This window comes from Schistocerca nitens, chromosome 12 (assembly GCF_023898315.1).
Source record: "Schistocerca nitens isolate TAMUIC-IGC-003100 chromosome 12, iqSchNite1.1, whole genome shotgun sequence".
In the NCBI taxonomy this organism is placed as follows: Eukaryota; Metazoa; Arthropoda; class Insecta; order Orthoptera; family Acrididae; genus Schistocerca; species Schistocerca nitens.
This window is the reverse complement of record NC_064625.1, coordinates 10,395,729-10,467,817: the sequence shown is the minus strand read 5'-3', so window position 1 is coordinate 10,467,817 and position 72,089 is coordinate 10,395,729. Positions and strand designations below refer to the sequence as shown.

The 72,089-nt window shown below is 39.3% G+C and overlaps 1 long non-coding RNA gene across 2 annotated transcripts; it reads left to right on the top strand.

Annotated features, from left to right (window-relative positions):
* The first annotated feature begins 19,591 nt into the window (after positions 1–19,591).
* Positions 19,592–68,616, top strand: LOC126215152 (uncharacterized). 2 transcript variants are annotated; one of them, XR_007542092.1, is made up of 3 exons: positions 19,592–19,718; positions 25,766–26,137; positions 68,174–68,616. It is a non-coding gene; the product is annotated as an uncharacterized LOC126215152 (long non-coding RNA). The 2 variants fall into 2 exon arrangements; XR_007542093.1 differs by lacking the exon at positions 19,592–19,718 and adding an exon at positions 19,863–20,098.
* Positions 68,617–72,089: the final 3,473 nt, after the last annotated feature.

Here is a 72,089-nt window from a genome sequence, read left to right as displayed (position 1 = left end):
ACCTGACCAAAAGTCTTGTTCCTCCTGCCACCGAACTTCACTAATTCCCACTATATCTAACTTTAACCTATCCATTTCCCTTTTTAAATTTTCTAACCTACCTGCCCGTTTAAGGGATCTGACATTCCATGCTCTGATCCGTAGGATGCGAGTTTTCTTTCTCCTGATAATGATGTTCTCCTGAGTAGTCCCCACCCAGAGATCCGAATGGGGGACTGTTTTACCTCCGGAATATTTTACCCAAGAGGACGCCATCATCATTTAATCATACAGTAAAGCTGCATGTCCTCGGGAAAAATTACAGCTGTAGTTTCCCCTTGCTCTCAGCCATTCGCAGTACCAGCGCAGCAAGGCCGCTTTGGTTAGTGTTACAAGGCCAGATCAGTCAATCCTCCGTACTGTTGCCCCTGCAACTACTGAAAAGGCTGCTGCCCCTCTTCAGGAACCACACGTTTGTCTGGCCTCTCAACAGATATCCCTCCGTTGTGGTTGCACGTACAGAACAACTATCTGTATCGCTGAGGCACGCAAGCCTCCCCACCAACGGCAAGGTCCATGGTTCATGGGGGTAGGAGGCAGTGGGTAACATGCATTCTTGAATGCAAATTACAAAGGCCCTCATGGAATGCGGTACTTATTTATAGAAAAGAAAATTAAATTTAAGTAAGGGTTTTGTAATACAACACAGCATAAAAAATAACGAACGCTGCTAAACCACTGAGGCTGGACCGATCTGCAAACACGACCTTCGGTGCAAAGCGATTGTTTGAGATTTAAATTAGTCCACGCGTTGACATGGCATTGTTAACTTGTGTCTGTCTGTGTTGGCCAGTTTGATGAAGTAATCTGTTTGTTTCACTTAGGAATGCAGCCGACCTCGAAAAAGCAAATATGTATATCCACGAAAGACTTGCAAAAAGAGTTAGTTTTTTTACAGAGCTGTTCAACATCTTCCTGAGTACGGTGCAGTACACTTCCGATGAGTAAAATATGGCTATCAAGAACTTGCAAGTGTTTGTGGACCTTCCACGCGATAAGTCACAATCAGAGTTATAGATCCATGAACTTCTAAATTAATTCAAAAAGTATTTGAAAAGAAGTTTCACTGTGTCAAAACTAAGTGCTAGGCAACTGTAAAGAGTGTGATTGCGCTGTATTCTTTAGACAGCCTGAAGACAGAACTTAATGATGTCCCGTTTATCAGTACGTGTACAGATACTTCAAACGGTAAAGATGTCAATATATTTCCAATGCAACCGCAGTACGTTCATCCTACAACTGTAATTAATGTCAAAATATTAGATATCCTTAATTTACCTCGTGAAAGTGCAGTCACTATATATGATTCAATAGACATTCTTGCAAAACATGAGCTTCAAGAGAAAATGACTGGAATTTGTGCTGACAATGCAAATAGAAATTTTGTTGGAGTTCAATGTGAAGGACGTTTTCTTCAAACTTCAAGAGGGCTTATGAAGAAAGCTGGTGTGAGGTGCTTGGCATACATTGCATGCAACACTATACAAACATCAGCAAGTTTGTTACTAGTGGACATCGAATACATTGCTACGAAGATATATTCATACTTTTATATACACACAGTACATGACAAAGTTCTATAAGATTTTTACAAAGAGGCAGAGATGTGTAGAAAAGAGATTTGGGACATAGTAAAACTAGGTGGCTCGCACTTTTGCCAGCAGTTGAGAGAATCTTGTAAATGTATGTACCATTGAAAGTTTACTTTTTATTGCAAGGAAAATGTTCAACTGTACTACATGCATTCTTCTCTACTGAATGCTCAGAGCTGTGGCTAAAATTCGTACACGTTCAAGCTGCATTATTTAATGATTCCGTGAAAATGATTGAAGGAGACAAAAATTAGCTTAAGGAATGTTTCTCATTTGTTTGTGGATCTGAAAAACATATAGACAAACTACTTGGAAAACGATTATATTCCTCTGAGCATACAGAAAAAGATACAATAGCTTGTGGAGAGTGGGCAAGTCGATAGAAATTATCTTATATGGTGTATATATTACTTCTATCACATCTCCATCCATTACCTACAGAAATATATTCATCAGTACAGTGAATTCGAAACATATAATTGGACTGAGTTAGAACAATGTGTAAAATGGGCTGACGTAGATCACACTTACCAACAGCTAGTTAATGGTGCGGATGCCTACGACAGCAACGACAATAGCAGAAGATAACTTACACTACTGGCCATTAAAATTGCTACACCAAGAAGAAATGCAGATGATAAATGGGTATTCATTGGACAAATATATTATACTAGAACTGACATGTGATTACATTTTCACGCAATTTGGGTGCATAGATCCTGAGAAATCAGTACCCAGAACATCCACCTCTGGCCATAATAACAGCTTTGATACGCCTGGGCATTGAGTCAAACAGAGCTTGGATGGCATGTATAGGTACAGCTGCCCATGCAGCTTCAACACGATACCACAGTTCATCAAGAGTAGTGACTGGTGTATTGTGGCGAGGCAGTTGCTCGGCCACCATTGACCCGACATTTTCAATTGGTGAGAGATCTGGAGAATGTGCTGGCCAGGGCACCCGTACAGGACCTGCATTATCCTGCTGAAATGTAAGGTTTCGCAGGGATCAAATGAAGGGTATAGCCACGGGTCGTAACACATCTGAAATGTAACGTCCTCTGTTCAAAGTGCCGTCAATATGAACAAGAGGTGGCCGAGACGTGTAACCAACGGCACCCCATACCATCACGTCGCCAAACACGGATGCGGCCATCATGATGCTGTAAACAGAACCTGGATTCATCCGAAAAAATGACGTTTTGCCATTCGTGCAACCAGGTTCGTCATTGAGTACACCATCGCAGGCGCTGCTGTCTCTGATGCAGTGTCAAGGGTAACCGCAGCCATGGTCTCCGAGCTGATATCTCATGCTGCTGCAAACGTCGTCGAACTTTTCGTGCAGATGGTTGTTGTCTTACAAACGTCCCTATGTGTTGACTCAGGGATCGAGACGTGGCTGCACGATCCGTTACAGCCATGCGGATAAGATGCCTGTCATCTCGACTGCTAGTGATCCGAGGCCATTGGGACCCAGCACGGCATTCTGTATTATCGTCCTGATCCCACCGATTCCGTATTCTGCTAACATTCATTGGATCTCTACCAACGCGAGCAGCAATGTCGCGATACGATAAACCGCAATCGCGATAGGCTACAATCCGACCTTTATGAAAGTCGGAAACCAGATGGTACGCGTTTCTTCTCCTTACATGAGGCATCACAACAACGTTTTACCAGGCAACGCCGGTCAACTGCTGTTTGTGTATGAGAAATCGGTTGGAAACTTCCCTCATGTCAGCACGTTGTAGGTGTCGCCACGGGCGCCAATCTTGTGTGAACGTTCTGAAAAGTTAATCACTTGCATATCACAGCATCTTCTTCCTGTCGGTTAAATTTCGCGTCCATAGCACATCATCTTCTTGGTATAGCAATTTTAATAACCAGTAGTGTAATTGTGGAAGTTTGCTACATCTCACATTATGTGGACCACGATGTTCTGAAGAGACGGGAAGAGATCTAGAACAGTATGGAGCAATGGTGGTTAAAGGTGTACGAAGTCTTAACGAATGGCAAATACCACATAAAATCTGTCTGGCCATCGTCCAGCGCCTACTCTGTTTGCCAGGGCTTAATGCACCTACCGAACGAGTATTTTTGTTGATGAAGGCCATGTGGACTAGGAAAAACCATCACTTAAATTTGAAACGCTACATGCAATACCGATTGTAAAATTTCACCTGGGAACTTGTGAAAATTTTTATGGAATTCTAAATCAATACGCAGAATTAATCAAAGAATGTCACTCACACCAGAAATATGAATTTAAAAGTAAATTAATACGTTAATAACTTACATTTCACTTCTAATTTCAGTGCAATGAAGACACTGTCACCTGTCCTCAGTCCCCACCCACATCCACAAAATGTCTCACATTGAGATTTCGTAAAGTTGCTCGCTTTAAGGTGGGATTCCTATGCAGCGTCTGCTGCACTGTACCACTACAGACGGTGTTGCAAAGGGGTTGTGTCCCATGTTGCGTCAGCTGCATGCAATTGACGCTACACCCAGCTGGTCTGAGAGCAGTCTAGACACAGCCGTAAAGGAGGACACGACAGCATGTCCGAGGGAAAAGTACTATTCACAGTGGTGGAAGATGAGAAACTGATAGAAATGGTTTCTAAATTTTCTTGTATCTACGATGTATCGTTACCATTATACAAGGACCAAACTGTGAAGGATAATGCTTGGAGAGAGATACCGGAATTCGTGGAAAGAACAAGTAAGAAAAGTACTATATACTTTCTGTTTATTCATAATGCTTATTACTTAGTTGTCAGGCAAATATGCATATTGTAATAATCAAGAATAAGTCCCATCGTCCCACATAATATTCAGTTATTATTATAATAATGAAGTGTACACAAAGTGAATACCAAAACCCGATATATGTTATAAATGTTTAATTTATTATAATGTGCATACAAATTTTTAAAGGTTATTCAGTAACGCTAGGGAGTTCAAAGCCTACTGAGTTCTGTTAAGGTGATCACTTTGCCACGGTGTTATCCTTGCACCTGCACGGCTATTGAAGTATTCTGTAATTGAATCTTGCACAGAAAATCCATTAGCTTGCTAAAGGTCCAAGATTTTCAGTAAGTAGTGGTTCACTTCTGTTTAACTCAAAATGAGGCTCGTTATTTTTCTCTAAGAATGCATCTCTAAGTAAACTGTGTTAACAGAGCGAAGGTATTTTCAGAAACTCTATGAGCTCGTGAAAGACAATAGTTAAAAATTGCTTTTTTTTTTTTTTGGTCAGTACTAGCAACTTGATGAGAGAAAGGTTTCATCGTATTTGGGTGTAATCGAAATGCCTCGTCACCTACAAAAACATGTGGCACTACTATGTCCGAATTCAGCAGCTTAGTAGGCGAAGGAAACATCTTACCACTTGAAAACAGTTTCCCGATATTACTTTTATCAAAAATTCCAGTGTCACCTCCTTTACCATATGACAGCAATGAAAACGAATTTGTAGTTTGCGTTAACCACAGCAAAAAGGACGGTAGAGAAAATACAATGAACCTGACTGTGCAGGGGAAAAAATTCGCACTTTTTCTGCCGATGCCACCAACACAGTTAGGAAATTGCCATTTTTCTTCAAATACCTTACGTTTAGATTTCAACTGGTCAGATGACATCGATGGCAAGATGATTGGCAGTAACTTCGTACATAGAACTGACAGCACAACTTGTATTATGTTGCCGATGTAGGAAGGAGATATTCTGAATGTAAATGCCAGTGATCTGAATGTTACCCCTGTTGCCATAAACCTAAAATCAAAATAAAAATATTATAGGTGTAACCATAAAAATTACTATTAGTTTTACATCTAATGAATATTAACATACATAATTATTTGACTGTATTGTGTTTTATAGTTGAAGACTGAAAAGAAAAGATGGAGGACTATAAAAGACACACATCAGAAAAGGTAGAGAAAAGGAATAAGTACTGGAAGTTCTGCTTCCAGTAAAGGAAATGAATGACCACTGGCTGATATGTTAACATTTTTAAACAAAATGGATCACAATTTGCCTGTTTGTTATTTTACACTCCGTTTCATTTTATTATTGATTCTGAATTACCTGTATTTTTGTAATTTATTTCACAGAAGTACATCCAACGTTGAGCAGATGAATTGCAAAGCCCACAATACGATGGTGAACCGAGTAACAGAGGAGTGCCAGACATCAGCAACCTTGTCAGAAAAAGAAATTTTTTCCAAAGATGGGAAAGACATCGCGTCGTTCAGACCGCCCAGGAAAAGGTCACAACAAAATGAAAAAAAAAAACAACATGGAGTTGATGAATTCTCAGTGAGCCGAGAGAGAAACGTTAATGAAAAGACTGGCTGAAGATAAGCGTGAAGATGACTTCGATTTATTTTTTTAAAGTATCGCCCACAGCATAAAAAAATTGAATCATAATTTGATCAATGAAACCAAATTGAAATCCTTGCAGATGCTTATTGATTTGGAGAATCGCAGTTTATTTGAATACTACTCTTCTGTGCATCTTTCCTCTCTGAGTACTTTCTCATACTCAACAACTTCAACGACATCAAGTGTGGATAACACTGCCATCACACCATCAGACAACACAGAGACCGAAACGCTGGCTTACGAACCCATTTAGTGTTGTGATAAGTGTTAATTTCATATTTTTGTATTGTGCTATTTTCATTTTTTACACTGTGTGCATTATTAATAAAGCAATAACACATTAACAAATTTTATTGTACATGCCTCAAAGTTACAGCTAGGTATTCATCTGGTGTTATAGCGTATGGATATCTGTGAGACGAATCCTTCCTGATATCTTCTTTGACGAGATCGAGAACATAGTTAAACTGCTCTATTTTCAACCTGAAATACTCTCTCAATTTCTGGTCATTTTTTAACAAGTACTGATAGATGAGTTGCTCAAAACAGCCTTCCTCAGTTCTTGTGAGGTAAATCGGATGTGTTTCAGTATTTCCCTCAGATAGCTGAAGCTGAATTTCTTCATCTTCAACGTCTTCTAACATTAGATAAAACAGCAAATCGCGCTCACTCATCCTTTCGGCACAGACGCAGCAGACCAACTAAACATTGTGCGGCTGCCGCTCTATAGGTTTTGTATCCCGCCTGTAAGGTGGGGCGTGGGTCTGCTCCTTTAAACTGAAGGGTAGGCCGAATGTAGGAAGTGAGTAGGAGCAGGAAAAGGTAAAACACGTCTGTACTGCGTGTCAAATTACAGATGTTTACTATAGGCCAAAAACAAGTTAATAAATGGTTACATAACTTTGGACATATGAGCGAAGCCTTAGACCTGTCGTAAGTAGTACAAAGTCTCAATAGCAAGCCAACACCCTCTGAATTCGAAGCAAAGTGTCCCAGCTGTCTGCTCGTGATCAAATAGGGTGAATCCGGAGCGACGCTCATAGAGCTCCACAGTGCCGGCTAGAGGACGCTTTCGTCAGTGTCTCGTAGTGCCAACTTACGAACTTGCACCTACACTGTGGCATCGTTCCTATCGATACCATAATAGGAATCGCCAGCTATGCGTCAGCCGCACTATGTAAGATGCACAACAGCTGTCGCATGCGTCAAACGCGGCATAGGAATCCCACCTTTAGGCTAAAGGGTCCCACAGGCGAGCGACTGATCGCAGTAATCCATCGTACGGGCGACTGATCACAGCGTTGATTGCACACGTATAGGCAAATTGCGGCAACCAGTCGCTGATCGCTGGTCACATGGAAATCCCAGGCAATCTGATGGATTACATGCAATTCGTGCACGTGACATGTCTGCCTTGTTGGTTAGCGGCGATGTGTGGCAATATGACTGTGACCCGTTTCTCTATTTATCAAGCTTAATTGTGCAGTTTTGTTTTGTTTCGCTTCGCCCACATTGACTAAGAAATTTACGTTAGAATTTATCTTGGAGCCACAAACTACTCTGAGAAGTGATGTGGAAGCCGGAGTTGCCATTTACATTAAGAAGTAATACAGAATACATCATCCAATTTTGCATTGATTAGCATTTTGAAGCTTGTGCTGTAGTAGTAGAAGCGATGGGAAGTTGATAGTAATAGTCGTGATATTGTTATTTATTTATGAAATGATTATATGCATTTTTCTAAACAGAATGATATCAGTATCTACTGTACTGTTATGAGCACATTTTAATTTAATCCTCGAGCGGGAGTACCGATTTTCATAACATGAGCAAGTGCTCGGCACACTTTATACACATGTAAAGAATAACTGTCTTTACCTTACTAAGGTAAACATGTATAAGCAAAACATAGTTTAATCTTAGATCAATTAAAAACAACAATAAAGTAAATTTATGCGTGTGGTAAATCATTGTTTAATTATAGAATAATAAAATAAACTTTCATTGTATCACCCTGTTGCATGAAACATTAACAAGAAAAGAGTAATATGCTTATACCAAGAAAAGGTCATTCACAAACAAATGTAAACCTAATAAGTGATCACAAGAGAGATAATAGATGTCATAGTGATGCAATAGGCCATTTTGTGTATTTGTTGAGGGACTTAATGGCAATGGTAAATACCACCCTTTGGCCTTGGAGAAGGTACTATTTACCTCAGATTCTGATGACAAGCAGAAAATCACAAATCTCAAGCTAGTGGGGAAAACAGAATTTGTACTGATTTATCAGCAAGGGAGACTGCAAACTAGTTTGTAGAGGACTACCCACTACATCATAAACAGACGTCAGTACGCATGCAGAACACATCAGCAGGAAGTTATTAGAAATGTAGATACCAAATTAACAGAGTTATGACTGAAGGATGCTATTCAATCTACAATTACAGTCACCCGTGTATGCAGAGTGATCAAGGTTGTTGTGTTCAATGTATTTTACCTGGAAGTGCAAATATAGTTACTGGCACTAAATGTGTTTTACTCACAATTACTTATTCACCTGTGTCGACTGTAACAGGTTATGGGCCCAGCGATGCATCTGGAATAAGTATATACATAATATAATAGTGATAAAGTATTGGAAAAGTAAGTGCTCGGTCCAATGTTACTCCCAGGTATTTTGGGCTGTTTGTATGCTTCAGCTCTTCCCCTAACCACATGACTTGGTTGTTCCTAAGATGGAAGGCGGATACTAAGGTTTGGTTTGAGATTATTGCCTTCGTAATAGGTAGTAAGTTCTGTTAAGGCTCATGTGAGATTCTCCTTCACTTGTTCAAAGGTTTTTATCCTGTGTGGCCACTGCTGCATCATCGGCACAAATGAACATTCGTGTCTGGTGGCTGATGGGAAGGTCATTCTTAGAGATGTTAAATAGTACTGGAGCCAAGACACTACCCTGTGCAAGCCCATTTTTCTGTGTCCTCAATCGGCTGTTTTTAGATTGTAAGGTTACATAATAGCGTCTGTTCTGTAGCATGCATTGCACAAACCTAGAACGGGTGTAGACCTTAGTGACATTATACACTTTCTGGGATTTAGCCACAGCATGATTTTCCTGGTCGACATCCAGCTTGTTCGTTAATGAGAGCTTTGTCCACATAATCAGCTATGCGTCGCTCCAGCACTTTAAATAGATGACAAAGTAAAATTTGTAGCTTCAGCTGGGACTTTCCCTGGTTTTAGTAATGCAACAACCCGAGCTTTTCTCCACAATTTAGGAACTTGCATTGTTATAGTACAGTTATTCATTAGATCCAGGATCCAGAGCACCAAAACCAAAGATTTATTTTCTTGGGAATGACACTAGACAACAAGCTTACTTGAACTGTTCATATTAATACCTTAATCATTCGATCCAGATTGAATTATGGATGTATATACTACAAATACACAACTTGCAAAATCTCGAGAAGCTGGACAGATTACCGTATCGCTGTACATGTACGTGCTTAGGAGTGATGAAATCCGCACCAACAAATACACTCCTGGTGGAGGTGTGAGTGACAACCTTCCAAATATGGAGGAAGATGTTTGTGGAACAATGCAGAGTAGAGAAATTATTATGCTGCAGTTTTCAGATCATCTCATTCTATGACTGCACTGTCCTTTCCCGGAAACTGGAGCAGAAAGCCTTTTGATTTTATTTCGGCATGTATTGATTTGGAAAATGAGTGCAAAGATTTAGCCGCAAGTATAGAGTGACCTGCCTATCAATACGACTATTTCATCATCAGGGATCGCAACTCTTTTGAAAGGACAAGGGGAAAGTCTGATGTCTTGGAAACAGTTCAGCAGTGCAAAGACAAATGGCGGAAACAAGACAATGGGAAACCAACGTATACGTAAATGGATCAAAGACAGCATGAGATGGCAGCACAGATTGTGTGAAATTTAGTTCACAACTGCAGATAGCAAAAAATTTTAAATTACCAACAACTACTTCTACCTATTGGACCAAAACAATCCCAATATTAAAGGCGATACAGTGGTGTATAAATGGGAACTATACATCCTATGCAATATTATCAGACTTGAAAAGTTCCATCAAGCAATATCAAATATAAAAGTCTCAAAAACCACCAATGAGTACCTACCCCAAATTTGTTGTTGGTATTATGAATGCCTTGAAAGGCATCTGTATATGTTCAACATCCCCTGTTGGCCCTGCCCAGTACGGATCCCAGCGATATTCTAGAACTGGTCTCAAGAGTGATTTGTAAGTATTCTCCTTTGTAGACTGTTTGCACTTTCCCAGTATTCTACCAACAAACCAAAGTCTAGAACTTGCTTTACCCCATGACTGAGCCTATGTAATTACTCCATTTAGTATTCCTACAATGAGTGACACCCAGGTATCTGTGTGAGTTGGCCGACCCAATCAGAGACTCATTGATATTATAGTCACAGGATATTGCGTTTTTTAGTTTCTTGAAGTACACAATTTTACATTTCTGAACATTTAAGGTATGTTGCCAATCTTTACACCACTTTGAAATCTAATGCAGCTTCTTTCAAACGGTGCTTCATTATAGATAGCTGCATCAGCTGCGAAACATCTGAGGTTCCTAATAATATTAATACGATGACTGTAATGACACTACTCAGGGAGATATGAACCATATGTTTTGTCAATGCAGAAAATATACTGAGGCGAGGAACAAGTTTCTAGCATTTCATATCAAGAGTAAAATCCTGCAACCAATGTCAGTCAAGTCTTTGCTCAGCATTAAAGCGTGAAAGAAGATAATCGTGCTCACATGTAATGGATAGATAAAGATACAAAGTTTAATTGTAAACTATGAAGGATAGAAAACGCCAACCTACACGAAAGAAAGTGGTAATTTCCAACAATGATTTCCTATCGAAGTCGCTGGGTCAAAACGAGACATATCAAAAGTGCTATCGTAGATCGATCATGCGTCTTCGGTGGCGGGCGTTGTGGTAAATTATTTGTGATTGTCATTTTTATCTGTTTCCCATTGTCCCTCTAAATTACATACCTCCGCGAATTATTTGTGAGTTGCTATGGAAACTCAGGCGATTTATGTCTTTAGTGAGTGGGTTGTCTGGTGTTGTTTATGTTTCTTCAGCAGATTCTCTCGTATGGAAAAAAATTAATTCCACGTTCAGACTGTGGTGGTGCGACGTGTGTAAAACTTCGTAAGAACAGTTCAATGCTGAAATACCGTTACAATTTCATTATGGACAGTGCCGGAAAACGAACGAATATCAGGAAGAATACATGGTTCGACTCTTTCAAATTATCCATCCAGACCACCGTAATAGAATTTAACATGACGACAACACCGACGATGATTAAGGTAAGTCGTCTCCTTTGCAATTGCAAGTTTTTTGTGACGCTTTTCTTTTCTCATTGCTATAGCGACCACCGTAAACATACTCATAAAGCCCGCCACCGGAGTCGTATGATCGATTTACGATCGCACGTTCGATATGTATCGTTTGGGCCCAGCGACTTCGAGGGGCAATCACTCTTGGAAATGACCCAGAGCCTTACTTATTAGAGTTACATATTATTACCTGGTATTATTACCTACACAATTTTTTCTAAATTTAGTTGAGAGAACAATGTTGCATATACGGACTATACATGAAGACAATTTGCTGCTGCAATACCTAGATTAAGGGATTTATAGTTTCTGACAGAGTCTTCAAATCTGAGATTCATATATTTTTAGAAAAAGGGTCCGTAATCATACGAGTGCACTAATATAGAAACTCGTCTAGTGAATACACAGGGTTGTTTAGGAGCCATAATTTTGATTTGTTTTTTAGTTCTGTAATGGACAATTTGAAGATATTAGGGTGGGAGCAATTCAGTAGTTTTCTGCATGCATAGTGAGGACATTTCTCATGAAGTGACGGTATGTGAGAGAGATTGTGGGGTCTCTCTCTACCTTCAGTATTGTGGTTGTGTATTTATTTATTAAGCGTTTTGTTACTCTTTACTGCTATAGTGACTATCTCATGAAGTGACGGTATGTGAGAGAGATTGTGGGGTCTCTCTCTACCTCCAGTATTGTGGTTGTGTATTTATTTATTAAGCGTTTTGTTACTCTTTACTGCTATAGTGACTATCTTAAATACATACAGGTTGTGAACAGTCACTATTATAAATTCCTGAAACAAATTTCTGCAGGATTCCCTAACACATTTAGGGTGGGAGCAATTCAGTAGTTTTCTGCCTGCATAGTGAGGACATTTCTCATGAAGTGACGGTATGTGAGAGAGATTGTGGGGTCTCTCTCTACCTCCAGTATTGTGGTTGTGTATTTATTTATTAAGCGTTTTGTTACTCTTTACTGCTATAGTGACTATCTTAAATACATACAGGTTGTGAACAGTCACTATTATAAATTCCTGAAACAAATTTCTGCAGGATTCCCTAACACATTTCTTTCCCATAATTCTAAGTGCCTTCTTCTGTAGGATATGTACTCTTTTCATATTACCTTCACTGCTGGAAACTTACAGCTTAGATGGGACTCAAATAGTGAACAATATATTTGCCTCGGAGTAGTAGTGTTACAAAACGATGTCAGTTTTCTTAGGGCACATGTCGTAGTAGATAGCTTTTTGCAAAAATCATTTACCGGATCAGACCAATTTTACTCTGTATCAATTGTCAAGCAAGAAAACTCAGTCGAGTATTCTTATCTATTTCATTAAAATACTGCAGAATTATATCTACTGCAATACTGGCTTCCACTTCCAAGTTGCAAAGAGCTAGGATTGCAGCATATTAATGTCGTATCATCTGCATATAAGATAGCTGCAGTAGGGTTTGTTATAGACTGAATATCATTAACTTACATAATAAACAGAAGTGGTTCTAATATTGACCCATGTCGGATACTGCAACTAATGTCAGTGGTGTTTGATTTTGATGCTCCCACTGTAGTGCTAATAGGCACAAACTGCTTCCTATTTGTCAAATAGGATCTAATCAGATTACGGGCTGTTCCTCAAATGCCATAGTCCCACAGTTTGTCCACCAATATTGTCATATCAATATAGTCAAATGGTTTCTGTAAGTCTACATAGATGCCGCATACATGTTCTTTATTGTCTATTGCTTGAGTGACGTTTTCAGTTAAGTTGGCTGCTGCTGTAATAATGGACAACCTCTTTGACAAACCCATATTGCCCTTTAGAAGTCACTGTTTTGCTTACCGGAAAGTTCCAGATTTTTATGTAATGTTTTGGATATTATTGAAAGAACAAATGTGGGTCGAAATTTTTCCAGTGTATTTCTGTTTCCGCTTTTAAAAATAGGCACAACTCGAACAATTTTCAACTCATCTTGATATAGACGATCTTCCTTTATAAAGTTGATAATTGCTGATAAGGTAATGCAATTCTATGTATGCATTTCTTAAGAGTGTCCAAACTAAGACCATCATATCCTGTTGCATGAGAATTCTTCAAGCTACTCACTGTTTCAGTTACTTCTTCTTCACTTTTTGGTGTCAAAAATATACTTCCTGACACTTGTGTACTCTGAATTTTTGTTGATGATTTTTAAATTGATTGTTTATGCTGAAGCCAACAGGGACAAAATAATTGATAAATAAATCTACTACCTTATTCTGATCAGTTTCTGTAGAACCATTTATCAGCAAGTGGTTTTCTATTGTAGGTTTCCCAGATTTACCAGTTTCTCTGTATACTAGTGACCATGATGTTTCGGAAATATTATTTAAGTTTTGAATAACACTTTCAAAATGTTTCTGTTTTCCAGAATTTAGGAGGTCTATATAGTATTTATGATACTTTTTGAACTCTGCTTTTAACCTATTAATGTTCAAGTCATTTAACACAGCATACTCATACGATCTTAGTTTTTCTCCAGCTTCAGTGACTGAACTTGATATCCAGTTTCGAGTTACAGGATGTGACTGAATTCTCCTTTTTATTAATGGGCAGGCTTGGTTGAGAATGTAGTATAGTTCACTTGAGAATTTGCCATAACTGTAGTGTGTTGTTAGAATATTGTTTCAATCTACAATGCTTAGCATGTTATTCAGATAGTTATATTTTGGTCTGTATTCATTATAACATATTATAGCAATTGTGTGCAGGGGCCTATTTTATGGTCACACCCAGTTCTACTGCATAATGGTATGACAAAGCACTTATTACAACAGATGATGTAAGATTGTAAATATGAATACCAGTGAGTATCTATTGCAGACTGACATGTTTCAGTCTTCCTGGTTGCAGTGTTTATCAGGTATCTTATATTATTTACAAGCAGGGTATAATTGAATATTCTAGTGTGTAACTTATCTGCCAATACATTTATGTTGAAGTCTCCAATATTACTAACTTATTTAGGTGTGACATAAAAGTATTCTCGATCATGTTCCAAAACTTTGTTAAAAAAATAAACTTCAAAGTTCCCACTTGGAGGTATGTATAAAGGTATAGCGTACATTTCATCATTTAGTATCTTTATGTCTGCTGCACGTAATTTAGTTTTCCCTTCTAATGAATATTTACTTACATTTACAGAATTAAAATCACCCCCAACTCTGATGGAACATCTGCAAAACTTATTAGCTAGTACCATGCTTAGAAGTTTGAAAAGTTCTAATTTAGCATCAGATAAGCAGTGTTCACTAATAGGAAGTACATCAGGCATAGTTTCATTTACAAACACATCTTATTGTTCATATTTTTTGCTCTGGCCCTGTACATTCTGGTGGATTATTATAAAGTTGAAAATATCTTGTAGATTCCTCTGCTTTATCCAACTTAAATAAGGTAATATCTCTGTTTATCTTGTGGGCTTCCTCCTCTTTCTGCTTTCCACTAAAAATCATTTAGATTGGGTGGAGGCACAGACTTCTGTCTGCTGTCTGAAGTGTTTTTTAGTTGACAAAGCTGGTTCTGCTAATGTTGGAGTTGGTTCTGTTGCTGTTATGAATGGTTCAGCTCTTGTTAGGGATGGTTCTGGTGTTGCTAATAATGGGTCTGTTGCTCTTGCTGTTGATTTTGCTGCTGGTATTAGAACCGGCTCTGTAGTTGGCGGAGCTGTTACTGCAACTGTTGTTGATGTTTTTACTACTTTTGGAGGCGATACTGCTGCAGGAGTTGGTTCTGCTACCGTTGTTTCTGCTGATATCAGAGCTGGCTCTGCTGTTGACGGAGCTGCTGCCACTTTTGTAGTAGTTGTTGTTGTCATTGTTTCTGGTGCTTTTACTATTTTTGGTGGAAATTCTTAAAACTAGTGGAGGTAGGGTGCTCATCACAGCTTTCTCTTCTTCACGTAGGATATCTGGCTCTGCTGCTTCAGTTTCTATCTCTATGTCTTGCTATTTAGGATGGCCTCAGATTAGGCACATCCTGCGAAAAGGTCGCCACTGACTGTAACGCGCCGACAGGCAGTACCCAAGATCGAACTTACAACGACAATGGATCGTACTGTACCAACGCCGCTATGCCATTAATGTATGGCATTCTGCCACGCAAAATACTTGAGCGAACCAATCGACCACTACAGCTTTAATTAGGTACAGTTTTTAATTTCACTGTCGATATTATGACTGCGGATCACTATCTTATTTTAAAAGATTCCAGTCGTAGTGGAGTGCCTGGTGACTACTCGAAGTCTAGCTCATACTGTAATCGCACTCTCAAGGGACAAATTGAAGACAGATGAACCTTAGTATAATTACTACTGCGGCAACCTCAACCACTGACTATCCAGCCAGCTCGAATATCGAATAATGAAAGGCAGCACCCTTACTTTACACAACATCGTGATCGACCAATTACACGATTACACTACGAATAGACCATCCAAACATTCTAATGACTATAATCACCAATTTCAAGCAGTAATTGCGAGATAGGCCAAGTTAGATAACAACTCTCGTTATCTAAACTACTGGTCAAATCAAAGCAACAATTCTCTTTAAATACAGTACCTATTTATATTATGTCGAGATAAATGTCACATTTAGCTTGCAGTTGTTCTCTCACAAAACGAAATTCTCACAACACAGTACATTATCTCTGGAAAAGACTCGTAACTTTTTGATTTCTTACAAAATTCCTATTCCATACATCGTCGTGATATGACCAGTTTGTACTAAGACGCTTTTACCGATATGTATATGGATTAAAATAGATTATGCTACCACTAAATCTCTTTCCGCTTAGCCCAGCATTGCAATGTAAATAACACGACTTCAAGTACTCCACCAATTTACCAATCTTTGTTGTAGGTGTAATCGATGACTGTTCTGTACTAAATTACGACAACTTCAATTTTACTTGCAGTAAGTGAGGACACTCTTTCCATATATGAAATCATTTTAACTGTTTAGAATATCTACCTTCTATATATTTATCGTGGATCCACTCAATCAATGAACTTTTGATCAGGTAACCTTACAAATACCAGCATATACTTGTGTCCTGCAAACCAGTATTAAGATCTCTGAATTTCACCCTTTGCTTTTCTCATAAAATATACATACCCACTGCATATACTAACTGAGTACATGTAAGGTTTATTTTAATCCAAGAAAACCTTAAGTAACAATTTAAAACAATTCTGAACCTCTTCAGGTGCTGACAATATGCGACCCGCTTAGTTCCCTGCTTGAATTCGGCCACTCGACACTTTAGCTAATCAAGGTTTTGTTTAGCTGTGTCCTGCTTGTAAAATGGTTCCTTTATTTTCTCGTTGCTTATCCACTCAACTGCTGCTGCACTCTATCACGATATAGTGAAACACTTCGTATTTATCCAGCTAATTCTTGGTCCTCTGTAAGATAGTGGTATTTAGAGAACAACCTCAAACATGTCTTTGAGGCTTTCCCTTCTCGATACACACACCAACCACTACCAAACCACTTCAACAAAACGGCTAACATCCCAATTAACTCTGGGCAACCTGTGACCACTAATCGTCCAACACGGACAGGAAATCGGTTCCACCGATTCCCCAAAACCTGAGCACCTACATATCCACTTCTCTCCCTAAGCAGGCTCACGCCTGATTTACCACAGCAAACTTTACGACCGAAACTGTCCACAAGACGACAATCAATTGATTGCTCATGCACCTAAAATCCCCAAAACCAGCGCATCACCAGAGACTATTCAGAAAATCCCACAGAGTCTCTGAATATTCCGTTGCTCAGAATTGGGAGGAAACAACCGTCACAGCCACGTATATGAGCAGGGGCCTAACGGAATAAATAGCCACAGTGTCTCCGCGAACTGTACCCAAATTAAAATACTGCTACTACCAATCAAATCTCTCCAAGACACACACTGATATATCCACTTAGTCGATGAGAGATCTACATTGGAACCATTTAAAATGAACAAACACGCAGGCCCAACTTTTGACAATTAATTAATTATTCGTTGCTGCTGTCGGTTCTCTACGACAGCGGCCAGCTGCTGCGCGTCGCCCAGGCAGCGTCTCTGTACCCAGCGACGGCGAGTAGTTGCATCGCTGAGGTCGCGAGCGCTCACCATCTGTATTTTTCGTCGACGCTCTCGGATCATCTACAACATATTTTTTTCTTAATACATCATACATATATATTTACAGTAACCACCATGTGTTATTAGTAAGTTATCAGGTAGGATGCTCAGCACTAGTAAGGGGAAACGTAACTCGTGTGTTTTGACACAACACAGGCCGTCCGTCTCAGCCTCTCTGTACGCAGACGACTTCTGCATTTCGTACTGCTCCACCAGTGCTGGTGTTGCTGAGCGGCTCCTACAGGGAGCCATTCACAAGGCAGAGTCATGGTCACTGGCCTATGGCTTCCAGTTTTTGGCTGCTAAGTCGTGTGTCATGCAGTGCTGTTGGCATCGTACCGTTCATCTGGAACCAGAACATGTACTCGACCAAGTGCACCACTGTGGCATACGCCAAACAACGGGAGCTCTTAGAACGAGTCCAGTAACCATTGTCCTGCTGGAGGCTGGAGACCTTTCATTGCAGATCCAACGTTTACAACTGCTCACCGGTTACATTGCACGCATTCGTAGATCTCCTTAGAATCCGAATTACCGTCTCCTTTTCCCACCCATGGCAGTTCATCTCCCACATCCTTTCCTTCATCACCTCCCATCCAGGTCTGTCTGCATACACCTCAATGGTGTAAACCTAGGCCGCAGATTCGTCTGGACCTTTCGCATGACCCTAAGGACTCAGTTACTCCTGCCGCTCTCTGTTGTCACTTCCGCTTGATTCTTGACATGTTCTGGGTCTCTGAAGTGGTTTACACCGACAGCTCGATAGCTGATGGTCATGTTGGCTTCACCTACGTCCACAGAGGCCATTTTGAACAGCATTCCTTGCCCGATAACTGCAGTGTATTCACTGCAGAGCTGGTGGCCAACTCTCGTTCACTTCAGTTTATCAGTTCATGCCCCGGGGAATCGTTCCTCTGTGTACTGACTCCATAAGCACCATACAAGCTATCGACCAGCGCTACCCTCACCATCCTTTGGTAGCGTCCATCCAGGAGTCCATCTATGCCCTGGACTCGTCCCATCATTCAGTGGTGTTTGTGTGGACCCCAGGACACGTCGGCATCCCAGGTAACGAACTTGCTGACAGGCTGTCCAAACAGGCTACGCGGAATCTGCTTCTGGAGAAGGGGATCTCTGAACCTGACCTGCGTTCTGACTTATGCCACAGGGTTTTTGGGCCTTGGAAGGCAGAATGACCCAACAGTACATACAACAACTCATCGGCTAATATAGTTTTACGTTCTATTCGTGGGGGTGGCTTTTATCATTTGATCTAAGTTTTAACGCATGTCCTTTGTCCCTCTGTGTCCTCCAACCTATTGCTTCTAGAGTGTAGGTTTTAATGTGTTGTAGAATGACTGGCTTCTCCTTTCTTATCCTCATGTTAAGCCAGCCATGGTAATCTGCTTTGTTGTTTTAATCTCATCATGCCGTATCTTGCCTTACTACGATTTTCTTGTCCCCTTTTGTCCATTTACATGTTTGTTGCCCTTCATCATACTAGTGATTTTTCCTTTCTTTTCGTTCCGAGTTCTCAGTCTCGTTTGATTTATTCTCACGCTTGTGGCATTATTTTATTCGGAACAAGAGACTGATGATCTTGTAGTTTGGTCCCTTTCCCCTCTTTTAATCCAACCAACCATCTACTAACGCTTCTGCCTCCAGGGATTTTGCTGCCCCGTGCGGAACTTCCGAGCCCTGTTATTCGTGTATGACGTTATATCGTTCCACTCGGATCGTTACATTTAACTTAACTTTCTATTGGCTGGTGTTCATTTGATAAAAGAATATAACAGTTTCCAACTTCACAAAATTTATTGACAACTGAACTGCATAATCGTCACGTTAACAAAACCAGTGATCTCTTTGAGGTTTGAGCACACTGAACGAAACACTGACGTACATATTTCACATATCTCTTTGCCTGAATGACAAAAACAACAACCTTATTCTATGTACCTTGCAACAACTTACTGTTTTGGAGATCTGCTGCATCGCTTTATAAAGAGTTTTAACAATAAATTTCAAAATAGCGCATTATTATTTTTGTAAAATTTTGATGTTACAATTAAAATTTACAAAACGTATAGGAACATATTACAGCCGAATAAGGTATAAAATACAATATAGTATGACATAAATTATGTCTGTAATTTTAAATAAAAAAATCAATCAAACTTTAATCGCAATAATGTCCATTGTATTGTTTTAATTACAGTTTGGATTTGGTTACTAACATTCAGTGACAGTACAAATTTCGTGCTTCATCCGACTACATACGTAAAATTTACAAATAAGGCCTCTAATTCTGAAAATGGGGAAGTTGTGTGATGTAAACTATTGCAGAGTTAATTAGAAATGCAATTACAAAGGATATTAATTACAGAGGAGGACATGAAGTAGATAACAAAAGGAAATACATCGCTTAGTAATAACTTATAAGCCATTTCTCAGGATAATGATATTTGCTGTGTCAATCAACTGCAATTAAGGTAATTAGAGGTGCCAGCCACTTATGCGAACATTTCCACAGCCTCTTAATATTTGCCGCCAGATATGTAACACTTCAATTTCTTGATTAAACGTCTAACTCAGCACCTGTACATAATTTTGTTAATGACCCCAATATCCTGGAAATCATGATAATATACGTCTTTCCAGAACATTCTATATACTTTGACAATGAATATCAAATGTTTTAGCAAATTTGACAGAATGATATATATAAAGACACACACGCACAAGTTCCTAGGAAGCACTGACTCGTCCGACAGCCAATCAGATGTATACAAAAAAAGGTGGTATTGGTCTCATCATTAGAGCCTTGGAGAAGGCTGTGTCGTTGTAACGTCTTATTTTAACATATCACTCATACTCATAGAACTTTTTCGTGTAAGTATGTCTATAAGAGCAGAGCTAGGTACAGGGCACTGTTCAGCAGAACTGAAGTGAAATGTACAACATTTTGAGTTTTACTGATAACACCAAAAGAAATTATGCAACAAAAGTTAAATTGTAAGAAGTTATGTCACTTGCAGAATTTATAACATTCACTTTACTTTTTCTCCTTCCCTGAGCAGAGGGCAGTGCGTGGTGCGAGACCTGTAGTAGTCAGTGGAGGCGGGTACTATGTTGTTGCTACTTCCATAGAGAATGGAGAGCCACTTCAGTATAAAAGCTTTATTTGCTGAAAAAAAGAAGTGTGTAGCTTGCTCGTGCCTTTTTAATGTGTCTGTGGTACATAATGGGTAACACCAGGGATTAGAAATTTGGCAAACACCATCACAAACAGACGTGCTGAAATGAGTATGACAATAAAACCGTACCATAGAAAATACTGAAGAGTCTATAGGAAAGTTTAACAGGCAGCAAAAAGGTTAAGCAGTGATTTGTGTACCAACAGGGGAAGAAGAAAATCAAAATCAGTTTTGGAGGTTGTAAACAGTAGTATAAGAAAGTGTAAAACTAAAACCAATAATATCAAAAGTGAAGATAAAGTGATAGAAGGTGCTCAGCAGATTGCCAATATATTCAGTGAACATTATGTAAACGAAGCACCAAACCTGATTAAATTTAATGAAAATATGAAAGTACCAACTTGTAAAAACACAATGTTTCTGTACCCAGTAACAAAGTCTGAGGTGAGAACTGCTATTAATAAATTAAAAAATAAAATGTCTAGTGGTACTAGACATATTTCCACAGGCATATATTCACAGCTACCTGATATTGTTAATATTTCTTCCAGGACAGAGGTGTTTCCATCAAAACTGAAGTTATCCATAATACAGCTGCTCTACAAAAAAGATGATAATATAGGCTAGCTGATGTAAATAATTATAGACTGTCCTACTGACAGATTGTTCTAGTGTTATTGAAAGAGTAATATGTGAAAGGCTATGTGACTTCCCAAATAAAAATAAAACACTGACTAATGCTCAAAATGGGTTTAGGAAGGATAGATCAATAGAAACAGCAGTCTTTCAATCCATGAGAATGGTCCTAAACGCCTTGGGTAGGGGTGAAGTAAGCTGTGGGGTATTCTTAGATTTATCAAAAGCATTTGATCTAATCGGCTGTGATTTTCTGCTTATGAAATTAGATTGTTACGGGGTCTGGGGACAGGCCTTCAGACGGTTGAAATCTTGTCACTCTGATAGACAACAGTGTGTACAAGTAAGTCATGGAAAAAAAAAACTAGCTGTTGCATGCCCCAGGGTTCTGTATTAGGCCTTTTGTTGTTACTGGTATATATAAATGCTTTGGCAAACCACCTGTGGGCCACACACACAGTGGTGTCTGCCAACGACACGAGTGGTTTTATAAAAGGCTGCATGGAGGATGACCTACATCAGAATGTCTCTAAGATGACAAGTGAGGCAGGAATATGGTTTAGAGTCACACTTTGGTCATAAATAAGGAAAAAAAATGGTATGGATGAATTTCAGTAATATTAGAAGTCAGCTAGTTGCAGAATCAAAGCTGAGTTAGGTAACTATGTTTTTGCACAAGCTCCATCCACAAAATTTTTGGGCATACGGATGGATGAGCACTTGAAATGGGAGAAATATCTATAATATTTTCGAATAAGTAACTAAGTAAATGGCATTATGTACTGAGAATGCTTCAGGACTGCTGTAACATATTTGTGTGGCTATTATGCTTACATGAACAGCTTGCTTAGATGATCTTATGGGGAAATACTGGTAAGGCAAAACAAACTTTGAAACTCCAAGAAAGAGCTGTTAGAATAATGAAAGTAGTAAAAGAATTTAAAATAATACACTTCCTGGCTTATACATTTATAAATGTACTTTCTGAAAGCTCACCAGGAATTTTCGACATCGAACCTATCAGGTTCATAACTACAAAACAAGGATCAGAGGGACTTTCACAGGTAGACGCCCAAAAAAGCGCTTTATCAAAAAAGTATATGTTATAGATCAGAAATACTTTTTAGTGCACTGCCTGCTACAATAAAGACAATTAAAGAATTTCATAAATTAAAAGTGAGCTAAAACAACTTTTAATAAATTGAATGGAAAGACGACTGTAGTCGAATATTGAGAAGGAGAGCTTTCTGAACTGCTTCAACCACAATTTATGACTCAAAACAAGGAGTTTTTTTAAAGTCCTTTCACTACTGTAGCAAACACTAATAGTTATGTCCTAAATAAAGTTATCCCAACACAAAACAGTGTGAAATGCAACGAAACTGGATAAGCACTACTTACAACACAGTTTAGTTGTTTCAGCTCCAAACAAAGGTGTGATAGGTTTCATCCATATTATCATTATTGTAATATTAATGTCTGGATTGAACACTGACAAAGACAAGGGAAGGAGGGAAACCTTAAATGAAGTTACCTGTTAATGTCATTGTTGAATCGATAATGTATATTTTGACACACTCGGACTTGAGTTTCATGCCTGTCTGTGTGCCTGATATGAATATGAGTCTCTTGTGTATTTCTAATATTCATTATTCTGTTAAAGAATAAAAATGTCGCCTTGAAATAATAACAGTACAAGTCAAATTACACTGTGTTTTGTCCCTTTAGTACATAACACACTTCCGTAACGGTGCCTGTACTCAGCCAGTCTTGTGTTACGTTAGTTTTGGATTCACACTGAAGTAACCATTGCTACACTGCATTTCCATACTAATTAATCAGGTAACCACTAATCACAGAAGCTCTTTCATATACATTCTACTATCAATATATTTATCCAGAACAATTACTGATTCAGTAATATGACATTGTTGCAAACGTAAATCTCATAATTAATCCCGTGCAACTTTTCGCAAAATAACGGAAACACTTTTCTTCAGTGACTTGACATAACACTTTTAACTCAATCTTTCTCCTAAATTGTTCATACTGTTTATTCATGATGTGGATGGACATCACTGCTCCATGCTGGAGCTCAACAATGGCTCTACTCACACAGTGAGTCGGTGCAGTGTTGTTGCACAGCAGAACAATGCTCCCTCAGAGAGAATCCATACACAGCTTTAGAAGTTGCAAAAGTCAGCAATAAGTATGGAGTACAATACTGATACGTTACACAAACAGGACACCTTGCAAGCAGAAGCTGGTCGAGTGTTGTACTCAGATGCAATGTGACCTTTATTATTACACAGGCAGTGTGATGCCCTACATCACAAACAAGCTGGTCATTCATATCAGTGGTGTAGTGAATGTAACTGGCACCGGGGTATGACATTTTACTTGCCCACCCCTCTCCCCCGCCAGTCGGTGTCTGGGGCAAACCATTTATTGGATTACATGTTGTAATTGTTGTTGTTGTGGTCTTCAGTCCAGAGACTGGTTTGATGCAGCTCTCTATGCTACACTATCCTCTGTAAGCTTCTTCATCTCCCCATACCTACTGCAACCTACATCCTTATGAATCTGTTTAGTGTATTCATCTCTTGGTCTCCCTCTACGATTTGTACCCTCCGCACTGCCCTCCAATACTAAATTGGTGATCTCTTGATGCCTCAGAATATGTCCTGCACCCGATCCCTTCTTCTAGTCAAGTTGGGCCATAAATTTCTCTTCTCCCCAACTCTATTCAATACCTGATAGAATTACAATGTCATCAGCGAGCCTCAAAGTTTTTATTCCTTCTCCATGGATTTTAATCACTACTTCAAATTTTTCTTTTGTTTCCTTTACTGCTTGCTCAATATAGAGATTGAATAACATCGGGGATAGGCTACAACACTGTCTCACTCCCTTCCCAAACACTGCTTGCCTTTCGTGCCCCTCGACTTTAATAACTGCAATCTGGTTTCTGTGCAAATTGTAAATAGCCTTTTGTTCCCTGCCACCTTTAGAATTTGAAAGAGAGTATTCCAGTCAACATTGTGAGAAGCTTTCTCTAAGTCTACAAATGCTAGAAACATAGGTTTGCCTTTCCTTAATCTATTTTCTAAGATAAGTCAGAGGGTCAGTATTGCCTCACGTGTTCCAACATTTCTACGGAATCCAAACTGATCTTCCCCTAGGTCTGCTTCTACCAGATTTCCCATTCGTCTGTAAAGAATTTGTGTTAGTATTTTACAGCCGTGGCTTATTAAACTGATAGTTCGGTAATTTTCACATCTGTCAACACCTGCTTTCTTTGGGATTGGAATTGTTATATTCTTCTTGAAGTCTGATGGTATATCGCCTGTCTCATACATCTTGCTCACCAGATGGTAGAGTTTTGTCAGGACTGTGGCTCTCCCAAGGCTATCAGTAGCTCTACTGGAATGTTGTCTACTCCCGGGGCCTAGTTTTGACTTAGGACTTCCAGTGCTCTGTCAAACTCTCTACGCAGTAGCATATCTCCCATTTCATCTTCATCTATATCCTCTTCCATTTCCATAATATTGTCCTCAAGAACATCGCCCTTGAGTAGACCCTCTATATACTCCTTTCACCTTTCTGCTTTCCTTTCTTTGCTTACAACTGGGTTTCCATCTGAGCCTTGATATTCATGCAAGTGGTTCTTTTTTCTCCAAAGGTCTCTTTAATTTTGCTGTAGGCAGTATCTGTCTTACCCCTAGTGAGATAAGCCTCTACATCCTTACATTTGTCCTCTAGCCATCCCTGCTTAGGCATTCTGCACTTCCTGTTGATCTCATTTTTGAGACGTTTGTATTCCTTTTTGCCCGCTTCATTTACTGCATTTTTTATATTTTCTCCTTTCATCAATTAAATTCAGTATCTTTTCCATTACTCAAGGATTTCTATTAGTCCTCATCTTTTTACCTACTTGATCCTCTGCTGCCTTCACTATTTCATCTCTCATAGCTACCCATTCTTCTTCTACTGTATTTCTTTCCCCCATTCTTGTCAATCGTTTCCTAATGCTCTCCCTGAAACTCCCTACAACCTCACAGCAGATATAAGAGCAGATATAACCGTTAAGCTGTTACCTTTGGTAAGTAAAAAGCCTCAGAGCCAAATTGTGCACTGACTGGTGAATCCTCAGTGTATGACAGCAAGAGAAATGGTATGTCCATTGGTGTAACCGGTACCACTGTGTATTTGTGTTGAATGAATGTAATATGACCTCATTTTGAACTGTGCTACACAGCACTTCTGTGTATGTTTCAAAATATGAAGTTATACTATGTTTTGCAGTATGTGTTTTGGTTGTTACAGATTATCTCCATGAGCTCTTCTGGTCTGCCTTAGGAAACATCAGGGAATGCCAGTATGGCCTTTTAACAGCTGTCCCTCCTCTACGTCTACTGCCCACAGGGACAACATGTCATATGTGCTTCGAGTTTCAAAACTTCAACTGAACATCTGGAGACACAGGGAAGGAGACGGTCCTGTAAGAATGGGCAGGAGCACTTCAGAACTGGCCAACAGAGGCACCACTGTTGACTATCTACCTGACGAACTGATGCTGGAGATTTTCTCATACTTTAGCTTCAGTGAAAACATTGAAGTTTTACAAGAGGTGTGCACTCGATGGAAAATTCTGGCCCAGGATGCTCACTTGTGGCTTGACTAGAAGAACGTTGTCAGGTAAGAAGACGATTCAGTGTTACTTAGCTGTAGTACTGCACAAAGGCTAGATTGGTCGTGAGTCAAAAAACTGTGCTTCAAAAATACAATGACTTTATTGCTCGAAATACGACACGTTTCATACTTTTTCAGGTATCTAGGACCAAATTGCTACACTAGATATGAAGTTTACAAAATATGGGCAAAACAGTTGTAAGTAGGCAGTGCTATGTGATGATCAATAATTAGAATTACAGACTGGGTCTTGCATTCTGCAGTAGTCTATGCTGTGACATCAAGGTCTTTTGTGTCAAATTTTTGTGCGAAATCTTCTCACTGTTCAGACTGTGTCAGAATAGAGTTAAGTGTCGAACTTTTGAAGAGTAACACTGTCTTCTTCATCAGAAGATGAAAGTTCGCTGGGAGAGACGTCTGCTTCCTGTGTAGTGGCATCTGAGCTCGGTGCCGGCCGAGTGACTTTGTTTGAAATACTAACTTACGATGGTGGTGATGTCACCCAGAGAGCAGGATTCACATGCTCTAATGTTAGAAAATGGTAATGGAGTCTTAATCCCCACTCCCGCTCATCACCGGGCAGCAATTGAGAGATTGAGGGCCCCAATTTGAGGCAGTATGAACACCAAGAAGGTGTCGTTTTGGAACTTCCAACATGAGCGAAACTGTGTGCCTGAGTAGAACCCAAACCCAGAATGTCATCTTTTGTGGGCAGTGGTCTTACTCCACAGCTTTACTTTTGGCATTTCCTCTCTCCTACTTTCCGAGCTTACAGAACCGTGGCGCATACTTTGCCGGACCGGCACTCTCGAAAGAAAGGGAATTGCGGAGAAATGACTTATACACAGGATGGGCAATTGTTTCTAGTCTAAAGTTATGCAGGAGAGCTTGCATCAAATTTGGGAATTGTGAGAGGTGTTGGCAGGAGCTCACAGCTGTGAGTGCGGGTGACGATTCGTGAGGTGTGTCCAGGTATGAGGGTTCAAGTAGCATTCTGGTGAACAGCTTTAATACAGCTGCAGGTTTCAGAAACTAGTTGAGTCGTACTTCTTTTGAATCAGTATTCATGCTCTGTTTATGTATTTGCATCAAATTAATATTGTTCGAAGCTTTAGTGACTGTGTATGTAATGGACTTCACTGTTATAAGGTGCAGGATATCCCAACACTGATAATTCATCTCTGAATTAAATTGTTCTAGGTTCTTTCTTTGCTTGAACATTTTGAGTTGTTATTTGATGTAGAAGAAAGAAGACCACCCAAGAATACTAATTTCTTGTGACATATCATATCTGGATGGTTATATCTGAAAAAATTTGCAGCATTCATTTTACGCAAATTTGAGCATGCTTGATTTTGACGTGCCCTTTTCATAACATAAATAAAGTTCTTTAGAAACTAGCCCCACTCAGTTATTTTCTTTTAATTGTTGCCATCAGAATCAGAGTTTCATTATAGGCAGTTGCTCTCATCATCTTTAATACAATTCAGTGACAGAATTTTACCTTTGACTGACAGATGAGTCCTGTTTTTCCTTGACGGCACGTGACAGAGTATTGTTCATTTAAATTTCTCAATAAAGAAAATAATTTGTGTTGAAAAATAGCTGCCATTTTTCTGCGGTCGCTCGTTTCCACGTGAAAGGTCACGTCGTCTGACACTGTGAAAATCGATGCCGAATGAAAAAGACAATAGCTTTTCATCACAATTCCCATCGATGACATAACTGGAAAGTGGCGAGGCAGTGCAGGTTACCGTATCCACGAGCTGATCTCACATCCCGTCGCATCTTGTGGACAGGCATATCGGCTCAGTATCCATTCAAAGAAAACCAGAAAATGTAATTTGTGTTGTGTAGTACTGTAGCATTTGTCATGAAATCTCAAAGCTATTTTGCCATTCACTGCTATTCTGGCTGCAGCTGAAAATGCCACAAGGCTCTGTATTCTATCCGCTACCATCAGTGTTACACCTTCAGTTTGCAGTGGATTTTTATCATTTGTCCAACCAATGCCAAAAACTACAAAAATATGGAAACAGACTGTGTTGGCACATATCAGAATGTTACCCCTCTGACAACAGAGTAATATACACAAATCCCATAAAAACTACACTCTCTCAGTTGTTTTCTTTGGAGATAGTAAGTAGCTGTTATAAAATTGTACCACGAGTACATTTGGCAATTAAGAAACACTGTTGCAGTAAAAATACACTTCTGGGCATTTTGCAGGGTTGTCATATCTGTTTTATGCATAAAATGGAAATGATGCCCCAGCAGAGCACCCGGAAGCACACTATCCATTGAACGTGCTAAGAAAACTTGTGAGATCACAGAATTTTACTAGTTTTGAGTTTCATCTAGTAAGAAATTGTGAACCGTCAGTCCTAATTTTGTGAAGCTAAAGAGACATGCCACCCCTCATTCTTACTGCATGTCCCCAATACACACTGTCTCTCGATTACTGTTGACTCCACATGAAAAAGGGAAAAAAATATTGAAACGTGAATGTGATAAATACATTGCATAATGACATTAGGAATATTTTACTAGCTTTGTGCATGTGGAAAAGACAGCAATGCGACACCATGAGATTGATTATGAAGAAAGAATATAGTGATAGTGCGGTGTAGAAAAGTGGAGTGGGGTGGCTCACGGTGGGTTAAGAGAGTGAGAGGGAGGGGAATTCTATGGGGATTGGCAGGAGGTTACTCTTATATGAGGGGGAGACCTCACCCACCGAAGGGACAGTGAGGCAGTACATGTAAAGGGTGTGTCACTCTGTCAACTGCTTTCTTTCTTCATTCCATTATTAACTTGGCACAGTGCACGCCTCCAGAGTGTATGCTGTAATTCACACTTGTCTACCCCTTCATCTTAACACTTTGAGGTTCACATCACAAATTTCTCTTGTCCTGCTACGCTAACGAGGCTCTGGCGACCGAGTTTCTCCCGGGATAAGGAGAACCCTCTACTAAGTCAACGACCTTCTAGAGGGCGGATGAGCTGGTAGAGCAAGGGCACCCTCTTGTCCTTGGAGCGAGAAATCACTCCTAAAGACGGAAGAATCACCAAGGGTGGTCAACGGCATAGGATGCTGAAGGCAACGGGAAACCACAGCATTAAAGATCCAATGGATATCCCCAGGAAAACTCATCATGGCAGAGTTCAATGTCAAATTATCCGGAGTTTCAACTCCCCCACTCGGATCTCCGGGGGGGAGAGCCTTGAACAATGCCACAAGTAAATACAAAAATAATGCAACAATAGCAACTTGGAATGTAAGATCATTATACCAACCAGGCAAAGTAAATAATGTTATACAAGAAATGAAACGTCTAAAAATTAATATTTTGGGTGTAAGTGAAACAAGATGGCCTGACTCAGGAGAAATGACCATTGACAACATGAAAGTATATTACTCGGGAAATTCTGATAGCCAGCACAGGAATGGGGTAGGAATAATTTTAGATGAGTATGCTAGTAAATCTGTCAAAAGCATTTTACCAATCTCAGATAGAGTAATCAGTCTACATTTACAAACGAAACAAACAAATATTAATTTAATCCAAATCTATGCTCCAACAGCCGACAAAGAACAAGAAGAAATAGGAAAATTTTATGAAGAATTAACACAAGCAATAGGAACCTCAAAAAGCAGAGACATTATTATCATCATGGGAGATTTTAATGCCAAAATAGGTGAAGGAAGTGAAGGTGATCTTATTGGACCTTTTGGTTTAGGAACAAGAAATGAAAGAGGAGATTTGCTGTCACAATTTTGCCAGGAAAACAATCTGTCTATTACAAACACATTTTTTAAACTCCCTAAACGAAGACTTTATACTTGGAAATCACCAAGAGACTGTAATGAAGAAGTTTGCAGAAATCAAATTGATTTCATACTTATAAACAAGAGGTACAAAAATTCTATTCATGGTGTGAAAACATATCCGGGAGCTGATATATTTTCTGATCATAACCTTTTAGTAGCAAAGTTCCATGTGAAACTGAAAGCCATACAAAAGAAACAAAAGAAGGACTATATAAATACAACTATTCTAAGAGACCCCTTGACTAAACAAAAGACTTCTGAAGAGATTAATAAGGAATTAGTTAGGATAAAGAATAATCAAACAGAAGATATTGATGGCAAATGGGAACTTATAAAAGACACATTAAATAATGCATGTAAAAACATAATGGTGACCAAACACGACAACATGAAAAAGAAGTGGATGACAGAGAAGATATTACAATTGATGGAACAAAGAAGAATACTTAAAAATAGAGATGAAAGTGAGTATAAAAGATTACATGCAGAAATACGAAAAGAAACACGGCGAGCAAAAGAAGAATGGTACAAGGAACAATGCTCTGAAATTGAGAGTTATGAAACAAGACATGATAGTTTCAACTTACACAAAAAAGAAAAGTACAAGTTTATTGTTAGATAAAAATGACAAAATAATTCCTGATGTTAAAGGTAAACTGGACAGGTGGACAGAATATGTCAAAGAACTATTTGAAGACACAAGAAAAGATCAAAAATTTTATGATAACATGATTGGAGAACGAGGACCAAGCATATCGAAAGAAGAAATATTACATGTTATCAACAAATCGAAGACAGGAAAAGCCCCTGGACCGGATAAGATACCAAATGACATCCTGAAACTCATAGGAATAGACCATATAGATATATTTGTACAATTGTTTAATGATATTTATAATTCGGGAATTATTCCTAGGGATTGGTTGACATCTACCTTTGTTACATTACCCAAAAAGGCTAATGCCAAAACTTGTAATGATCACCATACAATAAGCTTAACGAGTCACACCTTAAAGATATTTCTAAAAGTTATACACCAACGAATATACAAAAAAGTAGAAGAAGGTATAAGTGAAACACAATTCAGTTTTAGAAGTTCCCTCGGTACAAGAGAAGCATTGTTTGCTTTTAACATATTAGCGCAACGATGTATGGAGGTTAACCAGCCACTATATGTGTGCTTTCTGGATTATAATAAAGCATTTGACAAAGTTCGTCATGATCATCTCATAGAATTGTTAGAAAAGAAAACACTTGATAAGAAAGACATCCGCATTATATACAACCTCTACTACAATCAAACCGCAACCGTGAAGGTAGAAAATGAATTATCGAATGATATAGAAATAAAGAGGGGTGTGAGACAAGGTTGCGTTCTCTCACCCTTATTGTTTAATATGTATTCAGAAGACATAATCCAGGCAGCTCTATCAGATGAAATAGCTGGCATTAAAGTGAATGGGCTAAACATTAACAATGTTAGGTTTGCTGATGACACTGTACTACTAGCTGGAAACCTCAAAGATCTACAATTACTTCTTGACAAAGTCGCAGAAAAAAGTGAAGAATTTGGCTTGACTCTTAACGTAAGCAAGACTAAGTTCATGGTGATATCTAAAACACACCAACAAGAAAATCTTACAAGCAATAGGGAAAGAGTCGATCAAGTACGTAAATTTAAATATCTCGGAACAATTGTAAATGAGGAGATTGAAAGCTCAGAAGAAATTAAATCGAGAATAGGACAGGCCAGAAGTATCTTTAATAAGATGAAAAATGCATTCTGTTCGAGAGACATTTGTTTAAACACAAAAATGAGGTTGCTAAGATGCTATGTATTCTCAAAATTATTATACGGAATGGAAGCGTGGACATTGAAAAAGAAGGACATGAACAGTTTAGAAGCTTTTGAACTGTGGGCATATAGAAGAATACTTAGAATTAGTTGGGTGTCGAGGATTACTAATCAAGATGTCCTAAGAAGAATGGGAAAGGAAAAAGAATTAATTAAAACTATTAAAGTAAGGAAGCTACAATATTTAGGCCATGTTATTAGGGGAGTAAATTACAAAATATTGCGAATAATACTAGAAGGGAAAATTGTGGGAAGAGAACGAGGGGTAGAAGACGGACATCCTGGATTGACAATCTAAAAAATTGGTACAACTGTTCAACGTCAGAACTCCTTAGATCGGCCAAATCAAGATCAGAAATTGCCATGATGACAGCCAACCTTCTTAGAGGAGACGGCACATGAAGAAGAAGACTCTCTCCCATCCACTGGTTCAGTTCGCTGTAGTTCAAAACCCAATGTAACATTAGATTTACACATACGTAAAGACATCAGAACCCACTGTACAGTGCATGGCAGAGGGTACCCTGTGCCACTTCTAGTTGGTTTCTTTCCCATTCGACTCGTGAACAGAGCGAGGGAAAAACAGTTGTCTATATGCTGATCCTTACATCTGCATGATCCTTACATCTGCAGTCAGCAGCTTCAAATCACAAACACTTGAGCTGTACTCAAGAATAGGTCACACTAGCATATTGTATGTGGTCTCCTTTACAAATGAACCACACTTTCATAAAATTCTCTCAGTAAATCAACGCTGTAGCAGGAAATGTAGGCACAAATACATTCAGCAGGTTCAAATGGAAGTCGGGTGCAGTAGTTACACAGAGGTGAGGAGACTCGCACGGAGAACTGCATCCGACCGGTCCTCGTACTTGAGATGACCAGAGGTTCGGCTGGCATTATTAAATAAGAATTCTGAGGGAGCAGCAGTTCGACAGTCACAACTGAGTGTTAGGAGTGGTAATCTGAAGAGTAGGCAAATGATATTAGATGACCAGAAAATAAGTGGACAGTCGTTACAGTGAAGAGTGTGCTTAGAACGAGACTGCATCTCATTCCGCATGAAAGGAGTGAATTTAGGAATGCTGAAATTCACCAAAAACACTGCAAGATTGAACTGCAACCAATGATGATCATCAGAGGATGAAATAACTGGTTGCCAAGAAAAACTGAGAAACTTAGCCCTCTATTTATCTTCCACACTCTTGTCCTGGAAGAAGTAATAGACTTAAAAATAGCCACTATAATCTCATCGTACTCTAGTCTTGGAACACGTTTCATTTTTTCAATTCAGAATTTGGCTTCAGAAAAAAAGAAACTGCAGAAATATTCATTCAGCTCATGTTAACATTTCGAAATGGTGTACAGATTAGAGGTTTGCTCTAAAGGATCAGAAATGTTAAACTGTACATTTTATGAAACACAAAAACATAGTATCCTGTTACCACAATATCAGTGGGTCACAATAAGGGACAGTCAAGTTATACAAATAAGTAGGCGTAACAATTTATGGAGATATGAAATGAAACAATGCCTTAGTATTAATCTCGTGTACAACAGAGGGCAGACTTCACTTCACTGGTGGGATACAGGGAAAATGCAGTCTCCAAAGGAGTTTGTTTATGACGCACTCAAGCGACCCGTCCCAGAATACTGCTCACGTGTACGGGACCCCTTATACGTGGGACTAACAGCAATATTGAATGTGTACAGAGAAGGGTGGCATGAATGGTCAAGGTTTGTTTGATCCACAGGAGAGCATCTTAGAGACAATAAAACATGTGAACTGGCAAATGCTCGAAGAGAGACATAAACCGTCCAACGAAAGGCAACTTTAAAAATTTCAAGAAACCAGTGTTAAATGAAGAATCTATGGGCACACTTCATATCGCTCCTGTGAGGAATGCAAAGGCAAAATTAGACGACTACAGTGCAAGCAGGCGAATTTGAGCAGTCATTCTCCCACACTCCCAACACAATGGGATTTAATAAACAGTACATTGGGAAGTTCCCTCTGCCATACAATACTCTGCGGCATGCAGCGTATCGACGTAAGAATAGATGTGCTCCACTCTAACTTTTGGCTGGCTGACATCGAAGAAGACAGTGTTACTCTTCAAAAGTTCAGCACTTAACTCTATTCTGACACAGTCTGAACAGTGAGAAGATTTCGCTCATGGAGATAATCTGTAACAACCAAAACACATACTGCAAAACATAGTATAACTTCATATTTTGAAACATACACAGAAATGCTGTGTAGCACAGTCCAAAATGAGGTCATATTACATTCATTCAACACAAATACACAGTGGTACCAGTTACACCAATTGGACATACCATTTCTCTTGCTGTCATACACTGAGGATTCACCAGTCAGTGCACAATTTGGCTCTGAGGCTTTTTACTTACCAAAGGTAACAGCTTAACGGTTATATCTGCTGTTATATCTGCTGTGAGGTTGTAGGGAGTTTCAGGGAGAGCATTAGGAAACGATTGACAAGAATGGGGGAAAGAAATACAGTAGAAGAAGAATGGGTAGCTATGAGAGATGAAATAGTGAAGGCAGCAGAGGATCAAGTAGGTAAAAAGATGGGGGCTAATAGAAATCCTTGAGTAATGGAAAAGATACTGAATTTAATTGATGAAAGGAGAAAATATAAAAAATGCAGTAAATGAAGCGGGCAAAAAGGAATACAAACGTCTCAAAAATGAGATCAACAGGAAGTGCAGAATGCCTAAGCAGGGATGGCTAGAGGACAAATGTAAGGATGTAGAGGCTTATCTCACTAGGGGTAAGACAGATACTGCCTACAGCAAAATTAAAGAGACCTTTGGAGAAAAAAGAACCACTTGCATGAATATCAAGGCTCAGATGGAAACCCAGTTGTAAGCAAAGAAAGGAAAGCAGAAAGGTGAAAGGAGTATATAGAGGGTCTACTCAAGGGCGATGTTCTTGAGGACAATATTATGGAAATGGAAGAGGATATAGATGAAGATGAAATGGGAGATATGCTACTGCGTAGAGAGTTTGACAGAGCACTGGAAGTCCTAAGTCAAAACTAGGCCCCGGGAGTAGACAACATTCCAGTAGAGCTACTGATAGCCTTGGGAGAGCCACAGTCCTGACAAAACTCTACCATCTGGTGAGCAAGATGTATGAGACAGGCGATATACCATCAGACTTCAAGAAGAATATAACAATTCCAATCCCAAAGAAAGCAGGTGTTGACAGATGTGAAAATTACCGAACTATCAGTTTAATAAGCCACGGCTGTAAAATACTAACACAAATTCTTTACAGACGAATGGGAAATCTGGTAGAAGCAGACCTAGGGGAAGATCAGTTTGGATTCCGTAGAAATGTTGGAACACGTGAGGCAATACTGACCCTCTGACTTATCTTAGAAAATAGATTAAGGAAAGGCAAACCTATGTTTCTAGCATTTGTAGACTTAGAGAAAGCTTCTCACAATGTTGACTGGAATACTCTCTTTCAAATTCTAAAGGTGGCAGGGAACAAAAGGCTATTTACAATTTGCACAGAAACCAGATTGCAGTTATTAAAGTCGAGGGGCACGAAAGGCAAGCAGTGTTTGGGAAGGGAGTGAGACAGTGTTGTAGCCTATCCCCGATGTTATTCAATCTCTATATTGAGCAAGCAGTAAAGGAAACAAAAGAAAAATTTGAAGTAGTGATTAAAATCCATGGAGAAGGAATAAAAACTTTGAGGCTCGCTGATGACATTGTAATTCTATCAGGTATTGAATAGAGTTGGGGAGAAGAGAAATTTATGGCCCAACTTGACTAGAAGAAGGGATCGGGTGCAGGACATATTCTGAGGCATCAAGAGATCACCAATTTAGTATTGGAGGGCAGTGCGGAGGGTACAAATCGTAGAGGGAGACCAAGAGATGAATACACTAAACAGATTCATAAGGATGTAGGTTGCAGTAGGTATGGGGAGATGAAGAAGCTTACAGAGGATAGTGTAGCATAGAGAGCTGCATCAAACCAGTCTCTGGACTGAAGACCACAACAACAACAATTACAACATGTAATCCAATAAATGGTTTGCCCCAGACACCGACTGGCGGGGGAGAGGGGTGGGCAAGTAAAATGTCATACCCCGGTGCCAGTTACATTCACTACACCACTGATATGAATGACCAGCTTGTTTGTGATGTAGGGCATCACACTGCCTGTGTAATAATAAAGGTCACATTGCATCTGAGTACAACACTCGACCAGCTTCTGCTTGCAAGGTGTCCTGTTTGTGTAACGTATCAGTATTGTACTCCATACTTATTGCTGACTTTTGCAACTTCTAAAGCTGTGTATGGATTCTCTCTGAGGGAGCATTGTTCTGCTGTGCAACAACACTGCACCGACTCACTGTGTGAGTAGAGCCATTGTTGAGCTCCAGCATGGAGCAGTGATGTCCATCCACATCATGAATAAACAGTATGAACAATTTAGGAGAAAGATTGAGTTAAAAGTGTTATGTCAAGTCACTGAAGAAAAGTGTTTCCGTTATTTTGCGAAAAGTTGCACGGGATTAATTATGAGATTTACGTTTGCAACAATGTCATATTACTGAATCAGTAATTGTTCTGGATAAATATATTGATAGTAGAATGTATATGAAAGAGCTTCTGTGATTAGTGGTTACCTGATTAATTAGTATGGAAATGCAGTGTAGCAATGGTTACTTCAGTGTGAATCCAAAACTAACGTAACACAAGACTGGCTGAGTACAGGCACCGTTACGGAAGTGTGTTATGTACTAAAGGGACAAAACACAGTGTAATTTGACTTGTACTGTTATTATTTCAAGGCGACATTTTTATTCTTTAACAGAATAATGAATATTAGAAATACACAAGAGACTCATATTCATATCAGGCACACAGACAGGCATGAAACTCAAGTCCGAGTGTGTCAAAATATACATTATCGATTCAACAATGACATTAACAGGTAACTTCATTTAAGGTTTCCCTCCTTCCCTTGTCTTTGTCAGTGTTCAATCCAGACATTAATATTACAATAATGATAATATGGATGAAACCTATCACACCTTTGTTTGGAGCTGAAACAACTAAACTGTGTTGTAAGTAGTGCTTATCCAGTTTCGTTGCATTTCACACTGTTTTGTGTTGGGATAACTTTATTTAGGACATAACTATTAGTGTTTGCTACAGTAGTGAAAGGACTTTAAAAAAACTCCTTGTTTTGAGTCATAAATTGTGGTTGAAGCAGTTCAGAAAGCTCTCCTTCTCAATATTCGACTACAGTCGTCTTTCCATTCAATTTATTAAAAGTTGTTTTAGCTCACTTTTAATTTATGAAATTCTTTAATTGTCTTTATTGTAGCAGGCAGTGCACTAAAAAGTATTTCTGATCTATAACATATACTTTTTTGATAAAGCGCTTTTTTGGGCGTCTACCTGTGAAAGTCCCTCTGATCCTTGTTTTGTAGTTATGAACCTGATAGGTTCGATGTCGAAAATTCCTGGTGAGCTTTCAGAAAGTACATTTATAAATGTATAAGCCAGGAAGTGTATTATTTTAAATTCTTTTACTACTTTCATTATTCTAACAGCTCTTTCTTGGAGTTTCAAAGTTTGTTTTGCCTTACCAGTATTTCCCCATAAGATCATCTAAGCAAGCTGTTCATGTAAGCATAATAGCCACACAAATATGTTACAGCAGTCCTGAAGCATTCTCAGTACATAATGCCATTTACTTAGTTACTTATTCGAAAATATTATAGATATTTCTCCCATTTCAAGTGCTCATCCATCCGTATGCCCAAAAATTTTGTGGATGGAGCTTGTGCAAAAACATAGTTACCTAACTCAGCTTTGATTCTGCAACTAGCTGACTTCTAATATTACTGAAATTCATCCATACCATTTTTTTTCCTTATTTATGACCAAAGTGTGACTCTAAACCATATTCCTGCCTCACTTGTCATCTTAGAGACATTCTGATGTAGGTCATCCTCCATGCAGCCTTTTATAAAACCACTCGTGTCGTTGGCAGACACCACTGTGTGTGTGGCCCACAGGTGGTTTGCCAAAGCATTTATATATACCAGTAACAACAAAAGGCCTAATACAGAACCCTGGGGCATGCAACAGCTAGTTTTTTTTTCCATGACTTACTTGTACACACTGTTGTCTATCAGAGTGACAAGATTTCAACCGTCTGAAGGCCTGTCCCCAGACCCCGTAACAATCTAATTTCATAAGCAGAAAATCACAGCCGATTAGATCAAATGCTTTTGATAAATCTAAGAATACCCCACAGCTTACTTCACCCCTACCCAAGGCGTTTAGGACCATTCTCATGGATTGAAAGACTGCTGTTTCTATTGATCTATCCTTCCTAAACCCATTTTGAGCATTAGTCAGTGTTTTATTTTTATTTGGGAAGTCACATAGCCTTTCACATATTACTCTTTCAATAACACTAGAACAATCTGTCAGTAGGACAGTCTATAATTATTTACATCAGCTAGCCTATATTATCATCTTTTTTGTAGAGCAGCTGTATTATGGATAACTTCAGTTTTGATGGAAACACCTCTGTCCTGGAAGAAATATTAACAATATCAGGTAGCTGTGAATATATGCCTGTGGAAATATGTCTAGTACCACTAGACATTTTATTTTTTAATTTATTAATAGCAGTTCTCACCTCAGACTTTGTTACTGGGTACAGAAACATTGTGTTTTTACAAGTTGGTACTTTCATATTTTCATTAAATTTAATCAGGTTTGGTGCTTCGTTTACATAATGTTCACTGAATATATTGGCAATCTGCTGAGCACCTTCTATCACTTTATCTTCACTTTTGATATTATTGGTTTTAGTTTTACACTTTCTTATACTACTGTTTACAACCTCCAAAACTGATTTTGATTTTCTTCTTCCCCTGTTGGTACACAAATCACTGCTTAACCTTTTTGCTGCCTGTTAAACTTTCCTATAGACTCTTCAGTATTTTCTATGGTACGGTTTTATTGTCATACTCATTTCAGCACGTCTGTTTGTGATGGTGTTTGCCAAATTTCTAATCCCTGGTGTTACCCATTATGTACCACAGACACATTAAAAAGGCACGAGCAAGCTACACACTTCTTTTTTTCAGCAAATAAAGCTTTTATACTGAAGTGGCTCTCCATTCTCTATGGAAGTAGCAACAACATAGTACCCGCCTCCACTGACTACTACAGGTCTCGCACCACGCACTACCCTCTGCTCAGGGAAGGAGAAAAAGTAAAGTGAATGTTATAAATTCTGCGAGTGACATAACTTCTTACAATTTAACTTTTGTTGCATAATTTCTTTTGGTGTTATCAGTAAAACTCAAAATGTTGTACATTTCACTTCAGTTCTGCTGAACAGTGCCCTGTACCTAGCTCCGCTCTTATAGACATACTTACACGAAAAAGTTGTACGAGTATGAGTGATATGTGAAAATAAGACGTTACATCGATACAGCCTTCCCCAAGAGTCTAATGAAGAGACCGATACCACCTTTTTTGTATGCACCTGGTTGGCTGTCGGACGAGACAGTGCTTCCTAGGGACTTGTGAGTGTGTGTCTTTATATATATCATTCTGTCAAATTTGCTAAAACACATGATATTCATTGTCAAAGTATATAGAATGTTCTGGAAAGACGTATATTATCATGATTTCCAGGAGATTGGTGTCATTAACAAAATATGTACAGGTGCTGAGTTAGATGTTTAATCAAGAAAGTGAAGCATTAAATATCTGGCGGCAAATATTAAGAGGTTGTGGAAATGTTCGCATAAGTGGCTGGCACCTCTAATTACCTTAATTGCAGTTGATTGACACAGCAAATATCATTATCCTGAGAAATGGCTTATAAGTTATTACTAAGCGATGTATTTCCTTTTTTTATCTACTTCATGTCCTCCTCTGTAATTAATATCCTTTGTAATTGCATTTCTAATTAACTCTACAATCGTTTACATCACACAACTTTCCGATTTTCGGAATTTGCGGCCTTATTTGTAAATTTTACGTATGTAGTCGGATGAAGCACGAAATTTGTACTGTCACTGAATGTTAGTAACCAAATCCAAACAGTAATTAAAATAATACAAGGGACATTATTGTGATTAAAGTTCAGATTGATTTTTTATATTTAAAACTACAGATATAATTTATGTCATACTATATTGTATTTTATACCTTATTCGGCTGTAAGATCAGTTCCTATACGTTTTGTAAATTTTAATTGTAGCATCAAAATTTTACAAAAATAATAATTCGTTATTTTGAAATTTATTGTTAAAATTCTTTATAAAGTGATGCAGCAGATCTCCAAGAGAGTAAGTTGTTGTTTTTGTCAGTCAGGCAAAGAGATCTGTGAAATATGTACGTCAGTGTTTCATTCAGTGTGCTCAAACCTCAAAGAGATCACTGGTTTTGTTAACGTGACGAGTATGCAGTTCAGTTGTCAATTAACTCCAGACAATAGAAAGTTAAGTTAAATGTAATGATCCGAGTGGAACGATATAACGTCACACACGAATAACAGGGTTCAGAAGTTCCGCACGGGGCAGCAAAATCCCTGGAGCCAGAAGCGTTAGTAGATGGTTGGTTGGATTAAAAGAGGGGGAAAGGGACCAAACTACAAGATCATCAGTCCCTTGTTCCGAATAAAATAATGCCACAAGTGTGAGAATAAATCAAACGAGACTGACAATTCGGAATGAAAAGAAAGGAAAAATCACAAGTATGATGAAGGGCAACAAACATGTAAATGGACAAAAGTGGACAAGAAAACCGTAGAAAGGCAAGATACGGCATGATGAGATTAAAACAACAAAGCAGATTACCATGGCTGGCTTAACATGAGGATAAGAAAGGAGAAGCCAGCCACTCTGCAACACATTAAAACCTACACTCTAGAAGCAATAGGTTGGAGGACACAGAGGGACAAAGGACATGCGTTAAAACTTAGATCAAATGATAAAAGCCACCCTCACGAATAAAACGTAAAACTATATTAGCCGATGAGGTGGTGTCAGATAAAATTAGCAGCAACGAGTCTGGTAATCCAAGATTTCGTCACTGGGCAGCCTAAGTGGGACAGTGCAACAGAATATGGGCCACTGTCCACTGGGCACTGCACCGACACTCAGGTGGGTCTTCACGGCGCAGTAGGTAACCGTGGGTCGCCCAAGAGTGGCCAATGCAGAGCCAGCAGAGGACAACTAATTCCCTGCGAGAGGCCCACATGGAAGACTACCACACATTCGTAGTCTCCTTAATGACACACAGTTTGTTGTATGTACTGTTAGGTCATTCCATCTTCCAAAGCTGAAAAACCCTGTGGCATAAGTCAGAACGCAGGTCAGGTTCAGAAATCCCCTTCTCCAGAAGCAGATTCCGCGTAGCCTGTTTGGACAGCCTGTCAGCAAGTTCGTTACCTGGGATGCCGACGTGTCCTGGGGTCCACACAAACATCACTGAATGATGGGACGAGTCCAGGGCATAGATGGACTCCTGGATGGACGCTACCAAAGGATGGTGAGGGTAGCACTGGTCGATAGCTTGTAGGGTGCTTATCGAGTCAGTACACAGAGAAACGATTCCCCGGGGCATGAACAGATAAACTGAAGTGCACAAGGGTTGGCCACCAGCTCTGCAGTGAATACACTGCAGTTATCGGGCAAGGAATGCTGTTCAAAATGGCCTCTGTGGACGTAGGTGAAGCCAACATGACCATCAGCTATCGAGCTGTCGGTGTAAACCATTTCAGAGACCCGGAACATGTCAAGAATCAAGCGGAATTGGCGGCAGGAGTAACTGTGTCCTTAGGTTCAAGCGAAAGGTCCAGACGAATCTGCGGCCTAGGTTTACACCATTGAGGTGTATGCAGACAGACCTGGATGGGAGGTGGTGAAGGGAAGGACTCCAGTTCAGGCAGAAGGGATCGCACATGAACCGCAGTTGTTAGTCCTGTCCTGGGCCGCCGATGCAGATGTACTGAAATGGATGGAAAAAGGAGACGGTAACTCGGATGCTAAGGAGATGTACGAATGCGTGCAACGTAACCGGTGAGCAGTTGTGCACGTTGGATCTGCAATGAAAGGTCTCCAGCCTCCAGCAGGACAATGGTCACTGGACTCGTTCTAAGAGCTCCCGTTGTTTGGCGTATGCCACAGTGGTGCACTTGGTCAAGTACATGCAACGCTGAGGGCACCACTGAACCATAAATGAGACTCCCATAGTCAAGGCGGGATTGAACAAGGGCTTTGTAGAGCTGCAGCAGAGTAGAGCAATCTGCACCACAGTTGGTGTTGCTCAGGCAGCGGAGGGCATTGAGGTGCTGCCGGCGCTTCTGCTTAAGCTGACGAAGGTGGGGTAGCCAAGTCAATCAGGCATCGAAAATCAGTCCTAAGAATCGATGTGTTTCCACTACAGTGAGTGGATCGTCATGAAGGTAAAGTTCTGGTTCCAGATGAACGGTACGATGCCAACAGAACTGCATGACACACGACTTAGCAGCCAAAAACTGGAAGCCATAGGCCAGAGACCATGACTCTGCCTTGTGAATGGCTCCCTGTAGGAGCCACTCAGCAACACCAGCACTGGTAGAGCAGTACGAAATGCAGAAGTCGTCTGCATACAGAGAGGCTGAGACGGCCGGCCTGTGTTGTGTCAAAACACACGAGTTATGTTTGCCCTTACTAGTGCTGAGCATCCTACCTGATAACTTACTAATAACACATGGTGGTTACTGTAAATATATATGTATGATGTATTAAGAAAAAAATATGTTGTAGATGATCCGAGAGCGTTGACGAAAAATACAGATGGTGAGCGCTCGCGACCTCAGCGATGCAACTACTCGCCGTCGCTGGATACAGAGACGCTGCCTGGGCGACGCGCAGCAGCTGGCCGCTGTCGTAGAGAACCGACAGCAGCAACGAATAATTAATTAATTGTCAAAAGTTGGGCCTGCGTGTTTGTTCATTTTAAATGGTTCCTATGGTATGACATAAAGAGTTAGTTAGTTCCAATGTAGATATCTCACCAACTAAGTGGATATATTGGTGTGTGTCTAGGTCTGATAGTAGAGCGACCCACTGCATGGTGTAGTGAGGAACTGCAGCTGGCGGTTAAGGCTTGGGAGAGGGAAAGGAGATTTGATTGGTAGTAACAGTATTTTAATTTGGGTACAGTTCGCGGAGGCAGTGTGGCAATTTATTCTGTTAGGCCCCTGCTCATATACGTGGATGTGACGGTTGTTTCCTCCCAATGCTGAGCAACAGAATATACAGAGATTTTGTGGGATTTTCTGAATAGTCTCTGATTATGCACTGGTTTTGGCGAATTTAGGTGCACGAGCTATCAATTGATTGTCGTCTTGTGGACAGTTTCGATCGTAAAGTTTGCTGTGGTAAATCCAGCATGAGCCTGGTTAGGGAGAGAAGTGGATATGTAGGTGCTCAGGTTTTGGGGAATCGGTGGAACCGATTTCCTGTCCGTGTTGTACGATTAGTGGTCACAGGTTGCCCAGAGTTAATTGGGTTGTCAGCCGTTTTATTGAAGTGGTTTGGTAGTGGTTGGTGTGTGTATCGAGAAGGGAAAGCCTCAAACACACGTTCGTAGTTGTTGTTTAAATACCACTATCTTACAGCGGACCGAGAATTAGCTCAAATAAATATGAACTGTTTCACTATTTTGTGATAGAGTGCAGCAGCAGTTGAGTGGATAAGCAACGAGAAAATAAAGGAATCATTATACAAGCAGCACGTAGCTAAACAAAAATTTGATTAGCCAAAGTGCTGAGTGGCCGAATTCAAGTAGGAAACTTAGCGAGTCACATATTGTCAATGCCGAAGAGGTTCAGAATTGTTTTAAATTGTTACTTAAGGTTAGATTTAAAGTGGCAGTGGCACTTAGTGGTTTTGTTTAATTTTGTTTATAGCTGAATTTCCGTGTTTTGGGAGTGTAGTATTTGATGGCCCTAGCACACTTACACGAATAAAAGTGTGTTGAGATACCTAGAGACAATAAACTCAAGTTTTCTTGGATTAAAATAAACCTTACGTGTACTCAGTTAGTATCTGTAGTGGGTATGTATATTTTATGAGAAAAGCAAAGGGTGAAATTCAGAGATCTTAATACTGCTTTGCAGGACACAAGTATACGCTGATATTTGTAAGGTTACCTGATCAAAAGTTCATTGATTGAGTGGATCCATGATAAATATATAGAAGGTAGATATTCTAAACAGTTAAAATGGTTTCATATATGGAAAGTGTGTCCTCAGTTACTGCAAGTAAAATTGAAGTTGTCATAATTTAGTACAGAACAGTTATCAATTACACCTACAACAAAGATTGGTAAATTGGTGGAGTACGTGAAGTCGTGTTATTTACATTGCAATGCTGGGCTAAGCAGAAAGATTTAGTGGTAGCATAAACTATTTTAATCCATATACATATCGGTAAAAGCGTCTTAGTACAAACTGGTCATAACACGATGATATATGGAATAGGAATTTTGTAAGAAATTAAAAAGTTATGAGTCTCTTCCAGAGTTAATGTACCGCGTTGTGAGAATTTCGTTGTGTGGGAGAACAGCTGCAAGCTAAATGTGACATTTATCTCGACATAATATAAATAGGTACTGTATTTAAAGAGAATTGTTGCTTTGATTTGACCAGTAGTTTAGATAATGAGAGCTGTTATCTATATTGGCCTATCTCATAATTACTGCTTGATATTGGTGATCATCATCATTAGAATGTTTGGATGGTCTATTCGTAGTGTAATCGTGTCATTGTTCGGTCACGATGTTGTGTAAAGTAAGGGTGCTGTCTTTCATTATTTGATATTTGAGCTGGTTGCATAGTCAGTGGTTGAGGTTGCTGCAGTAGTAATTATACTAAGGTTCATCTGTCTTCAATTTGTCCCTTGAGAGTGCGATTACAGTATGAGCTAGACTTCGAGTAGTCACCAGGCACTCCACTACGACTGGAATCTTTTAAAATAAGATAGTGATCCGCAGTCATAATATCGACTGTGAAATTAAAAACTGTACCTAATTAAAGCTGTAGTGGTTGATTGGTTCGCCCAAGTATTTTGCGTGGCAGGAAGCCATACATTAACGGCATAGCGACGGTGGTACAGTACGATCCATTGTCGTTGTAAGTTCGATCTTGGTTACTGCCAGTCGGCGCGTTAAAGTCTGTGGCGACCTTTGCGCAGGATGTGCCTAGTCTGAGGCCATCCTAAATAGCTAGACATAATGAGAGAGGGTTATGGATGATGGAAGTTTGTTCATCGCACGTCGTTGCATTGTTAAAGGTTATTTTGAAGAAGTTTCCATTGCTAGGAGACGGATTAAGTTGTGTGCAGTTTTGCTAATCAGATTCAGCCGAGCCGAGCGGAAACCTAATCCAGTTGTCGCTGTTGCTGAACCAACGCCGCAGTGCAGACATCTCTTCAGCTGAGACATCTCTTCAGCCAAGACATCGCTTCAGCCAAGACATCGCTTCAGCTGAGGCACCACAGTAGCAGTCTAGTCACTACAGCTGAGCCAACACTGCAGACCAGCACTTGCTTCAGCCAAGACGTCGATACAGTTGCAGCATCAAGCTGGAGGAGGCAGTAAAGCCTAAAATTTGAGTACCTTTTTCTTATTAACTTTTTATTCTTTGGTGTTAGTGATCAGTGTTGCGTGTTCGGAGGAACTATAAGACTGGTAGGACATATTGTTATATGCACAGAAACTGTGGTGTAGTGAGTGTTGAAGTTCTTGGAAGGATAACTGTTGACATAGTTTGGTTTTTTAAGTATACAAAACTGGATGAAAACTTGAAAGACTTTTAGGGGCAACTTTTAGCTGAACGGAGGAAGTTTGGGGAAGAAATGAAAGAACCTAGGGAAAATACGAAAAGTACAAATAAAAGTTTAGTGGATTTGATGAGGGATGTTAATGAGTGCCGTGAAGAATTAAGGAATGAGGTATTACATTTGAAGCAAAAAGGATTAAGAAATGTCAGCACTTTCTGAGGAAATGGAAGGAGTTGAAAGAGACTCAGCAAATGTCAGTGGGATTGGATATTAATGGTTTGAGTAAGGACCTTGACAGTCTAATTAAGTCTGTTGATTACAAAATCAGTATGAACAGACTTGGATAGTAAGTAAGTTAAAGTCAATGTTGGCTTCTTTGTCAGAAGTTAGTGATATGATAGAGTGAAGTGATCCATGGGTGAGCCGGGCTGTAGTCAGCAGGTAGATGTAACTTCTACTCCATATAGTCGTGAGGCTAATTGGTCACAAGATAGTAGTGCAGATAGTAGTGTGATTCCTGAGTCATTAAATTCACAGGTGAACAATGAGCAGGCCTGTGGAACCAAAACAACTAGTAGTAGCGATTTAGTGGAAGAAGTACCAATATGTAGGATATGAAGAGTAATGAGTCGAGGTGTTCATTGATCTCATAAGTTATCTGTGGGTTGCAGCAAAAGATATAATAAAAGGTCAAAATTAGGAGGAGGCTGAGGGGTCCTTCAGAATATTTTTCACGTAAGTACATTTTAGAACTACTGTGATGTGAAAAATTTGCAAAGTAAAGTGCTTATTTCAGAGGCTTGATTTGAAAGGAAAATGTTTCGGCTTAGGTACTACATCAAGTTCTGGACTATTTATTTTAGACGTGAAGGAAACTAAACCGACTGTTATGTGATAACATTAAATAATACTTAGAAACATCTATGAAGCCTATATAAAATTTTCTTAAGCCTTCCCAAAGCTGAAACATCTCATCTAGTGAATAGTGTGGGATGGCAATCAGTTTTCAATTTTGGTTGGCTTTAAATACTGCAAATTTTGGCTGGCTTTAAATATTACAGGGGGAGAGAGGTTACTGAAATTAGCAGTCCCTCATTCAGTGGGTTCTTTAATACAGTATAGTTCCATGTTTCCATGTCTTAAGAGATTAAACAAATCATTGTTGCTAGTACTGAGTGTGAGCAGGTTCGAGTTCACATTTTTTTAAAGTGTTGACAACAGTCATCAAAATATGGTATTGCAGGGAGGATTTATATATTGTGAATGGTAGATGGGAAACAGAAGTGTCCTACTATTGCCACAATAAACACCAACAGCAAATATTCATCTACTAAGACGATGATCCCAAATACCGTCACACGGTGTGGCAGAGAGACACCTGTCATCCATGCACTTCATTTAGGGTTAAACATCTCCGAGTATGGGTAAATACGCCGTAACCCCATATGCATAATATCTAATTTTCATATAAACATTTTGTGACCAATTAACAGGATTGTCCAATGTTTAAGCTCACACTACACGCCACATTAAATACTTTCTCATTCTTAGGTAAATATGACAGAGCTAATCTGGCTACCGTAATGTCTCGGAAATTCTTACACTAATTTAATTTCAGACTCACAACTAACTTTTCAGGCATTTGGCCATTGTAAATTTTGGAGCTGTGGTGCCATGTGTTAATTTTTAATATTTTCAACATTTTGCGGCCTTGTCAGCAACTGTATAAATATTAATTTTAAATTAACAACAGCCTCAACAGACAAATCGTAGCTCCTTTTATTCTGAAGATGGTTGGGTTATCCCAAATGAAACCTTGGTAAATCTAAGTAAATATTGCAACTGAGGCTGTTGTTAATTTAAAATTAATGTTAATTTTTAAACTACTGACACTGGCTTTGGATCAGTGAAATGGTCATGTTAAGTTACTTCAAGTCATTATTCGACATTTACATTAAACTCATTCAACATTAGAGAACATGATTAAATTTCTTACTGATCCTGCTGAAACATCAGTATTTACACCAAAAACATCGTACACTGCAAACGGCACAGAAAATGAAGTAGGCCTAAATATTTTTTTAAACAGCTAGGGATGCAGTCTTAGGAAAATTCTCAATAATCGTAATGACTTAAAAGCTTGCAGATGTGTAAAACAGGGAGCTCCAATGCAGGAAATAAATAGGGCCATGATAAAAGACAACAGAAAAAGCACAAATCATTATATCTTATTAATTGGAGGTGCCAGTGACATGTAAAAGAATGAGTTACTTAATGCTGTGCACAACTTAAAGAAATTTCTAGACGATACTAAGAAGCTGAATGTGATTGTTACTAGCATTCCATAAGACCTGATCTTATTCCCACTTCATGTGTGAGCTCTGAAATTAGGGAAGCCAACTCTCAACTTCAGAAAATATGCAAAATGTATCAAAATACAAACATTCTTTGTATAGATTTTCTTAAGAGAGATTGCTTTACCAAATGTGGGATGCATCTGAACAAAAAGGGCAAGAAACGTTTTTGTGAGAAAATCAGTGAAACGTTGGAGAGATTCAACAAACATAATGACAATACGTCATTACTAACAGCTCGAAAAGCCCGTTCTTCCAAGCATAAACACTCAGCAAATATTCCTTCCATTAAAGAAACTGAAGCAGCAGGGCCAGATATCCTATGTGAAGAAGAGAAAGCTGTGATGAGCACCCTACCTCCACTAGTTTTAAGTATTTCCACCAAAAATAGTAAAAACACCAGAAACAATTACAACAACAACAACTACAAAAGTGGGAGCAGCTCCGTCAACAGCAGAGCCAGATCTGATATCAGCAGAAACAACGGTAGCATAACCAACTCCTGCAGCAGTATCTCCTCCAAAATCAGTAAAACCATCCACAACAGTTGCAGTAACAGCTCCGCCAACTACAGAGCCGGTTCTAATACCAGCAGCAAAATCAACAGCAAGAGCAACAGACCCATTATTAGCAACACCAGAACCATCCATAACAACAGCAGAACCATTCATAACAGCAACAGAACCAACTCCAACATTAGCAGAGCCAGCACTGTCAACTAAAAAAAACTTCAGACAGCAGACAGAAGCCAGTGCCTCCACCTAATCTAAATGATTTTTTAGTGGAAACCAGAAAGAGGAGGAAGCCCACAAGGTAAACAGAGATATGACCTTATTTAAGTTGGAAAAAGCAGAGGAATCTACAAGATATTTTAAACTTTATAATAATCCACCAGAATGTACAGGGTCAGAGCAAAAAATATGAACAATTAGATGTGTTTGTAAATGAAACTATGCCTGATGTACTTCCTATTAGTTTTTTTTTTTTTTTTAAACAAAGTTTTGTGACATAATAGAGAATACTTTTATGTCACACCTAAATAAGTTAGTAATTATTGGAGATTTCATCATAAATGTATTGGCACATAAGTTACACACTAGAATATTCGAGTATACCCTGCTTGTAAATAATATAAGATACTTGATAAACACTGCAACCAGGGAGACTGAAACATATCAGTCTGCAGTAGATAATAATCACTGGTATTCATTTTTATGATCTTACATCATCTGTTGTAATAAGCGCTTTGTCATACCATCATGCAGTAGAACTAGGTGTGACCATAAAATAGGCTCCTATACACAGTTGCTATAATATGTTATGATGAATACAGACCAAAATATAACTATCTGAATAACATGCTAAGCATTGTAGATTGAAACAATGTTCTAACAACACATTACAGTTATGGCAAATTCTCAAGTGAACTGTACTACATTCTCAACCAAGCCTGCCCATTAATAAAAAGGAGAATCAGTCACATGCTGTAACTCGAAACTGGATTTCAAGTTCAGTCACTTGAAGCTAGGGAAAAACTAAGATGGTATGAGTATGCTATGTTAAATGACTTGAACATTAAAAAATTAAAAGCAGAGTTCAAAAAGTATCAGAAATACGATATAGACCTCCTAAATCCTGGAAAACAGAAACATTTTGAAAGTGTTATTCAAAACTCAAATAATATTTCCGAAACATCGTGGTCACTAGTATACAGAGAAACAGGTAAATCTGGGAAACCTACATCAGAAAATCACTTGCTGATAAATAGTTCAACAGAAACTACTCAGAATAAGGTAGTAGATCTATTTATCAATTATTTTGTCCCTTTAATCAGCTTCAGAATAAACAATCAACTTAAAAATCATCAACAAAAATTCAGAGTACACAAGTGTCAGGAAGTATATTTTTGACCCCAACAAGTGAAGAAGAAATAATTGAAATAGTGAGTAGCTTGAAGAATTCTCATGCAGCAGGATATGATGGTCTTAGTCTGGACACTCTTAAGAAATGCATTCATAAAATTGCATCACCTTATCAGCAATTATCAACTTTATAAAGGAAGATTGTCTATATCAAGATGAGTTGAAAATTGTTCGAGTTGTGCCTATTTTTAAAAGTGGAAACAGAAATATACTGGAAAAATTTCGGCCCATATTTGTTCTTTCAATAATATCCAAAAAATTACGTAAAAATCTGGAACTTTCCGATAAGCAAAACAGTGATTTCTAAAGGGCAGTATGGGTTTGTCAAAGAGGTTGTCCATTATTACAGCAGCATCCAACTTAACTGAATACGTCACTCAAGCAATAGACAATAAAGAGCATGTATGCGGCATCTATGTAGACTTACAGAAACCATTTGACTATATTGATATGACAATATTGCTGGAAAAACTGTGGAACTATGGCATTCAAGGAGCAGCCTAAAATCTGATTAGATCCTGTTTGACAAACAGGAAGCAGTTTGTGTCTATTAGCACTACAGTGGGAGCATCAAAATCAAACACCACTGACATTAGTTGCAGTATCCGACATGGGTCAATATTAGGACCACTTCTGTTTATTATGTAAGTTAATGATACTCAGTCTATAACAAACCCCACTACAGCTAACTTATATGCACATGATACGACATTAATATGCTGCAATCCTAGCTATTTGCAACTTGGAAGTGGAATCCAGTATTGCAGTAGATATAATTCTGCAGTATTTTAATGAAAACAAACTAAAACTAAATACAAATAAATCATTCTATATTGAATTTGATCTTATGGAGGCAAAAAAACTCATAAACCCAAATTTTAATAGCTGATGATTACATTAGATAAGAAATTTGGTCTGATCATGTAAATGATTTTTGCAAAAAGCTCTCTACTACCATATGTGCCCTACGAAAACTGACATCTTTTTGTAACACTACTACTCCGAGGCAAATATCTTTTTCACTATTTGAATCCCATCTAAGCTATACGGTTCCAGCAGTAAAGGTAATATGAAAAGAGTACTTATCCTACAGAAGAAGGCACTTAGAATTATGGGAAAGAAATGTGCTAGGGAATCCTGCAGAAATTTGTTTCAGGAATTTATAATAGTCACTGTTCACAACCTGTATGTATTTAAGATAGTCACTATAGCAGTAAAGAGTAACAAAACGCTTAATAAATAAATACACAACCACAATACTGGAGGTAGAGAGAGACCCCACAATCTCTCTCACATACCGTCACTTCATGAGAAAAGTCCTCACTATGCAGGCAGAAAACTACTGAATTGCTCCCACCCTAATATCTTCAAGTTGTCCATTACAGAACTAAAAAGCAAATCAAAATTATGCCCCCTAAACAAACCTGTGTATTCAATAGACGAGTTTCTATATTAGTGCACTCGTATGATTATGGACCCTTTTTCTAAAAATATATGAATCTGAGATTTGAAGACTGTCACAAACTGTTGTTGTTGTTGTGGTCTTCAGTCCTGAGACTGGTTTGATGCAGCTCTCCATGCTACTCTATCCTGTGCAAGCTTCTTCATCTCCCAGTACCTACTGCAACCTACATCCTTCTGAATCTGCTTAGTGTATTCATCTCTTGGTCTCCCCCTACGATTTTTACCCTCCACGCTGCCCTCCAGTACTAAATTGGTGATCCCTTGATGCCTCAGAACATGTCCTACCAACCGATCCCTTCTTCTGGTCAAGTTGTGCCACAAACTCCTCTTCTCCCCAATCCTATTCAGTACCTCCTCATTAGTTATGTGATCTACCCATCTAATCTTCAGCATTCTTCTGTAGCACCACATTTCGAAAGCTTCTATTCTCTTCTTGTCCAAACTATTTACCGTCCATGTTTCACTTACATACATGGCTACACTCCATACAAAGACTTTCAGAAATGACTTCCTGACACTTAAATCTATACTCTATGTTAACAAATTTCTCTTCTTCAGAAACGCTTTCCTTGCCACTGCCAGTCTACATTTTATATCCTCTCTACTTTGACCATCATCAGTTATTTTGCTCCCCAAATAGCAAAACTCCTTTACTACTTTAAGTGTCTCATTTCCTAATCTAATACCCTCAACATCACCCGACTTAATTCGACTACATTCCATTATCCTCGTTTTGCTTTTGTTGATGTTCATCTTATATCCTCCCTTCAACACACCATCCATTCCGTTCAACTGCTCTTCCAAGTCCTTTGCTGTCTCTGACAGAATTACAATGTCATCGGCGAACCTCAAAGTTTTTATTTCTTCTCCATGGATTTGAATACCTACTCCGAATTTTTCTTTTGTTTCCTTTACTGCTTGCTCAATATACAGATTGAATAACATCGGGGAGAGGCTACAACACTGTCTTACTCCCTTCCCAACCACTGCTTCCCTTTCATGTCCGTCGACTCTTATAACTGCCATCTGGTTTCTGTACAAATTGTAAATAGCCTTTCGCTCCCTGTATTTTACCCCTGCCACCTTTAGAATAAATTCCTTAATCTAGGTATTGCAATAGCAAATTGTCTTTATGTATAGTCTGTATATGCAATATTGTTCCCTCAACTAAATTTAGAAAAAAATGTGTAGGTAATAATACCAGGTAATAATATGTAACTCTAGTAAGTAAGGCTCTGGGTAATTTCCAAGAGTGATTGCCTATTGAAGTCGCTGGGCCCAAATGATACAGATCGAACGTGCGATCGTAAATCGATCATACGACTCCGGTGCCGGGCGTTATGAGTATGTTTACGGTGGTCACTACAGCAATGAAAAAAGAAGAGCGTTGCAAAAAAAACTTACAATTGCAAAGGAGACGACTTGCCTTAATGATCGTCGGTGTTGTCATCATGTTAAATTCTATTACGGTGGTCTGGATGGATAATTTGGAAGAGTCGAACCATGTATTCTTTCTGATACTCATTCGTTTTCCACACTGTCCGCAATGAAATTGTAATGGTATTTCAGCATTGAAACTGTTCTTACGAAGTTTTACACACTTCGCACCACCACAGTCTACACAGTCCCTTCTTCCCTCATCTGGTAGTACTCCATATTTGCGACAAAAAGTCAAACAATTTTCTACGCTGGATAAACGTGGAATTAGATTTTTCCATGCGAGAGAATCTGCTGAAGAAACATAAACAACACCAGACAACCCACTCACTAAAGACATAAATCGCCTGGGTTTCCCTAGCAACTCACAAATAATTCGCAGAGGTATGTAATTTAGAGAAACTACGGGTACAATGGGAAACTGATAAAAATGACAATCACAAATAATTTACCGCAACGCCCGCCACCGGAGTCGCATGATCGATCTACGATAGCACTTTTGATATGTCTCGTTTTGACCCAGCGACTTCGATAGGAAATCATTCTTGGAAATTACCACTTTATTTTGTGCAGGTTGGCTTTTCCTATCCTTCATAGTTTACAATTAAACATTGTATCTTTATCTGTCCATTACATGTGAGCACGATTATCTTCTTTCACACTTTAATGCTGAGCAAAGACTTGACTGACATTGGTTGCAGGATTTTACTCTTGATATGAAATGCTAGAAACTTGTTCCTCGCCTCAGTATATTTTCTGCATTGACATAACATATGGTTCATATCTCCCTGAGTAGTGTCATTACAGTCATCGTATTAATATTATTAGGAACCTCAGATGTTTCGCAGCTGATGCAGCTATCTATAATGAAGCACCATCTGAAAGAAGCTGCATTAGATTTCAAAGTGGTGTAAAGATTGGCAACATACCTTAAATGTTCAGAAATGTAAAATTGTGTACTTCAAGAAACTAAAAAATGCAGTATCCTGTGACTATAATATCAATGAGTCTCTGATTGGGTCGGCCAACTCACACAGATACCTAGGTGTCACTCATTGTAGGAATACAAAATGGAGTAATTACATAGGCTCAGTCATGAGTAAAGTATGTGCTAGACTTCGGTTTGTTGGTAGAATACTGGGGAAGTGCAATCAGTCTACAAAGGAGAATACTTACAAATCACTCTTGTGACCAGTTCTAGAATATCGCTCAAGTGCCTGGGATCCATACTGAACAGGGCTAACAGGGGATGTTGAATGTATACAGAGAAGAGGGGTATGAATGGTCACAGGACTGTTTTATCCATGTGAGTGTCACAGAGATACTAAAGATACTTGAAGATAGACGTAAACTATCCCGAGAAAGTCTACTAAAAAAGTTTCATGAAACTGGCTTTAAATGATGTTTCTCGGAATGTACTATTTCTATTTGTTCATAGTCACCTCATTTGTGTAGTGAGCACTGTATCCATCTTTCCTGCCAGTATTTGAATGCCTGTTTCTGAATAAGTTGTCCATCTTCCATGTAGGTGAGCTTTATGTGTGGTGGTGTCCTATCGCTTGTAGCCTGGTTTGCCAGTTGATCTCTTTTTCATTGCCTGGGATTCCAAAATGGGATTTCACCCACATAAAGGCGATTTGTTTCTGCCTTTCAAGGCATTCATAATACCAATAACGAACTTGGAGTAGGTACTCATTGGTAGTTTTTGAGACTTTTATATTTGATATTGCTTGATGGAACTTTTCAAGTCTGATAATATTGAATAGTATGTATAGTTCTCATTTATATACCACTGTATCACCTTTAATATTGGGATTGTTTTGGTCAAATAGATAGAAGTAGTTGTTGGTAATTTAAAATTTTTGGCTATCTACAGTTGTGGACTAAATTTAACACATCCTGTGTTGTCGTCTCCTGCTGTCTTAGATCCATTTACGTATACGTTGGTTTCCCATTGTCTTCTTCCCTCCATTTGTCTTTGCACTGCTCAACTGTCTCCAAGACATCAGACTTTCCCTCTGTCGTTTCGAATGAGATGCAATCCCTGATGATGAAATAGTCATATTGGTAAGCAGGTCACTCTATACTTGCGGCAAAATCTTTGCACTCATTTTCCAAATCAATACATGCCGAAATAAAATCAAAAGGCTTTCTGCTCCAGTTTCCTGGAAAGGACAGTGCAGTCATAGAATGTGATGAACTGAAAACTGCAGCATAATAATTTCTCTACTCTGCATCATTCCACAAACATCTTCCTCCATATTTGGAAGGATATCTCTCATGACTCCACCAGGAGTGTATTTGTTGGTGCAGATTTCATCACTCCTAAGCATGTACATATACAGCGATACTTAATCTGCCCAGATTCTCGACATTTTACAAGTTGTGTATTTGTAGTATATACATCCATAATTCAATCTGGATCGAATGATTAAGGTATTAATATGAACTGTCCAAGTAAGCTTGTTGTCTAGTGTCTTTCCCAAGAAAATAAACCTTTGGTTTTGGTGCTCCGGATCCTGGAGCTAATGAATAACTGTATTATAAAAATGCAAATTCCTAAATTGTGGAGGAAATCTCGGGTTATTGCATTACTAAAACCAGGGAAAGACACAGCTGAAGCTCAAAATTTCCAGCCTGTCTCACTGCTTTGTCATCTATTTAAAGTGCTGGAGCAAATGATCCTCAAACGCATAGCTGATTATGTGAACAAAGCCCTCATTAACGAACAAGCTGGATTTCGACCAGGAAAATCATGCTGTGGCCAAATCCTTAATCTCACACAGTACATCGAAGACAGCTATCAGAGAGGAGAAGTAACTGGGGTCACATTTCTGGATCTCAGTGCCGCATATTACACAGTTAACCATAAGTTGCTTATCCAGAAAGTGTATAATGTCACACCCTTTCTATGTTCGTGTAATGCATGCTACAGAACAGACACTGTTATGTAACCTTACAATCTAAAAACAGCCGATTGAGGACACAGAAAAATGAACTTGCACAGGGTAGTGTCTTGGCTCCAATACTATTTAACATCTATACGAATGACGTTCCCATCAGCCACCAGACACGAATGTTCATTTATGCCGATGATGCAGCAGTGGCCACACAGGATAAAAACCTTTGAACAAGTGGAAGAGAATCTCACAGGAGCCTTAACAGAACTTGCTACCTATTATGAAGGCAAGAATCTCAAACCAAACCTTAGTAAATCTCAAATATCCACCTTCCATCTTAGGAACAAACAAGTCATGTGGCAAGGGGAATAGCTGAAGCATACAAACAGCCCAAAATACCTGGGAGTAACATTGGACAGATCGCTTACTTTTAAGCAGCACTGTCACAACACTAAAAAAAAGGTCTGTGCCAGGAACAACATACTGCGGAAGCCAATAGGTTCATCGTGGGGAGCTCAACCACACGTTTTGCACACCACGGGTCTGGCGCTGAGTATCTCGCCAGCGGAATGCGCGGTGCCAGTTTGGAGGAACTCTGCTCACACTAAGCAAGTTGACGTAGCCGTAAACAAAACTGTATGTATTGCCACAGGATGCCTCAAACCAACCCCCAAAGACAAAATTTATCCCATCATAGACATAGCAGCACCCACTATCCGCAGACAAGTAGCCGCCGAGATGGAAAGATCAAAACAAAAGAATGATCTTTGACACCCGATGCATATGCACCGAAAACAACGTGTCCTGCTGAAATCCCGCAGGAGTTTCATTGAAACTACTGAAGAGCTCGCCACCAAGCCTGTCGCAAGGTGGCTATCTCTTTGGGAAGAAATGGTGCCGCACTCCACAATGGAACTACTTGAGGAGGGATCTGCAGGATTTCAACTACCTTTTACAACTTGGAGGTCATTAAACCGGCTGCGCACTGGAGTAACTGGGTGCAAATGAAACCTATTTAAAGCGGGCTACAGTGATAGCGATAGGTGTGAATGCGGAGCAATACAGGACTTGGACCACCTATTGATTTGCCCAGATATGTTTATAACATGCACTAAAGATGATATTTTGAAAGTCAATGACAAAGCAACTTAAGTTGCTAATTACTGGGAAGGGAAGATATAATTGGTGCATCCGGATGTGGAAAAAGAAGAATAATTCCCAAGAACTGAATAAGTGCTGTTGCTTGTATTATTTTATCATCTACATGTGTTAAAGAATTTCTTGGTACATAACCATTCCTAGTGAATATGACTACCAAAGGTTTCTCCAGTGCCAGCATCAGGCCATTGCCCCAAAGCCGCTGACTCAGCTTTTTTTATCGATGACATAAGGTTGCTCATCGCCTTCTGTTATACTAAAAGGGAAATAAACACACACATGTCATATGCAAACTGATAATTCAAACTGGAATTCCCATACCATATGTATACTGCGTATAGTAGTGAGCTGTGTACCGATCCTTGTGGTATGTCATTGTCCACCATGTTGGACCCTTGAATCCAGTATCCTTTCTAATATATAGAGTCCATTCATTGGTTAGTGATGAAATATCCTCTACAAACTGAGGTGGAGTCCTAAATGTATTTGCTTATCAAATAGTATATTTGTCTGAATATTATCATACACTTTTGCAATACCCAAAAATAGTGCTGCTGTACAGTTGCTCTCGCAAAAGCCAGCCAACATGGAGAGTACTAATGCTCTTGTCCCTGCAGCTTCTATCTCTACGGAACCCGAACTGTGAACCATCTTGTAAGAACGAAATTCTACCCATCATTCCAATCACCTTTTTATTAGCTTTTCCAATGTTTTAGCAAATTTGTGATGACAGTGAAATCGGTGTGGATCTGTACAAAGTGGCTAATAATGGTTCTTTCCCTATTTTATATATGAGGACTATGATCTGTGTCTTTCATTTTGGGACTAATTCTCGATGCATCCAAATTCCATTACAGATTTAAAGAAGTAATTCTACAGCATTGTCAGGCATGTTTTGTATTGTGGAATATGTGTTCTGATCAATTTCTGCGGCAGTGTAAGTGCTATCTTTGATGACTGATGTCAGCTCATCAGTACTGAACTGCGTAGTTAGCACATGTCGAGTTACAGGATTTCCCCTTTGTCCCCCGAATAACTTATTGTGAATACTTGATGGGGCAATAAAATCACAGAATTCTTTTATACGCTCATGTGATTCCATATTATTGACTCCAAGGGAGATAATCCAGAACAAGTTGACCTTTTGCCATATCCCTGATGATTTAGTATTCTTGGTCAAACTATTACAGTATTTTATCCAACCACTCTTCTTGGTGGATTTCAGTATCTTCTTAGATCTAGCTGCAGTTTGTTTATACAGCGAAAGGCTGTTTGCATTAGGTTGTTTAACACATTCAGCTAACACTACCCTTCTGTCCTGTACTGCTTTAATGCAGTGTTCATTCCACCATGGATTACTCAGCCGCCTTGCTTTTGTTGATAAAGGTCATTTTGGGATGGATTCATTTGCTGTGTGGTGTATGTATATGTACGATATACAGATGCAATGGAGAATCGGCGTTTGTTAGTACTTATTTCATTTACTGCTATGGCTTGAAAGTCAAGAATAGGTAGTGGCATGGTAATTGGTTTACAGTCGAGTTCTGTACTAATCGATATGGCGACTCCATCTTTCCCATCCTCTCGATCCAATCTTATTACTCGATATCCTCGACATCTGATAGACATGTTTTGTTTAATTCAGTCTTCACTTATAATAACGATAGGATAGTCATTAGTATAAAGTTCATGCATGAATGACTCTCTATTACCATATAAGACTCTGGCATTTCATTGGAGAACTTCAATATCCATTATTCTGTTTATATGAGTAGAGCATAAGTATGGTCTATTTCTGTCCTGATCCATGTTTTTTTTATATACTATCAAAGCAACCATATTGTATATATTAGCTTGATCCAAACTATCTTTGTTTAATAGGTAAGCTGTGTTATTAGATTTGCCAGCCACCGGCTGTTTGATTATCGTTTTATTCTTATCCTCCCCTCTTGATATCATTGCCTGTTGTGGTTTAGGAGTATGTGCTTGTGGTTCATATTGTAACAGCAAGTTCTGACACCAAATGTAACAGCAACACTAAATGTAGCGGGAAGAGGTAGAAGGCACTGTATTACGACTCGTCCGAGCTTTCCAAGTGATTTATTGTTTCCAACTATAGTGCTGTGTTCCCCTCAGTCTGTGTCACTGGGTCCCGCAATGCTGAGGACGCCACCTCAGCAACCCATCAAGCACTCTGCTAATGTGTTGGCCTTGTACGGTTGCAGTGATATGATGACTTTAGGGCAGCCTTCGTCCTGTGCTGCCTCAGTGCCGCCCGCTGACAACTGCAAGGTGGCCCACGCCGTGCGTCTCCACCAGTGTGGCTTGGGTCACGGCGACAACAAGCGTCCGTGATCCGGCAGCTGTATCTGCAGTCCTCGCCCTGGATGTCTCTGGTGCTTGTTGGGAGCCAAGACGACTGCCCGCAGTAGCAAGCTGTGGAGTGGCCTGCTGTTGGCTGGCTACGCACCCCACGTCGGCCTCAGAGGGTCAAACCAGCCGTTGACTGGAACAGTGGCACCCCATCTGCTGCTGTGTGTAGCCAGTGGTGTGACACGCCCCACTGTCCAGGAGAGCTGCCACACTTGAATGCTTTGTTAGTGAACCAGCACCTATTTATTTGTGGCTGTGCGCCTCTGTTTTGCTCAACGCATTGCTCCGTGTCATGTACTCATAACACAGGTTGGCCAGAGGGCCCCTCCTGCCTGTGACTTGCGCTATGCAAACCACTGCGTGTACTTTTTCCGGTCATTCTACGCCCCTGTGGCCTCCATTTTATTTTGCAGCCGCTGCTGACTGTAACTTACAGTAAACAGACTCATGCATGGCTGTAACATGTGCTCTCCGAAATATTGCACCAAAACTGTCTTTCCTATCCCAAACGGTACTGCTGCTACAATGTGGATCCTCTTTAAAAGGAGATATTGGTAAATTTATTTTGGGAAGAAGAGGGCTTTGAGCTGGTTTAGTCTTTATTTGTTTGGCCCACTGTGGTGAACAGTAGTTGTGAATCCATGCTGAATACTTTTTAAAAGGGGGGGGGGGGGACTCCTTGTCCTATTGTGATTCACTTCTGCCAAGATTTCCAGCCACAGCAGTATCCTTGCTTTACATATTCTTCAGCTTTGTTAAAGGATATACTGTATGAAGCTGATGCTTTCTTAATCTTTTGTTGTTTGCAATATATTGGGTGAGACTTATATCTCAATGTATGGTTTCCGTTACAGTGGATGCTACACATTACTTCACTTGTGCACTGCGCTCATGGTTCCCTCCACAATGACTGCATCGAGACTGTGACTGACATAGGTTACTAAGATGGCCATATCGAAGGCATCTAAAACACTGCCTCACTAGGGGTACGTGTGGTCCAACATCACACTTCATGCCATATATTGTCGCGTATTCTGGTAGGAACTTGTTAGAGTCTGTGGTGTCACCGCCAGACACCACACCTGCTAGGTGGTAGCTTAAATCGGCCGCAGTCCATTAGTACATGTCGGACCCGCGTGTTGCCACTTTCAAAGTGATAGCAGACCGAGCGCCACCACATGGCAGGTCTCGAGAGACAGACTAGCACTCGCCCCAGTTGTACGACGACGTTGCTAGCGACCACACTGATGAAGCCTTTCTCTCATTTGCCGAGAGACAGTTAGAATAGCCTTCAGCTAAGTCCATGGCTATGACCTAGCAAGGCGCCATTAACCATTAGCCTTAGATAGCTTGTATCTAAAGAGCCTCACTTGTATCACCACAATCTCCAGATGTCTCATCAAGAACGATGTATACAAAGGATGGATTAAAGTTAAGTATTCGAGAAGCTACGTACTTTTCTTTATAGCATTCATTACGTATCCTGTTTCAGGCCTCACTCCATCCTTCGTGAGTTAGCGCGTGCATCTTGGCCGCCTCTTTCAATTAGTGTGCGTAGTGTTGGCAAGTCTGCCGACACTACAGAGTCGATGCAGGTGAATAAGTAATACTGAGTAAAACACATTTAGTGCCAATAACTATTCTTGCACTTCCATGTAAAATACATTGAACACAACAACCAAGGAACATTTAATTACATATGTAAAACTCAGAGAGTACAATAGCACCTGAGAGGTCTATTATATTCCACATGATGCACTTTGCCGCCAATTCACACGAAATATATTGTTCGCGCAATTCCAACACCCCCCTTTGAACATATATTTTGTGGCTTGCCTTCACACAAGACTGACCAAACAGTCCCACAGTCTTTTCAAACTTCTCTTTGTCCAAGAGCTTTGTCAGAAGGTCAGACAACATGTCTTCTGTGCACATGTATTCCACGGCGATGTTCTGTCGCTCTATGTGGTCCCGAATAAAATGATGCCTTATATCAATATGTTATGTTCTAGCACTAGTGACATCATTTTTAGCTGGCTTAATGGCTCCTTTATTGTCACAGATCATTATGGGTTCTACTATTAAGTTGTGTTCTATTTCACATATTAATGTTCTTAGCCACAATGCTTCCTTTGTGGTGTAAGACAGCACCATATACTCGGCTCTACAGTACTCAATTCAACAGTTTTTTGCTTTTGACAGAACCATGAAATGAGGCCTCCCATTAACTTAGCAGTAGCCAGTAGTGGAGTGCCTATCTCCAAATTCACTCCCCCAGTCTGCATTGCTGTAGCCTTCTAGTTTTGCATTACCCTCTCTGTGGTATCTTAATTCATTGTTTGAAGTTCCTCTTAGGTATGGGAATATCTTTTTCATAGCTTTCCAGTGCTTCTCCTTTGGGTCTCTGTAATATCTGTTCGCTGCATTAGTGGCAAAAGCAATGTCGGGTCATGACGTTTGAGACAAATATAATAGACTCTCTACTGCTTCTAAATATGGAACATTCTTATCACATTCCAGATTTGTATCATTTATATTTAACTTCACTCCTACTTCCATTGGAGTAGTTATGGGGTTACAATCACTCATGCCAAATTTCTTTAAGATTTTGTTTGTATATGATAATTGATTTATTCTCAATTCTTGTCTGTCTTCATCCTTAGTAATCTGCATACCTAAATAACGTTTAACGTCTCCCAAATCATGCACCTTAAACTTGGTTTGCAGCTGTTTCTTAAAAATTATCATTTGACTTTCGTTTTCAGCCAGGATAAGAAGTCGTCCGTCCATTTTGCCATTATTATTGTCCTTTCTCTCTCACTTTTATAGTATATACTGGGATCTGCGTTAGATTGCTTCATATTCAAATTTATTAGAGTTTTATGTAGACATCGATTCCAGCAATGTCAACTCTGTTTAAGTCCATAAATACTTTTTTCAAATGCCAAATCTTTTCCTTTCCTGCTCTGGTTTTCATAGCTTCTCTTGGTGGGACGACGTATATCACCTCCTTCAATATCCCATTTAGATTTGCTGTTTTTACATCCATGTGATGAATTGTTAAATTTCATTTTGCTGCCAATGCTAAAAAAAATGAGACATACTTGACTATGGGTGAAAAAGTTTCTTTGTACTCTATCCATTGTTTTTGTGAATATCCTTTTATTACAAGTCATGATTTATATCTTGGTGATGAATTTTCGGAGCTCTTCAGATTGAATACCGATCTTCCCTGTATTGGCTTCTTATCTGCTGGCATATTTACCCATTCAAGGGTTTTGTTCTGAGATAAAGATTCCAATTCTCTCTCCATCGCTACATTCCATTCTTGAGAGTTTGGGGCGCTCATTGCTTCTTCTGCTGTTGCTGTCTCATCATTAAAACACTGGGCTGCATACATTTAAAAATCCGGATAGTCTTTCGGTTTTCGTCAGCGAGAAGGATGCCTTACATTGTTCTCTTCATTTTGTTCGTCCTCAAACTCATTGTCATCATAAATAGTCTCTATTTGCCTTTTACTGTCCTCTTCCTGTTCTTCATTCTCTTTCTTCACATACAGTTTCACTCTTGGTTCTCTTTCTTCACATACGGTTTCACTCTTGGAATTAGGTGCAGTTAACTTAGTAGTCTTGCCCTCTACAGAGTCCTTTCTATTTTCAAAGAATACTACATCTCTGCTTCTAACAATCATTTTATTCAATGGATCCATTAATCAGTAGCCCTTTGAATTCTCACAATAGCCTACAAAAATATACTTTTCAGCTTTCGGGTCCCATTTTTCTCTAAGCTGTTTGGGAATGTATGCCTTTGCATCACACCCCAAAACCCTTATATTGCTTAGGCCAGGTTTCCTTCCTACCCATATCTTATAGGGGTTTTTATTCCTTAATGTTTTTGTAGGTGATCTATTTTTCAAATATATGGATGTTGATACTGCTTCTGCCCAAAAATATTTTGACAATCCAGCATCAGTTATCATGCTCCTTGCTTTCTCGACAATGGTCCTATTAGCCCTTTCAGCAACCCCATTTTGAGATTGGCTGTACCTTATGGTAGTATGATGCCTGATTCCCATTTTTGCCAGAAGTGTCTTCAGTTTCTGGTTAATATATTCTCTCCGGTTATCAGAGCTGATGATTTTAATCTTCTTTCCTGTCCACCTTTCGACCATATTACAATATTCCTCAAAAATGTCACTCACTTGGTCTTTGGAACTAAGAAAATAAACATGAGTATATCGTGGATAATCATCAATAAACGTAAGAAAATAATAGCTCTCACCTATGGATTCGCATTCCATTGGGTCACATACATCTGTATGGATTAACTGTAAGACGTTTGTAGATTTACTTTTACTAGTCTTAAAACGTAGTCTCGCTTGTTTTCCTTTTGTGCATATCACACAAGGATCCTTGGTTACACTATAATTCTGTATTCCCTTCATCATATCCCTCATTAAAGACATACTCTTTCTATTTAGGTGTCCAAGTCTACGGTGCCATACAAAATCTTCCACTGAGTATACTGAATGACTAACATTTCAATGTTTACTGTCAATGGCATCCAATTTAATAATATTCCTTTCATTACATGCTGTAGTTATAACTTCACCATTTTCGTGCACTGTATTTCCCTTCTTGACAATTTCCCCTACAGACTGTAGGTTAGTTGCAACATTTTTTACATAATGAACATCATGTGCTGTAACCATATCGGATTCACCATTTATGCTTACTTGTAGGTCTAGTTTCCCAGCCAAATGACACTGAAGCTTGCTGCCATCAACAGTAGATATTCCCATATGAGTCTTATCTTTAACATCATAAAGAAGAGATTAGTCTTTAACAATATGCACAGATGCACCTGAGTCTAAAATCCATTCCAGTTGATGGTTACCCACATCTCCAAAAGAATAAAAACATGAGAGTGCCTTCCTTACCTTTATTATTGGTACCTCTTTTTGGGCTATCAGCAACATACCTCTTTTGCTGCGTGTCTGACCCTGGGTTTATTTTTTATCTGCACTGAGATGCAATATGCCCCTTCTTCTGACATCTATAGCACCTCACTGATTTCTTCTTTTTGTTTTTTGAATAAAGAGCAGATGCAGATTCTTTCTCCAATACATGACAGTTTGAAGTAGTCTTTACATCCTGTAGGATTTTCACTTTAACACTGTCACCCATGAAGGGTATACGTGAGCTTTCCAGCCCCATAATCAGAGGTGCATACCTTTTGGGCAGTCCTGCCAACAGAAGTGCCCTATCCATTTGTCAGCGATCTCAAACCCAATGTTTCTCAGTCAGTTCGACATGGCTATTATTTTGTTGATGTATTCGTCTACACTCTTGCATTTGTCCAGCTGAGTGCTAATTAACTCACATAATAATCCTACTTTCCTTGTAAGACCTCCATCCTAAAATGCACTTCGTAATTTGTCCCAGACTTCTTTCATCATTGCAGCTTTTTCAACGCGAACATAATTCACTGGGTCAACTAGTAATATCAACTTTGATTTTGCTTTCCTATCCTTACTTGAATAATTCTGATCTGTGGATTTCATTGTACCATCCACCTCATCCCATAGGTCATCTAAACGTAAGTACGCTTCTACTGCAAATTTCCATGTTGCGAAATTTGTGCCATGCTCATTTTAATGGTAACTTTGATCTTTCTTGATGAAAAGAATAATATCGAAGAATAATACAAAAGAGTTGCGTCCATCTTGTAAGGATAGCTCGTACTTCATGCAAGTGTACTACTCGGAACTTTTCCAATACTCTATCACTATTATATTATGTATATACTTATTCCAGATGCATCGCTGGGCCCATAACCTTTAGAGTTGACACAGGTGAATAAGAAATAGTGAGTAAAACACATTTAGTGCCAGTAACTATATTTGCACTTCCAGGTAAAATACATTGAACACAACAACCAAGGAACATTTAATTACATATGTAAAACTCAGAGTGTACAATAGCACCAGAGAGGTCTGTTATTTTCCACATGATGCACTTTGCTGCTGTTTCACACGAAATATATTGTTCACACAATTCCAACTGAACTGCGAAGCAAATGTGACCAGACACGTTTGGCAGGATATGTAGCTCGTCATTTCTAAATAACTTATTCTCATGATCATTCTGCATACACGGGTGACTGTAATTGTAGATTGAATAGCGTCCTTCAGTCATAACTCTGTTAATTTGGTATCTACATTTCTAATAACTTCCTGCTGATGTGTTCTGCATGCGTACTGACGTCTGTTTATGATGTAGTGGGTAGTCCTCTACAAACTAGTTTGCAGTCTCCCTTGTTGATAAATCAGTACAAATTCTGGTTTCCCCACTAGCTTGAGATTTGTGATTTTCTGCTTGTCATCAGAATCTGAGGTAAATAGTACATTCTCCAAGGCCAAGGCCTCAACAAATACACGAAATGGCCTATTGCATCACTATGACATCTATTATCTTTCTTGTGATCACTTATTAGGTTTACATTTGTTTGTGAATGACCTTTTCTTGGTATAAGCATATTACTCTTTTCTTGCTAATGTTTCATGCAACAGGGTGATACAATGAAAGTTTATTTTATTATTCTATAATTAAACAATGATTTAGCACATGCATAAATTTACTTTACTGTTGTTTAATTAATCTAAGATTAAACTATGTTTTGCTTATAAATGTTTACCTTATTAAGGTAAAGACAGCTATTCTTTACATGTGTATAAAGTGGGCTGCGCACTCGCTCATGTTATGAAAATCGGTACTCCCTCTCGAGGGTTAAATTAAAATGTGCTCATAACAGTACAGTAGATACTGATATCATTCTGTTTAGAAAAATGCATATAATCATTTCATAAATAACACAAAATCATAAGAAGGAGCCCATTGTATCACGACTATTACTATGAACTTTACATCGCTTCTACTACTACAGCACAAGCTTCAAAATGCTAATCACTGCAAAATTGGATGATGTATTCCATATTACTTCTTAATGTAAATGGCAACTACGGCTTCCACATCACTTCTCAGAGTAGTCTGTGGTTCCATGATAAATTCTAATGTAAATTTCTTACTCAATGTGGGCGAAGCGAAACAAAACAAAACTGCACAATTATGCTTAATAAATAGAGAAACGGGTCACAGTCATATTGCCACACATCACCGCTAACTAACAAGGCAGACATGTCAGGTGCACAAATTGCATGTAATCCATCAGCTTGCCTGGGATTTCCATGTGACCAGCGATCAGAGACTGGTTGCCACAATTTACCTATAAGCGTGCAATCTATGCTGCGATCGGTCGCCCGTATGATGGATTTCTGTGATCAGTCGCTCACCTGTGGGACCCTATAGCCTAAAGGTGGGATTCCTATGCCGCGTTTGACGCATGCGACAGCTGTTGTGCATCTTACATAGTGCGGCTGACGCATAGCTGGCGATTCCTATTGTGGTATCGATAGCAACGATGCCACGGTGTAGGTGCAAGTTCACAAGTTGGCACTACGAGACACCAACAAAAGCGTCCTCTAGCCGGCGCTGTGGAGCTCTACGAGCATCGCTCTGGATTCACCCTATTTGATCAAGAGCAGATGGCCGGGACACTTTGCTTCAACTTCAGAGGGTGTTGGCTTGCTATTGAGACTTTGTACTAACGACAGGTCTAAGGCTTCGCTCATATGTGCAAAGTTATGTAACCATTTATTAACTTGTTTTTGGCCTATAGTAAACATCTGTAATTTAACACACAGTACCGACGTGTTTTACCTTTTCCTGCTCCTACTCACTTCCTACATTTGGCCTACCCTTCAGTTTACAGGAGCAGACCCACACCCCGCTTTACAGGCGTGATACAAAACCTATAGAGAGGCGGCCGCACAGTGTTTAGTTGGTCTGTTGCGTCTGTGCCGAAAGGATGAGTGAGCGCGATTTGTTGTTTAATCTTATGTTAGAAGGCATTGACGATGAAGAAATTCAGCTTCAGCTATCTGAGGGAAATGCTGAAACACATCCGATTTACCTCACAATAACTGAGGAAGGCTGTTTTGAGCAACTCATCAATCAGTACTTGTTAAAAAATGACCAGAAATTGAGAGAGTATTTCAGGTTGAACATAGCGTGGTTTAACTATGTTCTCGATATCGTCAAAGAAGATATCAGGAAGGATTCGTCTCCCAGAGGCATGTACAATAAAATTTGTTAATGTGTTATTGCTTTATTAATAATGCACACAGTGTAAAAAATGAAAATAGCACAATACAAAAATATGAAATTAACACTTATCACAACACTAAATGGGTTCGTAAGCTGGCGTTTCGGCTCACTGAGAATTCATCAACTCCATGTTGTTGTTTTTTTTTTTTTTTTTCATTTTGTTGTGACCTTTTCCTGGGTGGTCTGAACGACGCGATGTCTTTCCCATCTTTGAAAAAAAAATTTTTTCTGACAAGGTAGCCGATGTTTGGCACACCTCTGTTACTCGGTTCACCATCGTATTGTGGCCTTCGCAATTCATCTGCTCAATGTTGGATGTACTTCTGTGAAATAAATTACAAAAATACAGGTAATTCAGTATCAATAATAAAATGAAACAGAATGTAAAATAACAAACAGGCAAATTGTGATCCATTTTGTTTAAAAATGTTAACATATCAGCCAGTGGTCATTCATTTCCTTTACTGGAAGCAGAACTTCCAGTACTTTTTACTTTTCTCTACCTTTTTTGATGTGTGTCTTTTATAGTCCTCCATCTTTTCTTTGCAGTCTTCAACTATAAAACACAATACAGTCAAATAATTATGTATGTTAATATTCGTTAGATGTAAAAATAATAGTAATTTTTAAGGTTACACCTATCTTATTTTTATTTTGTTTTTAGGTTTATGGCAACAGGGGAAACATTCAGATCACTGGCATTTACATTCAGAATATCTCCTTCTTACATCGGTAAAATCATACAAGGTGTGCTGCCAGTTCTACGTAAGAAGTTACTGCCACGAGCCACTCCTTACTGAAAATCTTGGACCATTAGCAAGCTAATGGATTTTCTGTGCGAGATTCATTTACAGAATACTTCAACAGCAGTGCAGGTGCAAGGATAACACCATGGCAAAGTGATCACGTTAACAGAACCCTGTAGGCTTTGAACTCCCTAGCGTTACTGAATAACCTTTAAAAAATTGTATGCACATAATAATAAATTGAACTTTTATAACATACATCAGGGTTTGATATCCACTTTGTGTACACTTCATTATTATAATAATAACTGAATATTATGTGGGACGATGGTACTTATTCTTGGTTATTACAATATGCATATTTGCCAGACAACTAAGTAATAAACATTATGAATAAACAGAAAGTATATAGTACTTTTCTTACTTGTTCTTTCCACGAATTCCGCTATCTCTCTCCAAGCATTATCCTTCACAGTTTGGTCCTTGTATACTGGTAACGATACATCATAGATACAAGGAAATTTAGAAACCATTTCTATCAGTTTCTCATCTTCCACCACCGTGAACAGTACTTTTCCCTCGGACATGCTGCCTCCTTTGCGGCTGTGTCTAGACTGCTCTCAGACCGGCTGGCTGTAGCGTCAGTTGCATGCAGCTTACGCAACATGGGACACAGTCCCGTTTCAACACCATCTGTAGCAGTACAGTGCGGCATCTGTAGCAGTACAGTGCGGCAGATGCTGCATAGGAATCCCACCTTAAAGTGACCAACTATACGAAATCTCAATATGAGACATTTTGTGGATGTTGGTGGGGACTGAGGACAGGTGATTGAGTGTCTTCATTGCACTGAAATTAGAAGTGAAATGTAAGTTATTAATGTATTAATTTACTTTTGAATTCATATTTGTAGTGTGAGTGACATTCTTTGATTAATTCTGCATTTTGATTCAGAATCCCATAAAAATTTTCACAAGTTCCCATGTTAAATTTTACAATGGGGATTGCATGTAGCATTTCAAATTTGAGTCATGGTTTTTCCTAGTTCACACGGCCTTCATCAACGAAAATACTCGTTCGTTAGGTGCATTCATCCCTGGTAAACAGAGTAGGCGCTGGACGATGGCCAGACAGATTTTATGTGGTATTTGGCATTCATTAAGATTTTGTACACCTTTAACCACCCTTGCTCCGTACTGCTCTAGATCTCTTCCCGTCTCTTCAGAACATCATGGTCCACATAATGTGAGATGTAGCAAACTTTCACAAATACACTACTGGCCATTAAAATTGCTACACCACGAAGATGACGTGTTACAGACGCGAAATTTAACCGACAGGAAGAAGATGATTTGATGTGCAAATGATAAGCTTTTCAGAGCATTCACACAAGGTTGGTGCCGGTGGCGACACATACAACGTACTGACATGAGGAAAGTTTCCAACCAATTTCTCATACACAAACAGCAGTTGACCGGTGTTGCCTGGTGAAACATTGTTGTGATGCCTCGTGTAAGGAGGAGAAATGCGTACCATCACATTTCCGATGTTGATAAAGGTCGGATTGTAGCCTATCGCGATTGCAGTTTATTGTATCACAACATTGCTGCTCGAGATCCAATGACTGTTGGTAGAATATGGAATCGGTGGGTTCAGGAGGGTAATATGGAACGCCGTGCTGGATCCCAATGACCTCATATCACTCGCAGTCAAGATGAGAGGCATCTTATCCGAATGGCTGTAATGGATCGTGCAGTCACGTCTCGATTACTGAGTCAACAAATGGGGACATTTGCAAGACAACAACCATCTGCACGAATAGTTCGACGATGTTTGCAGCAGCATGAGGTATCAGCTCGGAGACCATGGCTGCGGTTACCCTTGATGCTGCATCACAGACAGCAGCACCTGTGATGATGTACTCAATGACGAACCTGGGTGCACTAATGGCAAAAGTCATTTTTTCGGATGAATCCAGGTTCTGTTTACAGCAACATGATGGACGCATCCGTGTTTGGTGACATCGTGCTGAACGCACATTGGAAGTGTGTATTCGTCATCGCCATACTGGCGTATCACCCGCCGTGATGGAATGGGGTGCCATTGGTTACATGTCTTGGTCACCTCTTGTTCGCATTGACAGTACTTTGAACAGTGGACGTTACATTCAGATGTGTTACGAGCTGTGGCTCTACCCTTCATTCGATCCGTGCGAAACCCTACATTTCAGCTGGATAATGCATGACTGCATGTTGCAGGTCCTGTACAAGCCTTTCTGGATACAGAAAATGTTCGACTGCTGCCCTGGCCAGCACATCCTCCAGATCTCTGACCAATTGAAAACGTCTGGTCAATGGCCGATCAACTGGCTCATCACAATAGGCCGATCAACTGGCTCATCACAATACACCAGTCACTACTCTTGATGAACTGTGGTATCATGTTGAAGCTGCATGGGCAGCTGTACCTGTACGCACCATCCAAGCTCTGTTTGACTCAATGCCCAGGCATATCAAAGCCGTTATTATGGCCAGAGGTGGTTGTTCTGGGTACTGATTTCTCAGGATCTATGCACCCAAATTGCGTGAAAATGTAATCACATGTCAGTTCTAGTATAATATATTTGTCCAATGAATGCCCGTTTATCATCTGCATTTCTTCTTGGTGTAGCAATTTTAATGGCCAGTAGTGTAAGTTATCTTCTGCTATTGTCGTTGCTGTCGTAGGCATCTGCACCATTAACTAGCTGTTTGTAAGTGTGCTCTACGTCAGCCCATTTTAGATATTGTTTTACCTCAGTCCAATTATATGTTTCGAATTCACTGTACTGATGAAAATATTTCTGTAGGTACTGGATGCAGACGTGACAGAAGTAAATATATACCGTATAAGATAATTTCTATTCACTTGCCCACTCTCCACAAGCTTTTGTATCTTTTTTTGTATGCTCAGAGGAATATAATCGTTTTCCAAGTAGTTTGTCTATATGTTTTTCAGATCCACAAACAAATGAGAAACATTCCTTAAGCTAATTTTTGTCTCCTTCAATCATTTTCATGGAATCATTAAATAATGCAGCTTGAACGTGTACGAATTTTAGCCACAGCTCTGAGCATTCAGTAGAGAAGAATGCATGTAGTACAGTTGAACATTTTCCTTGCAATAAAAAGTAAACTTTCAATGGTACATACATTTACAAGATTCTCTCAACTGCTGGAAAAAGTGCGAGCCACCTTGTTTCACTATGACCCAAATTCCTTTTCTACAAGTCTCTGCCTCTTTGTAAAAATCTTTGAGAACTTTGTCATGTACTGTGTGTATATAAAAGAATGAATATATCTTCGTAGCAATGTATTCGATGTCCACTAGTAACAAACTTGCTGATGTTTGTATAGTGTTGCATGCAATGTATGCCAAGCACCTCGCACCAGCTTTCTTCATAAGCCCTCTTGAAGTTTGAAGAAAACGTCCTTCACATTGAACTCCAACAAAATTTCTATTTGCATTGTCAGCACAAATTCCAGTCACTTTCTCTTGAAGCTCATGTTTTGCAAGAATGTCTACTGAATCATATATAGTGACTGCACTTTCACGAGGTAAATTAAGGATATCTAATATTTTGACATTAATTACAGTTGTAGGATGAACGTACTGAGGTTGCATTGGAAATATTTTGACATCTTCACCGTTTGAAGTATCTGTACACGTACTGATAAACGGGACATCATTAAGTTCTGTCTTCAGGCTGTCTAAAGAATACAGCGCAATCACACTCTTTACAGTTGCCTAGAACTTAGTTTTGACACAGTGAAACTTCTTTTCAAATACTTTTTG